Below are 72,089 nucleotides of genomic sequence, written 5' to 3'. Positions count from 1 at the left end.
TACTTAAGGCGTTACTCTGTTCTTATGAACTTTATACTCTAGATGCAGGCAGGAGTCGGTCGATGTGTGGAGTAATAGTAGTAGATGCAGAATCGTTTCGCTCTACTTGACACAGACGTGATGCCTATTTTCATGGTCATTGCCTTAGATATCGTCATAACTTTGCGCTTTTTTCTATCAATTGCTCGACAGTAATTTGTTTACCCACCGTATTCTTTCTTTCAAGAGAGAAGCCTCTGGTGAAGCCTATGGCCCCCGGGTCTATTTTCCATCATATATTTTCAGATCTATAAACCAAAAAACCCCAAAATACCTTGCTGCAATTTATTTATATTTACTTTAGTTTGATCTTTTATTTATCTTTTATACCTATCTCTTTTAGATCTCATTCTTGTCCGTGACCGTGAAGGGATTGACAACCCCTTTTTCATGTTGTGTGCAAGTGTTTGTTAGTTTGGGCAGGTGCATAGATTGGAGACTTACTTGTGCCTCCTACTGGATTGATACCTTGATTCTTAACTGAGGGAAATACTTATCTCTACTTTGCTGCATCACCCTTTCTTCTTCAAGGGAAAAATCAACGCAAGCTCAAGAAGTAGCAATCAACAAAACTAAGCATATTCGGCTAGTGGTCAACTTACTTGCTCGGTGATTTTTGCACCACTAGGACACCATGCGATGACATGCTTCAAGTGCCCACAATACTTGGAGACGGCCTCTTGGATGGCGTATAATCGGTGGTTGAGGGACTTCCATTCACGCTTGTGGATGATCACATCTGAGTAGGGCACGAAATGCTTGTGTTCATGCAAACATATGTGAATGTTCCTCCAAAAGATTGTGCCCTTTTGCTCTGTGCCATGGATCGGATCAATGTTAGTGGTCAACCATGCATCGCACAACAGCTCGTCTTCCTGTATGTTGAAGCTTCCTCCTCTACCCTTCTTATTCGGATCGCCGGTTGTATCATCCAGATCATCGTCCTCGCTGTCCTCCTGCTCCCCCCCTGTAGGATCGAAAGTATGTCTAAAGGGGGGGGGTGATTAGACTACTTGACAAAATAAAAACTTAACCTTTTCCCAATTTTAATTCTTGGCAGGTTTTAGCAACTTAGCACAAGTCAAGCAATCAACCTACACATGCAATTCTAGAGTATAGCAGCGGAAAGTAACACAATTGCATATGAAGGTTAAGGGGAGGAGTTTGAGGAGGCAAACACAATTTGGAGACACGGAGATTTTTGAGCCGTGGTTCCGATAGGTGGTGCTATCGTACATCCACGTTGATGGAGACTTCAACCCACGAAGGGTAACAGTTGCGCGAGTCCACGGAGGGCTCCACCCATGAAGGATCCACGAAGTAGCAACCTTGTCTATCCCACCATGTCCGTCGCCCACGAAGGACTTGCCTCACTAGGGGTAGATCTTCACGAAGTAGGAAATCTCCTTGCCCGTACAAACTCCTTGGTTTCAACTCCATGATCTTGTCGGAGGCTCCCAAGTGACACCTAGCCAATCTAGGAGACACCACTCTCCAAGAAGTAACAAATGGTGTGTTGATGATGAACTCCTTGCTCTTGTGCTTCAGACGATAGTCTCCCCAACACTCAACTCTCTCTCACAGGATATGGATTTGGTGGAAAGAAGATTTGAGTGGAAAGCAACTTGGGGAAGGCTATAGATCAAGATTCATATGGTAGGATTGGAATATCTTGACCTCAACACAAGTGTAGGTGGTTCTCTCTCAGAAAATGTAAGTTGGAAGTGTAGGCATGTTCTGATGGCTCTCTCCACGAATGAAGAGGAGGTGGAGGGGTATATATAGCCTCCACACAAAATCTAACCATTACACACAACTTACCAATCTCGGTGGGACCGAATTGAGAAACTCGGTCAGACCGATTCAGTAAATCTAGTGACCGTTAGGATTTTCGGTGGGACCGACATGCAACTCGGTAGGACCGATATGGTTAGGGTTAGGGCATAACGTAATCTCGATGAGACCGATTACACAAACTCGGTGAGACCGATTTTGGTAATAAGCTAACCAGAGAGTTGGTCAGGTAAACTCGGTGGGACCGATTCGCTCATCTCGGTTGGACCGAAACGTTACGAAAGGGAAACAGAGAGTTTACATTGCAATCTCGGTGGGACCGATCGCTCATCTCGGTGAGACCGAAACGTTACGAAGGGAAACAGAGAGATTACAATCCCATCTCGGTGAGACCGAGATCCCTATCGGTGAGACCGATTTGCCTAGGGTTTGTGGCAGTGGCTATGACATCTGAACTCGGTGGCGCCGGATAGAAAGAATCGGTGGGGCCGAGTTTGACTTTTGGTTTAGGTCATATGTGGATGTGAGAAAGTAGTTGAGGGCTTTTGAGCATATCACTAAGCATTTTGAGCAAGAACCTCATTAAGCAACACCTCATCCCTCCTTGATAGTATTGGCTTTTCCTATAGACTCAATGTGATCTTGGATCACTAAAATAGAAAATGTAGAGTCTTGAGCTTTGAGCTTGAGCCAATCCTTTTATCCTTAGCATTTTGAGGGGTCCACTTTTCTCATCCATGCCATGCCAATCATTGAGCTTTCCTGAAATATTTATCTTGGGATAGCATTAGCTCAATGAGCTATATGTTGTTAGGAATTACCAAAACCACCTAGGGATAGTTGCACTTTCAATCTCCCCCTTTTTGGTACTTGATGACAACATATAGATCAAAGCTTCGACAAGTGATAATAAGATTGAAAACATTGTCGCTTTGAGAAGTATGTGAAAAAGCAAGAGCTCCCCCTAAATTTGTGCATAGTTTAAGATTTGCTTTGAACTACAAATGCACAATGAGTTAGGATCATGGGGTACTCTTCCATGTCACATACATCTTGGTGGAGCGCTCAAAATGATACTAATTAAATACATGCACTCACCACCAAGCAAAGTGAATGATCATATGAGGATATAAGAGATAATATCATCCAAACGAGCATTAATGTAGCATAGCATATGATCAAACACATGATCATCCAAGTATCACACAAACGCAGAATGAATCTCAAACACGTAAACAAATAAAGTTCAACCACCAAAAACAAGAGAGAACAAAAGCAACATTCTCTCTCGAAGCCTATGATCTATACATTTTCTCCCCCTTTGGCAACAAGTTACCAAAAAGTTCATAAAAAATGCATAGTGCTATATCGTCTCTCAGGCTTGGTCTTGATGTGGTGGTGTAGAAATGACTCCAAGGACGAAGGCATCAGTTGAGGTTGATGGAGCTGGTGGAGTGGCTACTGGAGCTGGTGGCACTGAAGTTGTTGCTGGTGTAGATGAAGTTGCTCTGGTGTCTGTCACTGGCGCTGCAGCAGATCTCTGGCCTCTGGGCACTCTAGCAAATGTATCTGTGGTAGACTTGCCCTTCTTCTCCTCCACTTCCTCCTGTAGTTGCTCAACAACTGACTGTATCTCAGTGACCTTCACATCTAAATCATAGAACTTCTGCTCCATGATTCTCTCCAAGCTCTCCTGGTTTTGTGTCAGGGTGGCCAAACCCTTCTCAATCCTCAGAGTGGAGGCAATCAAGTAGCCAAGCTGATCTTGCTTGCTCTTCAGGAAATACTGAGATGCCTCATCAATGGTTGGCATCTTTGCAGCCTTCTCTGTCCTTGCCTTCTCCTTCTTTTCTTGTGCTTGCACAAAAGATGGTTCATTCTCATCCATCACTACAGTGTTGTCCTCAAAGTCTGGGTAGATGGGCAGGTGTTCCTTGTCCAAGAGGTAAGTGCCAGTGCCCATCCTAGAGTTGATGAGCTCCTGAATCTGTGGGGCATACCCACAACTCCTCTTCTGGTGAGCAGTTGCCCTCTTCATAGTCTCAACAATTAAGCTCATGACTTTGAACTTCTGAGGCACATCAAATATGTGAAGCAAATTAATTGCATGGCCTCTGATCATCTTGTGATCACCTGACTTTGGCAACAAGGTATGCCTGAGGATCCAATTGATTGTTGGCAATCCTAACAGCACATAGTGTACTAATCCAAACTTATGAGTTTCAAGAGCAGCATTTGGGATCTCTCTATACATGTGTGCCATGGAGTTGTGATCCTTCTTCTTCTTGGCATAGACATCCAAGTCATCCTCACTCTCCTTAGGAGCATTGATCAATTTTGCCCATTCTTCAATAGTTGATTGGTACCTAGTACCTTCAGACATCCAGACAATCCTTCCATCTGGGTAGAAGTGAGCTATGGAGTAGAACTGCATTATAAGCTCATCATTCTACTTTGTGAGCTTCTTCCCAACAAAGTTTTCTACCCCACAAGACTTGAAACTATTATAGACTCCAGGATAATGCTCTTCCTTTTTCCTGATGTACTCCCAGTCCACCCATCTCATATCATAGACAATTGGTTTCTTATCAAGTAGCAATGTCTCATAGAAGTCTTGTTGTTCCTTTGTATGGAACCTGTAATCCACTGCATTCCTTCTCCTGACATCATAGGGATCTATCAATCTCCATTGTGTGAGTTCTGCATCCTTCCCGAGCTTCATGTCCTCAGCTACTGGATGAGCATCATTGTGATCTGGAATTTTGGGTTTCAACTTCCTCAAGACATGTGACTCATCATCTTCTTCTTCTTCAGCAGCTTCAGGCACTGGGGCCTTGTTCTTCTCTGCAGCAGGAATACTCCTGGTGTTCCTCTTGGGTGCAGTTTTAGGCTTAGGCGCAGCTGCCTTGGAAGCTTCTTTGGGCTTTGATGGAGCAGCCCCTGATCTTATAGCATCTCCCATAAGCTTTTGAGCTTTAGGTGCTGGTGCAACAACCTCTTCCTCTTCTTCCATCATAGAGGGTTTTCCAACTACTCTGGCCATAGTCTTCTTAGCTCTTTCTTTCCTTTTCTTTTCAGCCACTCCTTGCTCTTTGGGTTCAGATCCCAAAGTCTCTTGAGTTGATCCTCTAACCTTCAACATAGGTGTTCTCTTGGCTGGAACTTTCCTGTTCATGCCAGGCTTGGTGGCAGCAGTTGTGCCATATTCTTTCTTCAGCACCTTCCTAGATGTGGCCTCATCCTCTTCTGCCACATAGTCCTCATCTTCAGAATCTGAGGTTCTCTTCTTTCTGGCCCTGGTGGCAGCCTTTGGCAAGTTGCTGGGTGTGCTCCTGCTGCCCTCATCTGAGGTACTGGAGGGACTAGTGCCCTCACTCAAGTGAACTTGCTCTTCATCTTTGTTCTGACTGTCACTCTGATCTGACATAGTGCAAACTCTGACAACAAACCCTGTGAATAGATATAGATGAGATAGAGGGGATGAGCATCACAAAGCACAGAGGTTTTTGCAAAAGAATGAGTTAAAAACTTAGTTTTAGTTTTCCACAGAAAGCATTTCGGATCTACCGATTTGTAAACTCGGTGATACCGAAGCAGCTTTTGGAACCTAAACTAGTGGACTCGGTCAGACCGAGTCACAGTTCGGTGGCACCGAGACTGCTAGGGTTTCACAAAGTCCTGAACTCAGTCACACCGATTTGCAATTCTCGGTCAGACCGAGAATCACAAGTGCAATGGCCTAAGACAAATTGGTGGGACCGATTTCCACAACTCGGGCGGTCCGAGATGAGTTCGGCGGAAACCTAACCCTAAATTTTCAATCAAAACTAATCTATTTAGCTGGATAGGTCGTTCTCAATTGTGGCAAGATACAAGGCAAAACAATGTGCTAGGAATCAGTAGGGCTGGGCATAAAAACCGGCCAACCGAAAACTGAACCGAAATCGAGACCGAATAAACTGACTTTTTGGTTTTTTTATTGTTGACAAAAAAATTGGTTAGCTGGGCTACTAACCGAACCAAATTCAGTCGGTTCGATATATTTCTTGGTTAACCAAATAACAGCCCACTCCACTCCCAGCCCCGGCCCATTATAGCCCACCGCCCCACCCATCAGCCACCAGGCACGCCACAAGTCCACGAACGACCCACGATCCCTCGCACCCGCAGCCTAACACCCTAACCCACGACCCCCCACGCCCGCCCGGCCGCCCCTTGCACTACTCAGCTGCCGCCGCTTCTCATCTGAGGCACGGACGCAGCCGCGAGCCACCGCTTCTCATCTGAGCTGCAGATATAGATGAGATAGAGGGGATGAGCATCACAAAGCACAGAGGTTTTTGCAAAAGAATGAGTTAAAAACTTAGTTTTAGTTTTCCACAGAAAGCATTTCGGATCTACCGATTTGTAAACTCGGTGATACCGAAGCAGCTTTTGGAACCTAAACTAGTGGACTCGGTCAGACCAAGTCACATTTCGGTGGCACCAAGACTGCTAGGGTTTCACAAAGTCCTGAACTCAGTCACACCAATTTGCAATTCTCGGTCAGACCGAGAATCACAAGTGCAATGGCCTAAGACAAATCGGTGGGACCGATTTCCACAACTCGGTCGGTCCGAGATGAGTTCGGCGGAAACCTAACCCTAAATTTTCAATCAAAACTAATCTATTTTGCTGGATAGGTCGTTCTCAATTGTGGCAAGATACAAGGCAAAACAATGTGCTAGGAATCGGTAGGGCTGGGCATAAAAACCGGCCAACCGAAAACTGAACCGAAACCGAGACCGAATAAACCGACTTTTCGGTTTTTTATTGTTGACAAAAAAATCGGTTAGCTGGGCTACTAACCGAACCAAATTCGGTCGGTTCGATATATTTCTTGGTTAACCAAATAACAGCCCACTCCACTCCCAGCCCCGGCCCATTATAGCCCACCGCCCCACCCATCAGCCACCAGGCACGCCACAAGTCCACGAACGACCCACGATCCCTCGCACCCGCAGCCTAACACCCTAACCCACGATCCCCCACGCCCGCCCGGCCGCCCCTTGCACTACTCAGCTGCCGCCGCTTCTCATCTGAGGCACGGACACAGCCACGAGCCGCCGCTTCTCATCTGAGCTGCAGCCTGCAGGGACGCCGCCGCGGGCGCCACCGGCCACCGCATCTTCTCCGGTTCTCCCCCACTCGGCCATCCCTGACACAGTGAATGCCTCGCGCATCCGTCGGCAACATCTCGGCCTCATCTCGGAGTCCAGTTCGTCATCACGCCTTCCACAGTAGAAATTGAGCATTCAGTCAACGTAATAAGCTCAATCTCCCATCCTTTGTGTCCAGTTTTTTTGTTCTTTGTGAGTAGATGGTAAAGGTGGATCTGGAATTCTGGATGCTCTTGTTGTTTAGTTTTTGCTCATTCTCTGTCTCCAGATGCCATCTTTTATGCTGCTCCACTATTGAGTGTTGACATCTCTGCGTATATCACTAGGAAATCCTACTTGGATGACTAACTATTCACAAATACAACTTGTGAACGCTTATATTATCTTGTCATGAAAATAACATTTGAACTACAGTGGAGTGGATTCAGCTTTTAATGTATTGCAGAAGCAGAATGGAAATGACTGTACAGTGTATATCACTCAGAGTTTAATCCAAAGAGATAATGTCTGCTGCCACATTTTCGCTTGGTTGAATACAATCCCAATCCCATGCCTTAAGGCCCATAACCATTAGTAGTCTATGAATTATTAATATGGTCAGTTTACTTTTATGTTGTCATATGATTTTGCCGGCTTCTTTTTATTCCTAATCTGTTATTACTTGTTGGAAGCTGCTGATAAGGAACATGTTATTTAATTCTTCTCCGAAGTAATTAGTATAGAATAATGATGACATGAATTCTAATTAAGTTACTATTTTGTAGATGGTTGAACCTGGTGGACTTGGTGATGACATGACTGAAGAGGAGATGCAAGTTTATGAGGAAGAACAAAGAAAGATTGATGAGTATGGAAAGGAAAAGAAGGAGATGGAGGAACGACCTACAAGAAGGCAGATGAAGAAAATATCACCGATGTGGGATCACTTTTCTGAGGTACTAGTTGGTGGTATGCTCAAGTTTGAAAAGTGCAAGCATTGCAATCGTGATATCAAGGCCGTTCCAGAGATTAATGGTACATCTGCCTTAAAGAGTCATTTTAATACTTGCAAGTATAATCCTCATAATGATAAGAATAAGAATCAAGGTACTTTGCAAGTTATCCAAGGGGAAAGTCCTTCAGTGCATAAATTTGATCCCAAAGCACTAAGAAAAGCTATTGCTAAGATGATTATAGTAGATGAGCTTCCATTTGCATTTACTGAAAAAGCTGGTTTTAGAGAAGTGATGTCAATTGCATGTCCACGTTTTAATATGCCTTCTAGAAGAACATGCACTAGGGATGTTGTGATGGTTTATTTTGAAGAGAGAGCAAAGTTGAAACTTTTTTCAAACAATCATGTCAAAGAGTGTGTCTCACTACTGATGGTTGGACTTCTCAAACACAAGATTGTTATATGATAGTCATGGCACCTTTTATTGATCCTGAATGGAATTTGCACAAGAAAATCATTAGTTTTTTCCTAGTAAAAGGTCATAAGGGAGATGATATAGGAAAAGCCATAGAGCAATGCTTGATGGAGTGGGGAATAAACAAAGTTATGACAATAACTGTTGATAATGCTAGCGCGAATGATGGTGGTGTGGGTTACATACAGAAGAAAATGATTAAAACTGGAAATAGCATAGCTGAAGGTAAATATTTTCATATGAGATGTGCTGCCCATATTATAAAACTGATTGTTACTGATGGTCTAAAAGAGTTGGATGAATCAGTTAAGTGTGTGCGAGCTGCGGTTAGATATATAAGACATGGGCCATCTAGAATTACAAGATTTAAAGAACTTGCTCAGTTAGAAAAGGTGGACAGCGAGGCATTCTTGAGTTTGGATGTATGCACTAGATGGAATTCCACATACCTAATGTTAGCAACCGCAATCAACTTTGAGAAAGTGTTTGCGAGGTATGAGGAAGAAGATCCACTCTATACATTGGATTTAACTAGTGAGAAAGGTCCTGGTATTCCTGTTGATAGTGATTGGGAGAATGCTAAGAAAATGGCTGAATTTCTTGGACACTTTTATCACCTTACTCTTAGTGTTTCCGCTACACTCCATGTGACCGTGAATCAATTTGTTATGGATATTGCTGAAGTTAATGTTGTGTTGGAAGAGTGGGTTGATAGTGATGATATTTTGCGCAAAACAATGGCCAAGAAAATGCAAGATAAGTATGATAAGTATTGGGGATGCTAGCACGAGGAGGTGGAGAATGAAAGGGGGAAGGGGAAAGGAAAGAAAAAGGAAGAGGAGAATGTGAACATGTTTGTATTTGCTGTAACTGTTCTTGATCCAAGATTCAAGCTATCAAATTTCACAAAACTAGCAATTGAAGAAATGTATGGCGAGTTAAATGGAGGCAAAGCTTGGGAAGCGGTGAAAACATTTATGCATGCTTTGTTTGAAGAGTACAAAGCTAAGTATGCACCAAGTGATGCAAGCAAGCATGTGGGTGCTCCACAATCTGAACCAACTCAAAAAAGGGAAGGGAGGAAGTTGGTGTCTCGGATAAATAAAAAGTTGAGAATTGGTGATGGTGAAGCTAGCGTGAGCAAATCTGAATTTGAGAAATACCTACATGAAGAGAATGAAGTAAATAGGGATGATTTTAACATTCTAAAATAGTGGAAGTACAATGCTTCTAGATTCCCAATATTGGCTAGAATGGCCCGTGATGTGTTGGCTGTTCCGGTATCAATGGTTGCGTCTGAGTCGGCATTTAGCACAAGTGGTCTCATTCTAAATGAATTTAGAACCTCTCTTACACCATTCATGGTCCAAGCTCTTGTTTGTGCCCAAGATTGGCTAAGGGGTTCTATTACTATCAACATTGAAGAAGATGGGGAGGAATTGTTAAGATTGGAAAAGGGTAACATATTGTGATTGTTTTCTATGTAATTTTCTATATTTCTAAGTTCCTATGCTTATTACATGTTCATTTCATTCTTTTTCAGAACTAATTGAAGATTTTGGTAGTACAAATTCATCCAAGTCAAAAGCAAGCAGTAACAAGTCTGTTTGCAAGCCATCTGGGGCTGTGCCATCTTACCCACCTCCATCCTCTACTTAAACGCTGGTGAGTGAGTTGCAAGAAATTGTCCTACTCTTGTTCATGTTTTTAGCATTTTTTCTATAGTATGATTCAAAAGATGCACAACACATCCATGTAAATGCAAATGTTTCTCACTTGCTGTAATGAACCTCATGCAGATGCTATTGTAGTCCAACATATTATGTTTTACATATATGTAGTTCTTTTAATTGAATCATGTGAATCCTTGTAATGTGCCATCTTCTATTCTATTTTACATGTATATATATAGTTATTTTTTCTGAATTTAGCATCATGTACTATCTATTCTAACCGAATTCTGCACCATGCACAGAACATTACAGATTCGCAATGCTTGGCTGGAAGCTGGGATGGTCAACATTCTCTGGAGATGTCAAGATGTTCCTGTTCATGATGGTAAATTGGGATTCTTATTTGTGGCTGCTCTTGAAGTGCACTTCAATCTCCTTCCTGTGTGCTTATGTTTTGAAGTGTAGTAATAAGTAAACTTTAAACTTGGTTGTCTTTTGTTGAACTTGGACTTTGGTTATGTGTCCTAGAACTTGGAATTTGGTTGTGTGTTGGGATGGAAATCTGGAACATGAACTTGGCTCTATTACTTGTCAATTTGTCACTTGTCAGTTTTCACTTTTCAGTGTGGACTTTGGAAGTTTTACATTTGATGATTGGTTATGCATCTGTTCTGAATCCTAGTATTTGATATTATGTGATATTTGAATAGATGCGAATATGCTATACGGATTTTACAATTTTGCGTTGTTATGCTGTCAAATTGTTTCTTTAAACCATGCATGTTCATGTTGCTGTCAACTATCCTGAAAGTGCATTTTCTGTACATGGTACATAATTTGGTTTAAACCAAAAACCGAACCGAAAAATCGGTTAACCGAAAATTTGGTTCGCTGAATTTTAGTGCCAAATTCGGTTTTCACATCTGCAAACCGAATTCACAAAAAAACCAAACAACAGAAACCGAAATTTCGGTTTCTACCGAACGCCCAGGCCTAGGAATTGGAATGAGATTAGCACAAGGATTAAGTACATACCCTAAGTGCGGGGTGGACTTGCTACGGCGGCAACGGCGGAGATGATTTCCGTTGACGGCGGCGGAGACCAGCGGCGGGAGGCGGCTGGCGACAAGGAGGAAGATCCGTAGACCCAGGGAGGCAGAGCAGGCTGAGCACGGGCGAAGTGATTCGGAGAAATTTCCAAACTTTGGCCCGGGGGTATATATAGCCTGACCCTGTCGGTGTGACCGAGTGGAACGACTCGGTGGCACCGAGATGCATAACTGCAAGCAATTGTTGCAACTTGGTGTGACCGAAAAGTTCAAATCGGTTGCACCGAGATTGAAAACCTAGATCGACTTAGTGATCTCGGTATGACCGAAAATGATGAATTGGTCAAACCGAAACGCACAAAGAAGTTTTGGAAGTTTAAGTCTATGGCGAATCAGGGACTCCGAGTGCTCCTCACACAGAGTGGTTCGAATTTGGCTTGACCAAACTTTGTGATATAGCATGAATAGAGTTTGAGACAAGAATAGCATAGATAGCTAGAGAGGGTTCTTAGGCATTCTTGTCCATCCACTTGGCAAAAAGAAAAGAAGCCAAACAAGCAAAACTACAAGTGGATGTCCTCGAATGAGTAAAATATGCAAACAACATGCTCACACAAAAAAATGGTGGATAAATATGTGACAAAGCATGCACAACCAATTCTAGCATCTATCAAGCAATTGTCGATGACTAGGTCATCTATATATGAGTATTTTGACTTAGGAGTCAAATGAGAACATTTGATCATAGGTCATACTCATCGTTTATGCTCAAGTGGGGTTGCCACTTTTACATAATGCATTGATGTGTTCACATCACTAGAGTTGCTTTAGCTCAATTCTTAGAGTAAAGCTCCCCCTAGATGTGAGATCCCCCCTAAGAGGGATGAACTAACCTTGGGTTTTGTCGATGATGACTTCATGTAGGTGTTGAAGATGTGGATGCTCTATGTTGATGTAGATCTTTTGGAGCAGTCCTTTGGAGTGAGTTGCACTTTCAATAACTACACGGGTTAGTCCCACAAGGAACAAACAAGGATATCCATAGACATAGAGTGATGCACACACACACAAGATGTTGTCTATGAAAGCATTGGGTTACCTTGTCCCTTGTCTTACCAATAAGAGGGTTTGTGACTCCATGAACTAGTGCAAGATGTGGAAGTTGTTTGCACTTATCCTCGCCAAAATGATAAGAGTGAAGTATGTTGGCGGAGTCACCCTCAAGAACTCTCTAGTTCTTCTTCTTCGGGATCCACACCATCTTGATGGGAATCCTTGGAGTTGTAGTCGTACTTGATGAAGTAGAACTTGATGTAGTCTTGGGAGCCCACTTGACCAAGGCCTTAGGAGCTTCTTCAAATGCATCAATATCCTCTTGAAGCTTGTCCTTGCCTTTCTGCTTGTGGTCTTGTAGTGGAAGATCATCTTGTGCTTGTGTCCCTTTGAAAGAAGTAGGATCATACTTTTCTTGTTGAGGAACAAACTTCGTCTTGGGGTATTGATTTTCTTCCCACTCAACTCCATTGGCATTGAACTTTCGTTCAAAACCAACACCTTGGTTCTTCCGGTGCCTTCCTTGCTTGCGTACAATTTCCTCGAATTGCTTACTTCTGACAAGGCTCTTGTAAACACCTTTCTCTATAACTCCCTTCAATAAGCTGTTTTCTTGCTCAAGTGTAACTTGGCTAAGAGAATCATTAGTGGAATCAAGAGAACTACCAGAAGCAACAACATTGGATTTAGCATGATGATTGTTGTTACTACTGGAGGAAGAATCTTTCTTGTTCTTGTTACTAGACTTGACTTGAGGCATGTAAGTAGATAAGAGTAAACGCTTGGCAATGTAAGAAGAACTTTTCTTGCGAAGATCATCATTGATAGCTTTTAAAAACTCATGTTCTTGCTCAAGGTTGAGCTTTTCAAAACATAATTTCTCATGAGTCCTTAAAAGTTCTCGATGATCTCCTAAGATAGTTTCATGAGCTAACTTAAGAGTGTTTAGTTCTTTAGTTAGAAGCTCAATCTTCTCCTTATCATTGTCATTTGTTTTATCTTGATTAGCATGATTAATTGACGTCTCATCATAGTATTCATCACTAGAGTTGTCAACAAGTAAATCATCATCACCTAGCAAGTCATCTTCATCACTATTGAAATCAACATACTCGGGGTGTAATACCTTAGGGCCTTTAGCCATGAAGCATCTTCCAAGTCCTTCATTTGGTGAATCAAATATGTCGTAGGAGTTGGTTGACACAAGTGCTAGACCGGCAACACCTTCATCTTGAGTATGTTCTGAGTCGGAGTGATAGCTTCTCTTGGAGTGATGTTCGGAGTCGGAGCCGGATACCCATTCACCAACATGAGCTTGATGTCTTCGTTTTGTGTAGCTCTTTGATGATTTGTCCTTCCTTTCTGAATCCTTGCTCCCCCGGGATGTTCTTCGTTCATAATGATCATCTCTACTCCTTCTCTCTCTTAGTGGTGTTTCTTCTCTTCTCTTGTAGGGAGCCGTACACTCATTGGAATAGTGTCCGGGTCTTCCACAACTGTAGCAATTACGCTCTCGACTCGAAGATCTTTTGTCATTGTAGGACCTTGACTTGGAACTTCTTTCCTTGCTCCTACTCTTGTAGAATTTGTTGAAATTCTTCGCCATTAGGCTCAATTCTTCATTGAAGGTTTGTTTCTCACTTGATGATGTGGGAGCTTCACATGAGGCTTTGTAAGCACCACTTGATTTGTTGTGGAGCTCTTCCTTATCCTTGAGTGACATCTCGTGAGCAACAATTCTTCCAATGACCTCCGTTGGCTTGAAATTCTTGTAATTGGGCATCATTTGGATCAGCGTGCACACGGTATCATATTTTCCATCCAAGGCTCTTAGGATCTTCTTGATGATGAATTTGTCGGTCATCTCTTCACTTCCTAAGCCGGCAATCTCATTTGTGATGAGAGCAAGCCTAGAGTACATTTCAGCGACGCCTTCACCATCCTTCATCTTGAACTTGTCAAGTTGACTTTGAAGCACATCCAATTTGGATTCCTTGATGGAGTCGGTACCTTCGTGCATGTCAACCAAAGTGTCCCAAATTTCCTTTGCATTCTCAAGACGGCTGATTTTGTTGAATTCTTCGGGGCACAATCCGTTGAAGAGGATATCACAAGCTTGAGCGTTGTATTGCAACATCTTCAACTCTTCCGCGGTAGCTTCACGGTTCGGTTCTCTCCCATCAAAGAATTAACCTTGCAAGCCAATACACACAATAGCCCATACGACAGGGTTATGTCTAAGAATGTGCATTTTCATCTTATGCTTCCAACTAGCAAAATTAGTACCATCAAAGTAAGGACCTCTACGGTGATAATTTCCTTGCTAGACTCCATACTCTCCTAGGTTGTGAAACCAAGGCTATGATTACCAAAAGCTATGGAAATCAAAGCAAATGGAGACCTACGCTCTGATACCACTTGTAGAATTGAAAGTATGTCTAGAGGGGGGGTGATTAGACTACTTGACAAAATAAAAACTTAACCTTTTCCAAATTTTAATTCTTGGCAGGTTTTAGCAACTTAGCACAAGTCAAGCAATCAAGCTACACATGCAATTCTAGAGTATACCAACGGAAAGTAACACAATTGCATATGAAGGTAAAGGGGAGGAGTTTGAGGAGGCAAACGCAATTTGGAGACACGGAGATTTTTGAGCCGTGGTTCCGATAGGTGGTGCTATCGTACATCCACGTTGATGGAGACTTCAACCCACGAAGGGTAACGGTTGTGCGAGTCCATGGAGGGCTCCACCCACGAAGGGTCCATGAAGTAGCAACCTTGTCTATCCCACCATGGTCGTCGGTGATGACCCACAAGTGTAGGGGATCTATCATAGTCCTTTCGATAAGTAAGAGTGTCGAACCCAACAAGGAGCAGAAGGAAATGATAAGCGGTTTTCAGTAAGGTTTTCTCTGCAAGCACTGAAATAGTAGGTGATAGATAGTTTTGTGATAGGATAAATAGTAACGAGCAAAAATAAATAAAGTAAATAAGGTGCAGCAAGGTGGCCCAATCCTTTATGTAGCAAAGGATAAGCCTGGACAAATTCTAATAATAATGAAGGAGCTCCCGAGGACACATTGGGAATTATCGTCGAGCTAGTTTCATCACGTTCATAAGATTCGCGTTCGGTACTTTGATAATTTGATATGTGGGTGGACCGACACTTGGGTACTTCCCTAACTTGGACAAGCATCCCACTTATAATTAACCCCTATTGCAAGCGTCCGCAACTACAAAAAGGAGTATTAAGGTAAACCTAACCACAACATTAAACATATGGGTCCATATCAACCCCTAACGAAGCAACGCATAAACTAGGGTTTAAGCTTCTGTCACTCTAGCAACCCATCATCTACTTATTACTTACCTATGCCTTCCTCTAGGCCCAAATAATGGTGAAGTGTCATGTAGTCGACGTTCACATAACACCACTAGAGGAGAGACAACATACATCTCATCAAAATATCGAACGAATACCAAATTCACATGACTACTAATAGCAAGACTTCACCCATGTCCTCAGGAACTAAAGTAACTACTCACAAAGCATAATCATGTTCATAATCAGAGGTGTAATAATATGCATTAAGGATCTGAACATATGATCTTCCACCAAGTAAACCAATAAGTATCAACTACAAGGAGTAATCAACACTACTAGCAACCCACAGGTACCAATTTGTGGTTTTGGATACAAGATTGGATACAAGAGATAACTAGGGTTTGAGAGGAGATGGTGCTGGTGAATATGGTGATGGAGATTGACCCCCTCCCGATGAGAGGATCGTTGGTGATGATGTTGGTGATGATTTCCCCCTTCCGGAGGGAAGTGTCCCCGGCAGAACAGCTCCGCCAGAGCCCTAGATCGATTCCGCCAAGGTTCCGCCTCGTGGCGGCGGAGTTTCGTCCCGTAAGCTTGCCCACGAATTTTTCTAGGACAAAACCCTTCATATAGCAGAAGATGGTCGCCGGAAGCCCACTAGGGGGCCCAGCAGATAGGGGGCGCACCCTATAGGGGGGGGGGCACCCCCAGTCTCCTGGACAGGGTGTGGGCCCCCTGGCCTATTTCTTTCGCTCATAAATTCTTAATAAATCCAAAAAGTGGTTTCGTGGAGTTTAAGGACTTTTGGAGTTGTGCAAAATAGGTTTCCAAGTTTGCTCCTTTTTCAGCCATAATTCCAGCTGCCGGCATTCCCCCTCTTCATGGTAAACCTTGTAAAATAAGAGAGAATAGCCATAAGTATTGAGATATAATGTGTAATAACAGCCCATAATGCAATAAATATTGATATAAAAGCATGGTGCAAAATGGACGTATCAACTCCCCCAAGCTTAGACCTCGCTTGTCCTTAAGCGGAAACCGAGATCGAGAAATATGTGCACATGTTTAGAGACAGAGGTGTGGATAAAAAATAAAATACGGACATGAGGGCATCATGATCATTCTAATAACAACAACATATATAGATTTTGTCATATGATTTCCTATGGTCAAGTAATAAGCAACTCACAATGTCAAGTATGGTTCATAAACTTCATTGGGAACTAACAAACTATAATCTTAGTCATTGAAGCAATTGCAATTTATCGTAACATCAGAAAGAGCCAATAATAGAGCTTTTCAGCAAGATCACATACTCAACTATCTCGTAGTCCCCCATAATTGTTAACACTCACGCAATAATTGTGGTTATAGAGTTTCAGCTGGACACTGAGAAAGATAGGGGCTTATTGTGTTGCCTCCCAACATATTCACCTTTAGGTGATGTCAACAATAATAGCCTATGCCAACTTACATTCAACTTGATATATGTATCATGACCTTTCAAACACGAGGAGCTTGCCAAAGGATAAAATGAAAAAGTGAAAAGGTGAGGATCACCTTGACTCAAGCATAAAGTAAAAACATAAAGTAAAAGATAGGCCCTCCGCAGAGGGAAGCAGAGGTTGTCATGCGCTTTTAGGGTTGGATACACAAAATCTTAATGCAAAAGAATGTCACTTTGTATTGCCCCTTGTATGTGGACCTTTATTATGCACTCCCTCGCTTTTATTACTTCCACAACAAGTTCGTACAAAGCTTATTTTCTCTGCACTAATAAGTCATGCATATTTAGAGAGCAATTTTTATTGCTTGCACCGATGCCAACTTACTTGAAGGATCTTACTCAATCCATAGGTAGGTATGGTGGACTCTCATGGCAAAACTGGGTTTAAGGAAGTTTGGAAGCACAAGTAGTATCTCTACTTGGTGCAAGGTGTTTTGGCTAGCATGAGGGGGGAAAGGCAAGCTCAACATGTTCAGAAGGTCACTGGCAATATACTCCCTCCGTCCGAAAATAGTTGTCATCAAAATGGACAAAAAGGTATGTATCTAAAACTAAAATACATCTAGATACATCCCCTTTTATTCATTTTAATGACAAGTATTTCCGGACGGAGGGAGTACTTTAACTGAAATGTCGGAAAACATAAACCATTACATTGTCTTCCTTGTCCAACATCAACTCTTTTAGCATGTCATACTTAATGAGTGCTTCACAATCATAAAAGATGTCTAAGATAATATATCTATATGTGAACCCCTCTTTCCTTATCACTTCCTATTAATTGCAACAATGACCAAGGCTACGTTCATCAACTCTCAACAATTTTTATGCCTCATACTTTATATGTGTGAAGTTATCACTATCCAAAAGATCAATATGAACTCTTTTGTTCTATCTACTCTCTCAAGATCATAGAAACATAGCAAAGCCCTTGACTCAACACTAATCTTTATTATAGAAAGCACATGGACTCGCTTACAAAAAGAGATCACAAAGCAAAACTCAAAACTACTTGATGTCAAAACTTCAATCTACTAGATCAAGATACTACTAAAAGGATCGAACTAAATAAAGCGGTAAAGATAGGAGTGTGATGGTGATACGATACCGGGGCACCTCCCCCAAGCTTGGCAGTTGCCAAGGGGAGTGCCCATACCCAAGTAATTATTTCTTCGGAGGTGATGGAGGTGGTGATGATGACGGTGGGTAATCGCACATCGAGCGTAAAAGCTCCTCCAACTTGCGGATAATGCCCTTGAGCCCAGTAGTATGATCCTTCAACAAAATATTCTCCTGTGTGAGATACTTGTTTTGTATGCGGGCTAACTCAATCATCTTGAAAGCTTCAATCTCTGTTGGAGTGAAAAGGTTAGGTAAAGGGTGAGGGACGCCTTCTTCTTTCACCACCGGAGCTTGAACCTCCATGGCCTTCTTGATCCCTTCACCCTTGTTGATATCTTCCGGTTCCTCTCTCTTCAACTCTATCTTCAATAGCCAGGCATCCTTGTCTTCGTTGTTGTAGGAGGGAGAAGTCATGGTGCTCTAATCTGCAATAGGAACAGCTCAAAACGAAAACAGAGGATAATTGCGTGAAACGGTGGTCAAAACCTTTGGGAGTATATATAATGATTTTTTACCGACCAAAATATGTAACATACAAGAAAACGGAGTCCTGGAGGCACACGAGGTGCCCACAAGACAGGGGGCACGGCCTACAGGGGGGCACCCTCCTCTCTCGTGGGAGCCTCGTGTCCCTTTCGGACTACTTCTTTCTTCCTAAAATTCTTAAATAATCCAAAACTAATAAAAATTGCCATTAGAGTTGTTTTAGAGTCGGTATACTTACCATACCACGTACCTATGCCTTTTCGGAGTCTGGAACGTTCTGTAAAGTGTCTCTTATGTACTCCTCTAGGGTTATGGTTTCAATAATATTAGTTTCAACATTGATAGGGTTACGTGAAATATAATGCTTGATTCTTTGACCATTAACCACCCTCGGATTTGTGCCTTCAAAGTTGTTAATTTTTATAGCACCGGAACGATAGACCTCCTCGATAACGTAGGGACCTTCCCATTTTGAGAGAAGTTTTCCTGCAAAAAATCTTAAACGAGAGTTGAATAATAACACATAATCTCCTACGTTAAACTCACGCTTTTGTATCCTCTTATCTTGCCAGCGTTTGACTTTTTCTTTGAAGAGCTTGGCATTCTCATAAGCTTGGGTTCTCCATTCATCAAGTGAGCTAATATCAAACAACCTCTTCTCACCGGCAAGTTTGAAGTCATAATTGAGCTCTTTAATAGCCCAATATGCTTTATGTTCAAGTTCAAGAGGTAAATGACATGCTTTTCCATAAACCATCTTATATGGAGACATACCCATAGGATTTTTGTATGTAGTTCTATAGGCCCATAATGCATCATCAAGTTTTTTGGACCAATTCTTTCTAGATCTATTCACAGTCTTTTGCAAAATTAATTTGAGCTCTCTATTGCTCAACTCTACTTGACCACTAGACTGCGGGTGATAAGGAGATGTAATTCTATGATTGATATCGTACTTAGCAAGCATCTTACAGAAAGCACCATGAATAAAGTGTGAACCACCATCAGTCATAAGATATCTAGGGACTCCAAACCTCGGAAAAATAACTTCTTTAAGCATTTTAATAGAATTTTTATGATCAGCACTACTAGTTGGAATAGCTTATACCCACTTAGTAACATAATCAATAGCAACTAAAATATGTGTATAACCATTGGAGGCAGGAAAAGGTTCCATATAATCAAAGCCCCAAACATCAAACGGTTCAATAACACGAGAATAATTCATAGGCATTTCTTGACGTCTACTGATGTTACCTATTCTTTGGCATTCATCACAAGATACGACAAACTTACGAGCATCTTTGAAAAGAGTAGGCCAATAAAAACCAGATTGTAGTACCTTGTGTGCAGTTCTATCTCCAGCGTGGTGTCCTCCATAGGATTCGGAGTGACATTTGCGTAGGATTTGTTCATGTTCATGCTCAGGCACACAACGTCTAATAATACCATCTACTCCTTCTTTATAAAGGTGTGGATCATCCCAGAAGTAATGTCTTAAATCATAAAATAACTTTTTCTTTTGCTGGTATGTGAAACTAGGCGGTGTATATTTAGCAACAATGTAATTAGCATAGTCAGCATACCAAGGAGCAGTACGAGAAGCATTGATAACCGCTAATTGTTCATCAGGAAAACTATCATTAATAGGCAGTGGGTCATCACGAACATTCTCTAACCTAGACAAGTTGTCTGCAACGGGGTTCTCAGCTCCCTTTCTATCAATAATATGCAAGTCAAATTCTTGGAGAAAGAGAACCCATCTAATGAGTCTAGCCTTAGCATCTTTCTTTTCCATGAGATATTTAATAGCAGCATGATCAGTGTGAATAGTAACTTTGGAATCAACAATATAAGGTCTAAACTTACCACATGCAAACACAACTGCTAAGAACTCCTTTTCAGTAGTAGCATAATTTCTCTGGGCAGAATCAAGAGTCTTACTAGCATAATGGATAACATTTAATTTCTTATCGACTCTTTGCCCTAGAACAACACCTACAGCATAATCACTAGCATCACAGATAATTTCAAAAGGCAAAGTCCAATCAGGTGGCTGAACAATAGGTGTTGTGATCAAATCTTTCTTAAGTGTTTCAAATGCGTCTACACAATCATCATCAAAGACAAAAGGAATATCTTTTTGCAATAAATTAGTCAGAGGCCTAGAGATTTTAGTAAAGTCCTTAATGAACCTCCTATAAAAACCGGCATGACCAAGAAAACTTCTTATACCTTTTATGTCCTTGGGACATGACATCTTTTCAATAGCATCAACTTTGGCTTTATCAACTTCAATACCCCTCTTGGAGATCTTGTGCCCCAATACAATGCCTTCATTAACCATAAAGTGACACTTCTCCCAATTCAGGACGAGACTAGTGTCTTCGCATCTCTGCAAAACTCGATCAAGGTTGCTCAAACAATCATCAAAAGAGGATCCATAGACGGAGAAGTCATCCTTCAAAGATAAAGGGAAGACCTTCCTTTTGACAACATCATTGGGAATACCTGCAAGCTTAAATAATCCACAAACTTCATCCACAAAGATAAGGTGTAAGTCGGGATGCAAAGCTCCGTCTCCTGCAAAAGGATTAGCTACCAGTTTTTCTATCATACCCGAAGGAATCTCAAAGTGAATATTTTCATAAAGTTCAGCAGGTTGAGGAGAATCTCTTTGCTCCTCTGGTTGGGGTGAAGATACCCCAAACAAGCCACTCAAAGGATTAGTTTCCATAGTGACAAGTAACAGAAAATTTCAGCACGCTATATAATTGTTTCCTTACCAAGTTCCACTCACCAAGAGCGCTACGCTCCCCGGCAACGGTGCCAGAAAAGAGTCTTGATGACCCAAAAGTGTAGGGGATCTATCGTAGTCCTTTCGATAAGTAAGAGTGTCAAACCCAACAAGGGCAGAAGGAAATGATAAGCGGTTTTCAGTAAGGTTTTCTCTGCAAGAACTAAAATAGTAGGTGATAGATAGTTTTGTGATAGGATAAATAGTAACGAGCAAAAATAAATAAAGTAAATAAGGTGCAGCAAGGTGGCCCAATCCTTTATGTAGCAAAGGATAAGCCTGGACAAATTATAATAATAATGAAGGAGCTCCCGAGGACACATTGGGAATTGTCGTCGAGCTAGTTTCATCACGTTCATAAGATTCGTGTTTGGTACTTTGATAATTTGATATGTGGGTGGACTGACACTTGGGTACTGCCCTAACTTGGACAAGCATCCCACTTATGATTAACCCCTATTGCAAGCGTCCGCAACTACAAAAAGGAATATTAAGGTAAACCTAACCATAGTATTAAACATATGGGTCCATATCAACCCCTAACGAAGCAACGCATAAACTAGGGTTTAAGCTTCTGTCACTCTAGCAACCCATCATCTACTTATTACTTCCCTATGCCTTCCTATAGGCCCAAATAATGGTGAAGTGTCATGTAGTCGACGTTCACATAACACCACTAGAGGAGAGACAACATACATCTCATCAAAATATCGAACGAATACCAAATTCACATGACTACTAATAGCAAGACTTCACCCATGTCCTCAGGAACTAAAGTAACTACTCACAAAGCATAATCATGTTCATAATCAGAGGTGTAATAATATGCATTAAGGATCTGAACATATGATCTTCCACCAAGTAAACCAATAAGTATCAACTACAAGGAGTAATCAACACTACTAGCAACCCACAGGTACCAATTTGTGGTTTTGGATACAAGATTGGATACAAGAGATGAACTAGGGTTTGAGAGGAGATGGTGCTGGTGAAGATGGTGATGGAGATTGACCCCCCTCCCGATGAGAGGATCATTGGTGATGATGTTGGTGATGATTTCCCCCTTCCGGAGGGAAGTGTCCCCGGCAGAACAGCTCCGCCAGAGCCCTAGATCGATTCCACCAAGGTTCCGCCTCATGGCGGCGGAGTTTCGTCCCGTAAGCTTGCCCACGAATTTTTCCAGGACAAAACCCTTCATATAGCAGAAGATGGTCGCCGAAAGCCCACCAGGGGGCCCAGGAGATAGGGGGGCGTACCCTATAGGGGTGGTGGTGGGCGGGGAGGGGGGGGTGGGGCGCCCCCTGTCTCCTGGACAGGGTGTGGGCCCCCTGGCCTGTTTATTTCGATCATAAATTCTTAATAAATTGAAAAAGTGGTTTCGTGGAGTTTCAGGACTTTTGGAGTTGTGCAGAATAGGTTTCCAACGTTTGCTCCTTATTCAGCCAGAATTCCAGCTGCCAGCATTCCACCTCTTCATGGTAAACCTTGTAAAATAAGAGAGAATAGCCATAAGTATTGAGATATAATGTGTAATAACAGCCCATAATGCAATAAATATTGATATAAAAGCATGATGCAAAATGGACGTATCAGTCGCCCACGAAGGACTTGCCTCACTAGGGGTAGATCTTCACGAAGTAGGCGATCTCCTTGCCCGTACAAACTCCTTGGTTCAACTCCACAATCTTGTCGGAGGCTCCCAAGTGACACCTAGCCAATCTAGGAGACACCACTCTCCAAGAAATAACAAATGGTGTGTTGATGATGAACTCATTGCTCTTGTGCTTCAAATGATAGTCTCCCCAACACTCAACTCTCTCTCACAGGATATGGATTTGGTGGAAAGAAGATTTGAGTGGAAAGCAACTTGGGGAAGGATAGAGATCAAGATTCATATGGTAGGATTGGAATATCTTGACCTCAACACAAGTGTAGATGGTTATCTCTGAGAAAATGTAAGTTGGAAGTGTAGGCATGTTCTGATGGCTCTCTCCACGAATGAAGAGGAGGTGGAGGGGTATATATAGCCTCCACACAAAATCTAACCGTTACACACAACTTACCAATCTCGGTGGGACCGAATTGAGAAACTCGGTCAGACCGATTCAGTAAATCTAGTGACCGTTAGGATTTTTGATGGGACCGACATGCAACTCGGTAGGACCGATATGGTTAGGGTTAGGGCATAACGTAATCTCGGTGAGACCGATTACACAAACTCGGTGAGACCGATTTTGGTAATAAGCTAAATAGAGAGTTGGTCAGGTAAACTCGGTGGGACCGATTCGCTCATCTCGGTTGGACTGAAACGTTATGAAAGGGAAACAGAGAGTTTACATTGCAATCTCGCTGGGACCGATTGCTCATCTCGGTGAGACCGAAACATTACAAAGGGAAACAGAGAGATTACAATCCCATCTTGGTGAGACCGAGATCCCTATCGATGAGACCGATTTGCCTAGGGTTTGTGGTAGTGGCTATGACATCTGAACTCGGTGGCGCCGGATAGAAAGAATCGGTGGGGCCGAGTTTGACTTTTGGTTTAGGTCATATGTGGATATGAGAAAGTAGTTGAGGGCTTTTGAGCATATCACTAAGCATTTTGAGCAAGAACCTCATTAAGCAACACCTCATCCCTCCTTGATAGTATTGGCTTTTCCGATAGTCTCAATGTGATCTTGGCACTAGTAGAAAAGGGGCCAATGGTCCAGGCCGGTCCAGCCCATTAGTCCCGGTTCAATCCGGTTCGTGAGCCCCAGGGGCCGGCCGGGCCACGTGGGCCATTGGACCCGGTTCGTCTGGACCTATTGGTCCCGGTTGGTGGCACGAACCGGGACCAATGGCCCTCGCTCCTGGCCCACCACCATTGGTCTCGGTTGGTGGCCCGAACTGGGACCAAAGGACGACCATTAGTCTCGGTCCATTCCGCCAACCGGGACTAAAGGGTTGGTCCTCGTTGCGGCCAAAGTTTAGTCCCACCTCGCCAACCGGAGGGGAATCAGACCGGTTTATAAGCCCCTCCCTCTCTGCCTTATTGAGCTCCTCTGAAAATGAAAATGGACGCCCTTATATAGGGAATTTAGGCTAAATTCATACGAATTTCTCTTGAAATTTGTTATGAATTTAATTTGAATTTCCTCTATAAGCGCATCTATGCTCATTTCTGAGTAGCTTTTTATATAGTTTTTTTTTCTTTTCTGCTATATTTATTTTTTTCTTTTTATTTCTGAGTTGTAATAAGTCATTAAAAATAAGCATCTATGCTCATTTTTTAGTAAAGTTAATCATAACTATTTTTTCTTCTATTTATTTTTGAATTGTAATAAGTCATTAAAAATAAGCATCTACGCTCATATTTTAGTAAAGTTAATCACAACTACTTTCTTTTCTTTTTATTTTTGAGTTGTAATAAGTCATTACAAATAAGCATCTATGCTCCTTTTTTAGTACAGTTAATCACAACTATTTTTTGCTTCAATTCATTTCTGAGTATCTTTTTATATAGTTTTTTTTTCTTTTCTGCTATATTTATTTTTTTCTTTTTATTTCTGAGTTGTAATAAGTCATTAAAAATAAGCATCTATGCTCCTTTTTAGTACAGTTAATCACAACTATTTTTTGGTTCAATTCATTTATGAGTAGTTTTCTATATAGTTTTTTTTCTTTTCAGCTATATTTATTTTTTTTCTTTTTTTTTCTTTGTTGTAATAAGTCATTAAAAATAAGCACCTATGCTCATTTTTAGTAAAGTTAATCATAACTATTTTTTCATCTTTTTATTTCTGAGTTGTAATAAGTCATTAAAAATAAGCATCTATGCTCATATTTTAGTAAAGTTAATCACACCTACTTTCTTTTCTTTTTATTTCTGAGTTGTAATAAGTCATTAAAAATAAGCATCTATGCTCCTTTTTTAGTACAGTTAATCACAACTATTTTTTGCTTCAATTCATTTATGAGTAGTTTTCTATATAGTTTTTTTTTCTTTTCAGCTATATTTATTTTTTTTCTTTTTATTTCTCAGTTGTAATAAGTCATTAAAAATAAAAAAGAGGTGCAATGCTTGTTTATTTGCTTCAAGCCTTTCGGAATAGTGTCAACTGCACTGCACATAGCTCTGTGCAGTCTACCGTATTCCTCAAGGCTTGAAGCTAACCAACGTGCAGGAGCATTGAGCCTCTTCGTCATCGTCTCTGCACTCAGGGCTTATAAACAGCTGCGAGTGCCTCTCGCTTGGCGAGATGGGACTAAAAAAACAGCTGCAGGAAGAATCAAAATAAAATAAATAAAATAAAAAAAGTGCCACCTAAAGGGCTACCACGGCCTGAATATGACTAGAAACCCAACAATGGGCCAGGATTTAGGCCCGCAATAGGCCCAATAGGCCCACATGCACATATAGTGCGTTTAGGCCCGTAAGCCTGCATTTGAGAGGAGCTCGAGAGGGCAGCGGGACTGGTGCATATAAACCACTCTCGAGTTCCCTCAGCTAGCGAGGTGGGACTAAGGGTATGTTTGGATTGTGCCCCATCTAGCCCTACCAAATTATTGGCATGGCCAACTTGAAGGCAAGACCAAAAAATTGGCAGGTTATGGCTGTTTGGTTTGTAGCCCATAGCACTTGCCAACTTTTTGGCAAAACCATTGGCCAGCGTTTGGTTTGAAGCCAAATATTTGGCAACCTTGATTGGACTGTGTTTGGTTTGGTTCCAAAATGCATGCCAGCCAAAAAGTGATCAACATCAGACACTACCTCACATATATCACATGACATTAATACAAATTTTCAATTTAGAAACACACAGTGAGACAAACTGTAAGCATGCATTTCATAAATTGACAATGACATGGTTCAACTAATACATTAGATAACTCATATTGTTCGATACATCAGATTAATCATCAAGGAGGCTAAATAAAATTCACATAGTAACCAAGTCTTTACCAGACCAAGTAAGTCATACTAGTCAGACTAGCACCAAGTCTGCTCCATATAAACAAAATATGATGCACCCAGCCTTCTCTATATAGACAAAATATGCATGATGTATGTTACCCATGCTCCTAGCGGTAAACAAAAGGAAGCCGCAATCTCTATCTAGTCATGTGGCCATTCAGTGAGCAGTTGCAGATCCACCATTGCCACCATCTTCTTGAAACCGAGGCTCGAAGAAGCTAAGGACCCACTGTCCAAGAATTGTTTCATCAGCATAGTTGAGGTAACTACGAAAGATATCTTGATCTGGCTTGGATAGATATGCTACAATCTCAAGTTTATCCTTAGCTGGTATGGTAAGGGCATTTATCCGCTTCCAAAGGTTTGCATATGGATCTGTAGGTGGCATTGGTTGCACAGAAACAATAGGAGATGCAAGAGAGTCAGCTAGCTTCTTGATACTGGCTGCCATATCATCATTAGATATCTTGCCCTTCTTGTTTGCTTTCCCCTTAGTTGGCTTCTTGGAAGGTGAAGATGACACGTGCTTGCACTTCTTGTTTAAAGAATTGCCTTCCAAGTCAACTTTAGGACTATGACGATTAATAGTGTCAGAGTCAGCTTCATCACTGTCAACTGGAATTAGATTGGCCTCAAGTTCCCTCACTTCCTCGCTGTCATCACTATCATCATCCACATTGACAGTGGTTTGGTCAGTTGCAAGCGAGCCATCAACAAATGCACTAGAAGCATAGTCCCGACCAGCATACAAACACCCATCTTCAGCAACACTTGAAGCTTACATACTAAAATAAGTCAGACAATCTTACAATGATAAAATAAGTTGCATAAATTCATCAAAATCAAAACACTACATCCTTCAATTGTTCCCTCACGTTGGACGTGAGAGGGCATCTTTTAGCACAAGAGAATCATGGGCAGAGCCCTCCCAACCAGCTAGAACATATGTGAACCGAAGGTCGAAGTCAACAACTGCTAGCACATTTTGGGAGGGATATGACTTGCGGCCCCTAAATTTGTCCATCATGTGAGCAGGAACACAAGCCTTAACATGAGTGCCATCTAGTGCCCCTATGCATCCCTACGAATATGAAAAAGGGAAGTTCATGTCAAGCTTGGGCTAGGCCGATCTTGTATAATCAGTAAAAAAATCTATGGTCTAAGGATTACCTCAAAGTACGGGTAGAATCTGTTCGGGCTGCTAGTGATTTTTGTGTGTGTGTCCGTCGATCTAATATAAATTAGATCACGTGCTAACTCCCCCATCGCACGTAGGACAATATTGAAATATCTGCTCACTGTTTCACTAGATCGCCAGAACCAAAATCCAACAGATGAATTTGTGTGATGCTGACCGACCATGTATAGGAACATTGCAACTTGTTCCTCTACCGAAACATGAAATGTGTCACTTAACAACTCCTTCTGCCTAAGCCTGTTACATAGCTTGTAAAATACAGCTCAAGTCATCCTTAATTGCTTGATGCATGTTGCATCCGATGTGTCAAAGAGCCTAATTAGTACATTAGTTCTGTAGATGTCTCTCTGAACTAATGGACCATACTTCCTGCCTTTACCTCTAAATTTTCTACCATCTCTGCTTCTATACCAGAGGGCCAAGAGTAGAACAATAACACAGAGAGTTCTCCGCTTCAACATGTTGTAATAATAATATCTTTGTTGATCCATGTCCATCTGGGTCAATATGAAATGTACAAAAATATGAATGAGCTAACTTGGTACATTATTACAAATGATTACTTGCTAAAAGATACATGTTAGAAAGCAAACCTGCTTCTAACCAGTACCAAGGATGCACAATTTGTAAAAAAAAAACACCTTGATGGACAAAAAATCGAAGCATGTCTCAGTAGTTAACTATGTATATCCAACTTCAAAAAATCCACCTTAATGTTCTAAAAATAGAGACCATACATATGGCACAAAAAGGGAAGAACAGACCATACTACTTTCAGAACCATACCAGGTTAATTAACTAATTAACATCATTATTCTCATGTGATTTGACTTGCGTCAAATAAAGAACATGGATCACCCACAAAAAAAACAAAGAATATGGATGAGAGTCTCATATGTTTTTACTTGCAGCAAACCAACAACATGCACGGGAGTCCCATTCCAATTTTACTTCCAGCAAACAGGGAAGAGGATTCAGCAAGCAATTCTCAGATCTAGCAAGTAGTACCTCCGTACAATACATACATCCATAAGGGGATGATGGGGATTTGAGCTCACAAATCAGACCATAGAAAAGGGGATCGGAGTAGTGTTGGATGGGGATTTCAGTGGCTGACCTTGGAGCGTAGCTTGACTGGGAGAGGAGGGCGAGAGGTGGAGCAGCGTCGCCGGTCGCCGGCCGCCGAAGAAGCTGGCACCAACGCAGAACGCGGCCGCCCGGTGATTGGATCGAGAGCGCTTCTGTGCGTGGAGATAAGAAGAGAGATGGGGAAAGTGGCGAACAGGTGGGGAAAAATCAATCGTGCCTTTTATATCACGGTGGCTGGCTCGCGCCAGATTTGGCAGCCAATATTTTGGCGGCTGATTTCCGCGCCGCTGTTTCGCCCGCGAGTTGGCGAAAACGGTACGCGGGCGCGCCCAAGTCGACGATGGCGAGCCAAAAATGGTACCAGACCAAACGCTAGCCAAATATCGTGGGCGTGACCAATTTTTTGGTAAGGCTAGTGTTGGTCACCATCCAAACAGCCCCAAAACTTTCGTGCCGCGACGCGGGCAACACATGGCCTTTAGTCCCGGTTGGTGGCACCAACCGGAACTAAAGGGCTGCATTGGTACCGGTTCGTGGCACCAACCGGTACCAATGCCCCCCCCTTAGTCCCGGTTGGAGCCACCAACCGGGACCAAAGGTCTTCGTTTCCCGCCAATTGGGTTGCTGAAAAGAGGCCTTTGGTCCCGGTTGGTGGCACCAACCGGGACTAAAGGGGGGCATTGGTCCCGGTTGGTGCCACGAACCGGGACCGATGCTCTTCCTATATATACAGGACTTGGCAGTTTTCGATCTCTCTTGCTCCACTCCCGTCGCTGCGCGTCTCCCTGCTGCCACCTCGCCGTCGCCGCCCTGCCCCGCCACGCCCCGACGCCGTCGCCGCCCCGCCCAGCCCCGCCCCGCGCCGTCGCCGCCCGCGCGCCCCGCCCAGCCCGCCCGCGCCGCGCCCCGCCGCCCCGCCCCGCACCGCCCCGCCCAGCCCGCGCCGCCCCGCCGCCTCGGCCCGCGCCGCCCCCTCGTCGTCGCCTTCGCCGTTGCCATCGCCGTACGTGAGCACCTCGCCGTCGCCTTCGATTTTTTTTGTTAGATTTAATTAGATTTTTTTGTTAGGTTAGATGTGTAGTAATTTAGATATATGTAGTTCATAGATTTTGTTGTTAGATTAGATTTTTTTGGTTAGATTAGATGTGTAGCAATTAATTTGTTTATATTATGTTAGATTTTTTTGTTAGATTAATTAGATTTTTTTTGTTAGATTAGATGTGTGTAGTAATTTAGATATATAGTTCATAGATTTTTTTGTTAGATTAGATTTTTTGGTTAGATTAGATGTGTAGTAATTAATTTGTTTATATTATGTTAGATTTTTTTGTTAGATTAATTAGATTTTTTTGTTAGATTAGATGTGTAGTAATTTTGATATGTAGTTCATAGATTTTTTTGTTAGATTAGATTTTTTTTGTTAGATTAGATTAGATGTGTAGTAATTAATTTTGTTCATAGAATTTTAATGATTTTTTGTATATAGTTTAGATGTGTAGTAATAAGAAGTAGTTTATATATAGTTGTTAGATTAGATGTGTAGCAATTAATGATTTTTTTGTGAGATTAGATGTGTAGTAATAAGAAGTAGTTTATATATAGTTGAACTAGCTAGTTGATTTAATAAACTAATTTATTTTATTATATATAGAAGTAATTTGTTTTTAGTAAGTGCTTAGTAGTTGAACTAGATAGTTGATTTAATTAATAAAACTACTTTTATTTAACTATATATAGAAGTAGTTGCCGCATCGACGTCGGCGATGCCTATCCCGCATCCTCGTCGTCGTCGACTCGGCGGTGGAGGCCTGCTTGATCAGGGCCATGTTCGGGACTGGGCTCCGCCGGGCTGGTATTGGGAGGTGCTACCTTCCGGGGGACGTAGGTTGGTGAGGAGGCAGCCCGTTGTTGACCCGATCCTTGTTTGGTGGCGGTCGCGTGGGCCAGTGACGGTGGTGAGGCATCCGGACACCGCGGAGGTGGTACGTCACCGTGTCAGCGAGGAGGACGAGCACGTCCGTCGCTACATGGTTGCATTGGAGGGCAGATTCGACAATACCTGGCAGGTTCTTCAGGGATCTCACTGGAGCTATGATCCTGTGATGGTTCCTTATCTTTGGGTGTCCACGGCTCGCGTCGATACCCGTCGGGCGCTACGGTTCTGGTTGTATTAGTGATAATATTCGACGATGTATGGACACCAAGAGATGATGTACTTTTGCTTATAATTATTGAATGCATGCTAATTTGAATACTATACTTTATTTTATGATTTGGTTTTGCTTATTTTATGATTTGGTTTTGCTTATTGAATGCTCATATTGGATAAGTTCTCCTTCATTCCCGTGTGCTAGACAATTTGATATAATAATGCATTCGGGAATGAAAGGAGGAGCTACGTACATCGATCATCGATAGTCAACCCGTGATTAATAATAATGATCTAGTTTAATATTTGAATTATGAACGTAGGCCGGAAATGTCGTACTCATCGGACGATGAAAACCGCCCGGGGGAGTGCGACTGGTGCCACGACGACCGAGGTATCTGCGACAGGTTCATTGTGCTGGACGAAGATCGTCGCTTCAGCATTAAGCTCGAGGAGACCTTCGATGTTCATACGGTACGCAACCGACGATAAAAGTTTTTTTTCGTAATTACTCATGACTTCAACTATTTTAATCATGACAATATTTTTCATCTTTTCCAATTCGACTAGCTTATCCCATGCTTTGCAAGACGCTATGTCTTGGAGAGGATGGGTTTTGAAGACCATGAAAGTTTCGAAACCAAAAAAATTATCCTAAGTACCCATCATGGTGTGGATTTTCAAGTAAAGCTGTACAATGCTCAGAGTGTAACCCATTTTGGTTGCAAAAATTGGGAAGCACTTTGCAAGATGTATGGTTTTGATGAGGGTATGCTTGTTACCATGGATCTTGGTGATCCTACAATCGAGCAAGAGAGACCTACGATTTTCGTCCTTGTGGATACACCTCCAATTCTTCCCCCATGTGAGCTTAACATAGTTATTAAGTAATTTATATTGTTTATTTCAAAATAGTTGACAACTTATTCTCCATTGACAGCTTATTTTCATTCTTCAAAGAATGTGCGGAAGATGGTAGACAGAACCTACTACACCGAAGGCTCCGAACTAACTTATCAGGAGAAAAATCATCTGGTCGCATTTTGTACTGATCTTGAGAATTACAATGTCTACAATCGAACTCCTCAACATTATGGTCAATACGTGCCACTAGTGCACGTGTTGAACTACGGTAACTACCATGGAGATACCCTGGTAAGATTTTTGTACTATTACAACATCCGTGCATCTTTTTGCACACTTCTAAAACTAGTACATCATATCATTGCTAACTACGAAGTTATTACTATGTTTTTCAACAGATAATCCCGAATGATTGTGTGCCTCATCTGATGTATACACACGGTAGCCTTCATGTTTTGAACATACAACCAGGTCGTCCTACGAATCTCAACTGTCCATACCGGGTTTCTAAAATAAGTGGAGACCTGAGAATCAAAGAATGGAAAAAATGTATGGACAGTCGTAAGGAGCTTCTTGGAAGCAACATTCAGCGAAGGGCAAAAATTGGAGACAGGATGATCGCCATTCTTCATAATGGAGAGTCAGGGTCTATATTGTTTTATGCTATTTTACCTTAAGGGTGTTTAGGTCCTACCTGATACTGATGATCATGTGTTAAGAACAATTATGTAGGGTTGGGTTCGATGACTATGAGGATGATGATCGTATGACTTATTATTAATAACGAGTAGAAGTTGTATGATGATGCATGATTAGTAGGACGAGTACTTGTTATTATATATGCTGATGTATGCGAGCATGCATGAGTTATTATATCAGCGGGTAAAATGAACATATATAGCAGCAGCATTGGTAAACCAAGGACGAAGATATAAGAGAGGACACTTCTCTCTATTAGCTAGCTAATATAACAACCTAAAAATAACCCCCAAAACCCCTAAAGCAGTCAATTTCCAAAAAAACATGGACTTTTGGTCCCGGTTGGTGCTACCAACCGGTACCAAAGGCCCCCTGACTGGGCTCGGCGCACAGAGCCACGTGGAGGCACATTAGTCCCGGTTCTAGTTTGAACCGGGACTAATGGGTGGAGGTATTAGTAACGGCCCATTAGTCCCGGTTCATGAACTGGGACTAAAGGCCCTCACGAACCGGGACTATTAGGTGTTTTTCTACTAGTGTGGATCACTAAAATAGAAAATGTAGAGTCTTGAGCTTTGAGCTTGAGCCAATCCTTTTGTCCTTAGCATTTTGAGGGGCTCATCCATGCCATACCAATTATTGAGCTTTCCTGAAATATTTATCTTGGGATAGCATTAGGTCAATGAGCTATATGTTGTTAGGAATTACCAAAACCACCTAGGGATAGTTGCACTTTCACCCTCCAACTGCTGCTCTCCGATAGCCCAATGTTGTTGTTGTGTGCCATCGCCGGTCTGGGTGTAGGATTGTTGCGTCGTTGTTTGGATGTAGGATGATACGTCTCCAACGTATCTATAATTTTTTATTATTCCATGCTATTATATTATGTGTTTTGGATGTTTTATATGCATTAATATGCTATTTTATATTATTTTTTGGACTAACCTATTAACCTAGAGCCCAATGTTTTTTCCTTGTTTTTGAGTTTTACAGAAAAGGAATATCAAACGGAGTCCAAACGAGCTAAAAATTTACAGTGATTTTTTATGGACCAGAAGAAGCCCACGGAACATCAGAGTTGAACCAGAAGCTTCACGAGGAAGCAGCAAAGGTGGAGGGCGTGCCCCCTGCCTTACCGCTGCCTCATGGACCCCCCTGACTTGTTCCTAGCGCCAAAAATTCCTATAAATACCAAAACCAAAGAAACCTAGATCGGGAGTTCCGCCGCCACAAGCCTCTGTAGCCAAAAAAACAACTGGGAGCCCATTCCGGCACCCTACCGGAGGGGGAAATCATCATCTCGATGTTCTCCATGACGAGGAGGGAGTAGTTCACTCTCGGGGCTGAGGGTATGTACCAGTAGCTATGTGTTTGATCTCTCTCTCTCTCGTGTTCTTGATTTGGCAAGATCTTGATGTACCGCGAGCTTTGTTACTATAGTTGAATCGTATGGTGTTTCTCCCCCTCTACCTTCTTGTGATGAATTGAGTTTTACGTTTGAGGTTTCACTATTATCAGATTGAATACTTTTATGGATTTCAGAACACTTGATGTATGTCTTGCGTGGGATACCCGTGGTGACAATGGGGTGTTCTATTGATTCACTTGATGTATGTTTTGGCACTCAACTCGAGGATTCCCGAGGTGACATTGGGGTAATTTATGCATAGGGGTTGATGCACGTTTTCGTCCTTCTTTCTCTAGTAGAAATCTTGGGGCACTCTTTGAGGTTCTTTATGTTGGATTAAATATTATGAATCTGAAGTTGTTTGATGCATGTCGTATAATTGACCCACAGATACTTGTGGTTACATTGGAGTATCTAGGTGACATTAGGGTTGATTGATGTGTGTCATATGGTGTTATTTGACTACGAACTCTAGGGCTGTTTGTGACACTTATAGGAATAGCTCAATGGATTGATTGGAAAGAATAACTTTGAGGTGGTTTCCTACCCTACAAGCAATTTCATCTTATGTTCTCCGTGATAGGAACTTTGGAGTGACTTTTGTCGAACATTGAGGGATTGCCATATGATTTAATTATGTTATCATTGTTGAGAGAACTTGCACAAGTGAAAGTATGAACCCTAGGCCTTGTTTCCAAGCATTGCAATATTGCTTTCGCTCACATTTGTTACTAGTTACCTGTTGGGGAATGCAGTATTTCAAAATTTTCATACAATCACGCAAGATCTATCAAGGAGATGCATAGCAACGAAGCGGGAGAGTGTGTCCATGTACCCTCGTAGACCAAAAGCGGAAGCGTTTAGTAACGGGGTTGATGTAGTCGAACGTCTTTGCGATCCAACCGATCAAGTACCGAATGCATGACACCTCCGCGATCTGCACACATTCAGCTTGGTGACGTCCCTCGAACTCTTGATCCAGCTGAGGCCGAGGGAGAGTTTTACCAGCACGACGACGTGGTGATGGTGATGATGAAGTTACCTACGCAGGACTTCGCCTAGGCACTACGACGATATGACCGAGGTGTAAAACTATGGAGGGGGGCACCGCATACGGCTAAGACAAATCTTGAGTGCCTTTGGGGTGCCACCTGCCCACATATATAAAGGAGAGAGGAAGAGGAAGCCGGCCCTAGAAGGGGCACGCCAAAGGGGGGGAGTCCTACTTGGACTCCCGGTCCAAGTAGGATTCCCCCCCCCTTTCCTATTCCAACTAGGAGAAGGAAGGGAAGGGGGAAGTGGGGAGAAGGAAGGAGGGGAGTGCCACCCCTCCTAGTACAATTCGGACCAGCCTATGGGGGGGGGCGGCCACCCCTTGAGGCCCTTCTCTCCTTTCCCGTATGGCCCATTAAGGCCCACTACTTCCCCCGGCGAATTCCCGTAACTCTCCGGTACTCCGAAAAATACCTGAATCACTCAGAATCTTTCCGATATCCGAATATAGCCTTCCAATATATCGATCTTCACGTCTTGACCATTTTGAGACTCATCGTCATGTCCCTGATCTCATCCGGGACTCCAAACAAGCTTCGGTCATCAAATCACATAACTCATAATACAAATCGTCATCGAACGTTAAGCGTGCGGACCCTATGGGTTCGATAACTATGTAGACATGACCGAGATACATCTCCGGTCAATAACCAATAGCGGAACCTGGATGCTCATATTGACTCCTACATATTCTATGAAGATCTTTATCGGTCAAACCGCATAAAAACATACGTTGTTCCCTTTGTCATCGGTATGTTACTTGCCCGAGATTCGATCGTCGGTATCATCATACCTAGTTCAATATCATTATCGGCAAGTCTCTTTACTCGTTCTATAATGCATCATCCCGTGACTAACTCATTAGTCACATTGCTTCCAAGGCTTATAGTGATGCATTACCGAGAGGGCCCAGAGATACCTCTCCGATACACGGAGTGACAAATCCTAATATCGATCTATGCCAACCCAACAAACACCTTCGGAGACACCTGTAGAGCATCTTTATAATCACCCAGTTACGTTGTGACGTTTGATAGCACACAAGGTGTTCCTTCGGTGTTTGGGAGTTGCATAATCTCATAGTCAGAGGAACATGTATAAGTCATGATGAAAGTAATAGCAATAAAACTAAACGATCATTATGCTAAGCTAACAGATGGGTCTTGTCCATCATATCATTCTCTAATGATGTGATCCCATTCATCAAATGACAACACATGTCTATTGTCAGGAAACATAACCATCTTTGATTAATGAGCTAGTCAAGTAGAGGCGTACTAGGGACACTCTGTTTTGTCTATGTATTCATACATGTACTAAGTTTCCGGTTAATACAATTCTAGCATGAATAATAAACATTTATCATGATATAAGTGAATATAAATGACAACTTTATTATTGCCTCTAGGGCATATTTCCTTCAGTCTCCCACTTGCACTAGAGTCAATAATCTAGTTCACATCGTCATGTCATTTAACAACAATAGTTGACATCTTTATGTGATTAGTTCACATCTCCATGTTGTTGGAAATATGCCCTAGAGGCAATAATAAAATGGTTATTATTGTATTTCCTTGTTCATGATAATTGTCTATTGTTCATGCTATAATTGTATTAACTGGAAACCGTAATACATGTGTGAATACATAGACCACAACATGTCCCTAGTGAGCCTCTAGTTGACTAGCTCGTTGATCAATAGATGGTTATGGTTTCTTGACCATGGACATTGGATGTCATTGATAACGGGATCACATCATTAGGAGAATGATGTGATGGACAACACCCAATCCTAAGCATAGCACAAGATCGTGAAGTTCGTTTGCTAAAGCTTTTCTAATGTCAAGTATCATTTCCTTAGACCATGAGATTGCGCAACTCCCGGATACCGTAGGAATGCTTTAGGTGTACCAAATGTCACAACGTAACTGGGTGGCTATAAAGGTGCACCACAGGTATCTCCTAAAGTGTCTGTTCGGTTGGCACGAATCGAGACTAGGATTTGTCACTCCGTATGACGGAGAGGTATCTCTGGGCCCACTCGGTAATGCATCATCATAATGAGCTCAATGTGACTAAGTAGTTAGTTACGGGATCATGCATTACGGAACGAGTAAAGTGACTTGCCAGTAACGAGATTGAACGAGGTATTGGGATACCGATGATCTAATCTCGGGCAAGTAACATAACGATTGACAAAGGGAATTGTATACGGGATTGATTGAATCCTCGACATCGTGGTTCATCCGGTGAGATCATCGTGGAACATGTGGGGGCCAACATGGGTATCCAGATCCCGCTGTTGGTTATTGGCCGGAGAACGTCTCGGTCATGTCTGCATGGTTCCCGAACCCGTAGGGTCTACACACTTAAGGTTCGATGACACTAGAGTTGTTATGGGAAATAGCATGTGGTTACCGAAGGTTGTTCGGAGTCCCGGATGAGATCCCGGACATGACGAGCAACTCCGGAATGGTCCGGAGGTAAAGATCGGTATATTGGACGAAGGGTATTGGAGTCCGGAATTGTTCCGGGGGTACCAGGTGATGACCAGCGTGTCTGAAAGGGGTTTTGGAGGCCCCGGCAAGCGTTGGGGGGCCTTATGGGCCAAGGGGAGAGGGCACATCAGCCCACTAAGGGGCTGAGCACCCCTCCCACCCCATCTCATGTAACCAGGAGAGGTGGGGGCGCCACCCCTAGGGCAGCCGCCCCTCCCGGCTTGGGGGGCAAGTTTCCTAGGGGGTGGGGGCGCCCAAACCCATCTAGGGTTTCCCCTGTGGCCGCCGCCCCTCCCCTAGGGAAACCCTAGGGCGCCTCCTCCTCCCCCCTTCCCCCTATATATAGTGAGGGAAAGAGAGGGCAGCCACACCCTTCCCCTGGCGCAGCCCTCTCCCTCCTCCAACACCTCCTCCTCCGTAGTGCTTGGCGAAGCCCTGCCGGAGAACCACGAGCTCCATCACCACCATGCCGTCGTGCTATTGGAGTTTTCCCTCAACTTATCATCTCCCCTTGCTGGATCAAGAAGGAGGAGACGTCCCTGGGCCGTACATGTGTTGAACGCGGAGGCGCCGTCCGTTCGGCGCTAGATCGGATCTTCCGCGATTTGAATTGCCGCGAGTACGACTCCATCAACCGCGTTCTTGTAACGCTTCTGCTTAGCGATCTTCAAAGGTATGAAGATGCTCATCCTCTCCCTCTCTTGTTGCTAGAATCTCCATAGATTGATCTTGGTGATGCGTAGAAAATTTTGAATTTCTGCTACGTTCCCCAACAGTGGCATCATGAGCTAGGTCTATTGCGTAGATTCTATGCACGACTAGAACACAAGTTGTTGTGGGCATAGATTTTGTCAATTTACTTGCCACTACTAGTCTTATCTTGATTCGGCGGCATCGTGGGATGAAGCGGCCCGGACCGACCTTACACGTACACTTACGTGAGACAGGTTCCACCGACTGACATGCACTTGTTGCATAAGGTGGCTAGCGGGTGCTAGTCTCTCCCACTTTAATCGGATCGGATTCGATGAAAAGGGTCCTTATGAAGGGTAAATAGCAATTGGCATATCACGTTGTGGTTTTGGCGTAGGTAAGAAACGTTCTTGCTAAAAACCTATAGCAGCCACGTAAAAAAAACTTGCAATAACAATTAGAGGATGTCTAACTTGTTTTTGCAGCATATGCCGTGTGATGTGATATGGCCAAAAGGATGTGATGAATGAAATATATGTGATGTATGAGATTGATCATGTTCTTGTAATAGGAATCACGACTTGCATGTCGATGAGTATGACAACCAGCAGGAGCCATAGGAGTTGTCTTAATTTATTGTATGACCTGTGTGTCATTGAATAACGTCATGTAATTACTTTACTTTATTGCTAAACTGTTAGCCATAGTTGTAGAAGTAATAGTTGGCGAGACAATTTCATGAAGACACGATGATGGAGATCATGGTGTCATGGCGGTGACGATGATGATCATGGCGCCCCGAAGATGGAGATCAAAAGGAGCAAAATGATATTGGCCATATCATGTACTATTTGATTGCATGAGATGTTTATCATGTGTTCACATCTTATTTGCTTAGAACGATGGTAGCATAAATAAGATGATCCCTCACTAAAATTTCAAGAAAGTGTTCCCCCTAACTGTGCACCGTTGCGAAGGTTCATTGTTTCGAAGCACCACGTGATGATCGGGTGTGATAGATTCTAACATTCGCATACAACGGGTGTAAGCCAGATTTACACATGCAAAACACTTAGGTTGACTTGACGAGCCTAGCATGTACATACATGGCCTCAGAACACAAGAGACCGAAAGGTCGAACATGAGTCGTATGGCAGATGCGATCAACATGAAGATGTTCACCGATGATGACTAGTTCGTCTCACGTGATGATCGGACACGGCCTAGTTGACTCGGATCATGTATCACTTAGATTCCTAGAGGGATGTCTATCTGAGTGGGAGTTCATTAAATAATCAGATGAACTTAATTATCATGAACATAGTCAAAAGGTCTTTGCAAATTATGTCGTAGCTTGCGCTTTAGTTTTACTGTTTTAGATATGTTCTTAGAGAAAATATAGTTGAAAGTTGATAGTAGCAATTATGCAGACTGGGTCCGTAAACTGAGGATTGTCCTCATTGCTGCGTAGAAGGCTTATGTCCTTAATGCACCGCTCGGTGTGCTGAACCTCGAACTTCGTCTGTGGATGTTGCGAACATCTGACATACATGTTTTGATGACTACATGATAGTTCAATAATGTTAAACGGGTTAGAATTGTGGCGCCGAAGACGTTTTTGAAACGTGGCGGAACATATGAGATGTTCCAAGGGCTGAAATTGGGATTTCAGGATCGTGCCCACGTCAAGAGGTATAAGACCTCCGACGAGTTTCTTAGCCTACAAACTAAGGGAGAAAAGCTCAATTGTTGAGCATGTGCTCGGATTGTCTGAGTACTACAATCACTTGAATTGAGTGGGAGTTAATCTTCCAGATGAGATAGTGATGTTTCTCCAAAGTCATTGCCACCAAGCTACGACTAGAGCTTCGTGATGAACTATAACATATCAGGGATAGATATGATGATCCTTGAAATATTCGCGATGTTTGACACCGCGAAAGTAGAAATCAAGAAGGAGCATCAATAGTTGATGGTTAGTGAAACCATTAGTTTCAAGAAGGGAAAGGGCAAGAAGGGATACTTCATGAAACGGCAAATCAATTGCTGCTCTAGTGAAGAAACCCAAGGTTGAACCCAAACCCGAGACTAAGTGCTTCTGTAATAAGGGGAACGGTCACTGGAGCAGAATTACCCTAGATACTTGGTAGATGAGAAGGCTGGCAAGGTCGACAGAAGTATATTGGATATACATTATATTAATGTGTACTTTACTAGTACTCCTAGTAGCACCAAGGTATTAGATACCGGTTCAGTTGCTAAGTGTTAGTAACTCGAAATAAAAGCTGCGGAATAAATGGAGACTAGATAAAGGTGAGGTGACGATATATCTTGGAAGTATTTCCAAGGTTGATGTGATCAAACATCGCACGCTCCCTCTACCATCGGGATCGGTGTTAAACCTAAATAATTGTTATTTGGTGTTTGCGTTGAGCATAGACACGATTGGATTATGTCTATCGCAATACGGTTATTCATTTAAGGAGAATAATGGTTACTCTGTTTATTTGAATAATACCTTCAATGGTCTTGCACCTAAAATGTATGGTTTATTGAATCTCGATCGTAGTGATACACATATTCATGCCAAAAGATATAAGATAGTAATGATAGTACCACCTACTTGTGGCACTGCCATGTAAGTCATATTGGTATAAAATGCATGAAGAAGCTCCATGTTGATGGATCTTTGGACTCACTCGTTTTTGAAAAGTCTGAGACATGCGAACCATGTCTATTGGTATGTATGCATGAAGAAACTCCATACAAATGGATCGTTTGGACTCACTTTATTTTGAATCACTTGAGACATGCAAATCATACCACATGGGCAAGATGACTGAAAGCCTAGTTTTTAGTAAGATGGAACAAGAAAGCAACTTGTTGGAAGAAATACATTTTGATGTGTATAGTCCAATGAGTGCTGAGGCACGCAGTGGATATCGTTATGTTCTTACTTCACAGATGATTTGACTAGATGCTGAGTATATTTACTTGATGAAACACAAGTCTGAATTATTGAAAGGTTGAAGTAATTTCAGAGTGAAGTTGAAGATCATCGTGACAACAGGATAAAATGTCTATGATATGATCATAGAGATGAATATCTGAGTTACGAGTTTGGTACAGAATTAAGACATTGTGGAAATTATTTCACAACTAATACCGCCTGGAACACCATAGTGTGATGGTGTGTCCGAACATCATAGCTGCACCCTATTGGATATGGTGCATACCATGATGTCTCTTATCGAATTACCACTATCGTTTATGGGTTAAGCATTAGAGACAACCACATTCACTTTAAATAGGGCACCACATAATTCCATTGAGATGACAACGTATGAACTATGGTTTAGAGAAACCTAAGCTGTCGTTTCTTAAAAGTTTGGGGCTGCGACGCTTATGTGAAAAGGTTTTAGCCAGATAAGCTCGAACCCAAAGAGGATAAATGCATCTTCATAGGACACCCAAAAACAGTTGGGTACACCTCCTATTTTAGATCCAGAAGCAAAAGTGATTGTTTCTAGAAACGGGTCCTTTCTAGAGGAAAATTCTCTGTCGAAAGAATTGAGTGGGAGGATGGTGGAGACTTGATATGGTTATTGAACCGTCACTACAACTAGTGTGTAGCAGGGCACAGGAAGTTTTTCCTGTGGCACCTACACCAGTTGAAGTGGAAGCTGATGATAGTGATCATAAAACTTCGGATCAAGTCACTAGCAAACCTCGTAGGTCGACAAGGACGCGTACTGCTTCAGAGTGGTACGGTAGTCCTGTCTTGGAGGTCATGTTCCTAGAAAACAATGAACCTACGAGCTATGGAGAAGCGATGGTGGGCCCGAATTCCGACAAATGGCTAGAGTCCATAAAATCCGAGAGAGGATCCATGTATGAAACCAAAGTGTGGACTTTGGAGGAACTACTTGATGGTCGTAAGGCTGTCTGGTACAGATGGATTTTAAAAGGAAGACGGACAATGATGGTAAGTGTCACCATTGAGAAAGCTCGACTTGTCGCTAAGATGTTTTCCAACAAGTTCAAGGAGTTGACTACGATGAGACTTTCTCACTCATAGCGATGCTAAGAGTCTGTTGGAATTGTATTAGCAGTTACTGCATTATTTATGAAATCTTGCAGATAGGATGTCAAAAACCATTGTTTCCTCGACGAGTTGCTTGAGGAAAGGTTGTATGTGATACAACCAGAAGGTTTTGTCAATCCTAAAAGATGCTACCAAGTATGCAAAGCTACAACAATCCTTCTAAGGACTGGAGTAAGCATCTTGGAGTTGGAATATACGCGTTAATAAGATAATCAAAGATTTTGGGTTTATACAAAGTTTATGAGAAACTTGTATTTCCAAAGAAGTGAGTGGGAGAACTGTAGAATTTCTGATGAGTATATGTTGTTGACATATTGTTGATCAGAAATGATGTCGAATTTCTGGCAAGCATATAGGGTTATTTGAAAAGTATGTTTCAATGGAAACCCTGGATTAAGCTACTTGAACATTGAGCATCAAGATCTATAAGGATAGATAAAAAACGCTTAATAGTACTTTCAAATGAACGCATACCATGACAAGATTTTGAAGGAGTTCAAAATAGATCGGCAAAGAAGGAGTTCTTCGCTGTGTTATAAGGTGTGAGTATTGGGTAAGACTCAAGACCTGACCACGGCAGAAGAGAGAGAAAGGACGAAGGTCGTCCCCTATGCTTTAGACGTAGGCTCTACAGTATGCTATGCTGTGTATCGCACCTAAAGTGTGCCTTGCCATGAGTCAGTCAAGGGGTACAAGAGTGATCCAGGAATGGATCACAGGACAGCGGTCAAAGTTATCCATAGTAACTAGTGGACTAAGGAATTTTCTCAATTATGGAGGTGGTAAAAGAGTTCGTCGTAAAGGGTTACGCCGATGCAAACTTTGACACTAATCCGGATTATTCTGAGTAGTAAACCGGATTCGTATAGTAGAACAGTTATTTGGAATAGCTCCAAATAGAGCGTGGTAGCTGCATCTACAAGATGACATAGAGATTTGTAAAGCACACACGGATCTGAAAGGTTCAGACCCGTTGACTAATAACCTCTCTCACAAGCGAGGTATGATCAAACCACATGGGTGTTTATTCATAACAATCACATAGTGATGTGAACTAGATTATTGACTCTAGTGCAAGTGGGAGACTATTGGAAATATGCCCTAGAGGCAATAATAAAATGGTTATTATTGTATTTCCTTGTTCATGATAATTGTCTATTGTTCATGCTATAATTGTATTAACTAGAAACCGTAATACATGTGTGAATACATAGACCACAACATGTCCCTAGTGAGCCTCTAGTTGACTAGCTCGTTGATTAATAAATGGTTATGGTTTCCTGACCATGGACATTGGATGTCATTGATAACGGGATCACATCATTAGGAGAATGATGTGATGGACAACACCCAATCCTAAGCATAGCACAAGATCATGTAGTTCGTTTGCTAAAGCTTTTCTAATGTCAAGTATCATTTCCTTAGACCATGAGATTGTGCAACTCCCGGATACCGTAGGAATGCTTTGGGTGTACCAAACGTCACAACGTAACTGGGTGGCTATAAAGGTGCACTACAGGTATCTCCGAAAGTGTCTGTTGGGTTGGCACGAATCGAGACTGGGATTTGTCACTCCGTATGACGGAGAGGTATCTCTGGGCCCACTTGGTAATGCATCATCATAATGAGCTCAATGTGACTAAGTAGTTAGTCACGGGATCATGCATTACGGAACGATTAAAGTGACTTGCCAGTAACGAGATTGAACAAGGTATTGGGATACCGACGGTCGAATCTCGGGCAAGTAACATACCGATTGACAAAGGGAATTGTATACGGGATTGATTGAATCCTCGACATCGTGGTTCCTCCGATGAGATCATCATGGAACATGTGGGAGCCAACATGGGTATCCAGATCCCGCAGTTGGTTATTGGCTGGAGAACGTCTCGGTCATGTCTGCATGGTTCCCGAACCCGTAGGGTCTATACACTTAAGGTTCGGTGACGCTAGAGTTGTTATGGGAAATAGTATGTGGTTACCGAAGGTTGTTCGGAGTCCCGGATGAGATCCCGGGCATGGCGAGGAACTCCGGAATGGTCTGGAGGTAAAGATCGGTATATTGGACGAAGGGTATTGGAGTCCGGAATTGTTCCGAGGGTAACAGGTGATGACCAGCATGTCCGAAAGGGGTTTCGGAGGCCCCGGCAAGCGTTGGGGGGCCTTATGGGCCAAGGGGAGAGGGCACATCAGCCCACTAAGGGGCTGAGCGCCCCTCCCACCCCATCTCACGTAACCAGGAGAGGTGGGGGCGCCACCCCTAGGGCAGCCGCCCCTCCCGGCTTGGGGGGCAAGTTTCCTAGGGGTGAGGGCGCCCAAACCCATCTAGGGTTTCCCCTGTGGCCACCGCCCCTCCCCTAGGGAAACCCTAGGGCGCCTCCTCCTCCCCCTTCCCCCTATATATAGTGAGGGAGAGAGAGGGCAGCCGCACCCTTCCCCTGGCGCAGCCCTCTCCCTCCTCCAACACCTCCTCCTCCTCCGTAGTGCTTGGCGAAGCTCTGCCGGAGAACCACGAGCTCCATCACCACCATGCCGTCATGCTGTCGGAGTTTTCCCTCAACTTATCCTCTCCCCTTGCTGGATCAAGAAGGAGGAGACGTCCCCGGGCTGTATGTGTGTTGAACGTGGAGGCGCCGTCCGTCCGGCGCTAGATCGGATCTTTCGCGATTTGAATCGTCACGAGTACGACTCCATCAACCGCGGTCTTGTAACGCTTCTGCTTAGCGATCTTCAAAGGTATGAAGATGCTCATCCTCTCCCTCTCTTGTTGCTAGAATCTCCATAGATTGATCTTGGTGATGCGTAGAAAATTTTGAATTTCTGCTACGTTTCCCAACACATGTGACTAATACCCAAAGGGTTTACTAGAGTCAACAATCTAGTTCGCATCACTATGGGATTAACACGCAAAGAGTGATCATGTTTTGATCGTGATAGAAATTTAGTCAACGGGTCTGCCACATTCTGAGCCGTATGTATTTTGCAAATTTTCTATGTCTACAATGCTCTGCACGGAGCTACTCTAGCTAATTGCTCCCACTTTCAATATGTATACATAAGGAGACTCAGAGTCATCCAGATCGATGTCAAAGCTTGCATCAACGTAACTCTTTACGACGAACCTTTTTGTCACCTCCATAACCGAGAAACATATCTTTATTCCACTAAGGATAATTTTGACCGATGTCTAGTGATCCACTCCTGGATCACTATTCTAGCCTCTTGTCAAACTCTTGGTGAGGTACACAATAGGTCTGGTACACAACATAGCATACTTCATAGAACCTATGGCTGAGGCATAGGGAATGACTTTTCATTCTCTTTCTATTTTCTGCCGTGGTCTGGTTTTGAGTCTTTACTCAACTTCACACCTTGCAACACAGGCAAGAACTCCTTCTTTGACTGTTCCGTTTTGAACTACTTCGAAATCTTGTCAAGGTATGTACTCATTGAAAAAATATATCAAGTGTCTTGATCTATCTCTATAGATCTTGATGCTCAATATGTAAGCAGCTTCATCGAGGTCTTTCTTTGAAAAACTCCTTTCAAACACTCCTTTATGCTTTCCAGAAAATTCTACATTATTTCCGATCAACAATATGCCATTCACATATACTTATCAGAAATGATGTAGTGCTCCCACTCACTTTCTTGTAAATACAGGCTTCACCGCAAGTCTGTATAAAACCATATGCTTTGATCACTTTATCAAAGCATATATTCCAACTCCGAGATGCTTGCACCAGTCCATAGATGGATCGCTGGAGCTTGCACACTTTATTAGCACTCTTAGGATTGACAAAACCTTCTTGTTGTATCATATACAACTCTTGTTTAAGAAGTCCATTAAGGAATGTAGTTTTGACATTCATTTGCCAGATTTCATAAAATATGGCAATTGCTAACATGATTCGGACAGACTTAAGCATCGATACGAGTGAGAAAATCTTGTCGTAGTCAACACCTTGAACTTGTCAAAAACCTTTTTGTGACAATTCGAGCTTTGTAGATAGTAACACTACTATTAGCGCCCGTCTTCCTCTTGAAGATCCATTTATACTCAATGGCTCGCCGATCATCGGGCAAGTCAATCAAAGTCCATACTTTGTTCTCATACATGGATCCCATCTCAGATTTCATGGCCTCAAGCCATTTCGTGGAATCTGGGCTCATCATCGCTTCCTCATAGTTCGCAGGTTCGTCATGTTCTAGTAACATGACTTCCAGAACAGGATTACGTACCACTCTGGCGCGGAACGTACTCTGGTTGACCTACAATGTTCGGTAGTAACTTGATCTGAAGTTTTATGATCATCATCATTAGCTTCCACACTGATTGGTGTAGGAATCACTGGAACTGATTTCTGTGATGTACTACTTTCCAATTCGGGAGAAGGTACAATTACCTCAACAAGTTCTACTTTCCTCCCACTCACTTCTTTGGAGAGAAACTTCTTCTCTAGAAAGGATGCACTCTTAGCAACAAAGATCTTGCCTTCGGATCTGTGATAGAAGGTGTACCCAATAGTTTCTTTTGGGTATCCTATGAAGATGCACTTCTACGATTTGGGCTTGAGCTTATCAGGCTGAAACTTTTTCACATAAGCATCGCAACCCCAGACTTTAAGAAATGACAGCTTAGGTTGCTTGCCAAACCACAGTTCATACGGTGTCGTCTCAATGGATTATATGGTGCCCTATTTTAATGTGAATGCAGCTGTCTCTAATGCATAACCCCAAAACGATAGTGGTAAATCGATAAGAGACATCATAGATCACACCCACTAAAAAAAGACACATCCGTGACATTTTGAGCCGAACGAATTTTTTTCCTGTCATACTTATGACACTTCTATGATGATAATTGTGACAAAACCCGGTATCATCATAGATGTGGTGGGCTCCTACTTCTATGACAAAAATCATGATAGAAAATGGGCTTTTCGTCCTGGGCGGGCCAGAGATGCAGCTGCATGACATTCTCTGGGCCGTCCATGACGGAAAAAACCATGGTAGAAGCGAGGACGAGGAAAATTTTGGCGAGTTCCCGGTTACGGTGGGTGGTCGGGGGCCGAGCGATGCGCGTTTCTCTCGTACACATACACACGTGTGTGCGAGGCGCTGGGCTCTAACTGAACCCGAGCGAGGCGTCACCTAACTGAACTCGAGCGATTGCACTGCAGATTACGCATTACTGAACCCGAGCGATCGATCGATGGCTGTTAACTGAACCCGATCGAGCGGTTCCTTCACTACTGCTGCTAACTAAAGCCAATCAATGCTTCCTCTGGATGAACAGTGAGTGTTGCGGGGGGGGGGGGGGGGGGGGGGGGGGGGTTGGATGAACAGTGAGCGGTGAGGGTGGATGAACAGGACCCCGTAGCATTGCCTCTGGATGAACATGACCTCGATCGATTGAGCCGGTTGGGGCTGGAGGAACAGGACCCCGTGGAGGGCTGGATGAACAGGACGACCCCGTGGAGGGCTGGATGAACAGTAGACGGTGGAGGGGTGGATGAACAGGAGCCCGTGGAGGGGTGGTTGAACAGTAGCCGGTGAGAGACCGTGGATGAACAGTCGCATGTGGAGGAGGGAGGAGGTCGACGGTGGATGAATAGTAGCCCGTGGAGGCTGGAGGAGGTCGATGGTGGAGATGAACAGTACCCGTGGAGTCCCGTTTTGTGGTACGCCACACCCCTCCCGATGAACAGGACCCCTGTTTCGACCGTAGCGCTCCAACACAAGTCCGTTTCCTCCGTTTTGTGGTACGCCACACCCCTCCCGATCAATAGGACCCATTTCGGCCATAGGAGGTCCAACACAAGTCCGTTTCCTCCGTTTTGCGATACGCCAGACCCCTCCCGATGAACAGGATCCCGTTTCAAACGTGGCCAGTCAAACACAAGGCCGTTTCCTCCGTTGTGTGGTATGACATGCCTTGTTTCCATCGCCTGTTCCGTCCAAGCCCTCCCGATGAACACGACGACGCATTCCCTTCCGACCCAGCCGGTTGGCTCCCCATGAACACGATGACGACGTTGTTTCTCCGTTCCAACCCAGCCATGTACACGAGCGCTGGCCGTACATATATATGCATGAGTAGGCGTTCGAGACCCTGCCCGTATGTATGTACGTGGTTGTATTTTCTTTGTTGCACACTGGCCACTGTATGCATGTGTACATGCTATGTGCGTGCCTCTACTACGACACGTGCGTGCCCCTACATCGACCAGTATATATGTATGTACACATTCGCGACCAGAATGACAACGCTACGTACACTTTGACCAGGTGGGTTCCGACTGTCAGGCACTTCCTTGCGTGCGAAGATGTAGCTGGTGGGTCCCAACAGTCAGGGGGCGAATCATTTTTTTTGCCCGGACGCACTTCCTTGCGTGCGAAGACGTAGCTAGTGGGTTCCAGTAGTCAAAGGGGAAACATTTTTTCGTGAAATATGGTGGCCCATCCGGTGGGTCCCTGCTGTCAGGTGGAGGAATAATTATTTTCCGCATAATAAGGAGGCACTTCCTTGCGGCTGCCGTGGACCCAGCTGTCAGCCTCTCCATGTTCAGTACTCTTCCGATGGAAGTCGGTCGTTGACCAAATTGACCACGCCGCGCCGAGAGCACCATAGCGGTGGACAATGGCGAGGCCTAGGAAGGGGACAACGCGGAGCCGGGGAAGACACGGCAGTGGAAGCCCGCACAGAGAGGAGTACGAGGGTTCACTGGTTCGGCTGCGGTGTGAGGCTGCCGTCGCCGCAGAATAACAGGGGGTGTGGGTGAGTAGAGGGATGCCCTGGCCAGCCATGGGAGTAGTAGGGGGCGGTGAGGCCTGCGCGGCAGCATAGCCGGCCACGGGAGGCGGGAGCAGGCGGTTCCGCCGGCGCTGCTTTGGCGGCTGGAGCAAGAAGATTAGAGATTGAAGAAACACGACGGCCGTTGGATTGACATCCAACAGTTACGTCTGCTAGAATCGTTTGTTGATGTATATAATAACTAAAAAAAATCTTGCATACACGCCAACTTAACAGGCCCACAAGTCAGACCACTTTTTTTTAATAATTTATATATTGCTCATTGCAACTTCTTATGCAATTTATTGCAGTCATTTTTTGGTTGGCCAGGGCCAATTGCGCATATTTTTGTGGGTTCCAAACTATTTTTAATACCGAAATGTCGAGCCAGATTTAAAGTGCTTTGAAGATATATTTAAATTAGGTTAACGCCCAGTGAAATAGGAATTTGAAAATGTGAAAAAATTCAGAAATTATAAAGTAATTGCCAATTTCTCCTCTATTTTTATATTTACAACCCATTTCATATCACTTTCAAGATTTGCAGGCGTCTTAAAAGAGTTGTAGCCCATCAGGGCGTAGAAAAATAAGTAGGCCTGGATTGGGTATTCTTCAGAAAAAATAAACTGGGTTCATTTTCACAAAGAAAAAATAGCTAGGCTAGTCACATGGTGAACATAAAATATAAGCCTGGGCTAGACGGGCCACAACCCAGTTCAAACCCTGCTCCGTCTCAACAATAACAAAAAAAATACTGCTCGAGCAGCTACGTCCCAGGTGTCAGCCGATCTTGTGCTGTTCTCTTGTCTATTGACTATATACGCTCACAATGTCGTGGGTCCTAGATGTCAGGAAAACACTAGGAGGAAGCATTTTATTTTTCCATACGCTGACATGGTGGGCCCCTACTATCATCCTCTCCACGTACTTCAGCCGATTCCTATTGTTTTTTGACCATGTTGACAACGCGAGAGGGCGGTGCCGCGGCGAGCGTACCAAAGCGCGCGGAGGACATCGGCGTTAACGATTTAGGAGACGGTGGGGCGGCGATGCGTGCGCTGAGGCGCAGCCAACCGTGGGAGGCGGAAGCAGGCGGCCCCGCTGGAGCTGGTTTGGTTTTGGCGGCTGGAAGAAGACAGGACTGAAGAAACACGACAGAATGTAAAAGCAGCAGGAGTACTTAACAAGGTTAACTGAAACCAGCAGGGGCACTTAACAACCAAAGTTGAAAGCAGTATGAGTACTTATACAGGTTCAATCGTACAAAGCACGCCTCGAACAGTGCTACTTTGCCCACAGTTAACCAAGGGTGAGGCCGCCAAGCCCCAGGACAAGGCCTAGGCGCCACCCCGCGCATCCACAACCTTCTGAAAGCGGCTTCATCTTGCAATGTGGTCAATAAACTGGATATTCGCTTTAGAGCCATGGAAAAGCATGAACATAATCTTCTGTCCTATTCTCCAAGATGGACGGGCCTTCATTATTTGAGACCACCCATAAACATCATGTTGTGACCAAGCGCAAGTCTGACACGACCATGGTCAGGCATCTGTATAGGAACAATAGAACTGGGCAGTTTCTGTTTCAAGAAGATCACAACTGTAAAACTATGTATAAGCAATAGTTTATGAACAACATATATAACAGAAAACAGCTCGTACCATAAGTTTCTCGACACAGTTGGACCTGTTCAACGAGTGCAGCAGTGGCACACATATCCCACGTGGCCTTCCACCATTGAAACACCCCATAAGGACCTCAAGATGATCAATAAAGTGTAGGAACTTGTGGATGTCGTCCTAGTCAACTTTAGTGCCATCAGTAACAGCCGAGTTATTACAAAATAACAAACGAGCAGTCTGCTTAACTCTGAAAAAACCTACACGTGCCACCAATTATAAGAAAATATTGGTTAGAAGTAGCATCTTCGTGTGAGATTCGTTTCTACTTCTAAAGTTAAAGAGTAAAATGCAAGCGCGGTCCTAATTCTTTCCCAAAAGTGTCGATTGGGTCCTAATTCTTTGAAAATGCATATCTGGGTCCTAATTCTTTCTAAGTTGTTCACCCAAGGTCCTAATTTCGTCTGACCGTCGGTGACCAGCTCGCGTGGCGCTTTGACCGCCGCCACGTCGACTCGAGGGCCCACGCGGGAGATTTCCCGCGGTTGGAGGTTGGGAATTTAAGAAATTTGGCCCCTGGAGTTTATGCTTTCCTCATTCCCCGGTCCCTAGGTATTCTGCTCGCTCTCTCCCTCTCTCTGGCGCCACGTTGTCGCCGCCATGTCCGCCGCCGCTAGCTCGTCTGCCGTGAAGCACTGCGGGAAGAAGGCTGCCCAAGCACCTCCTCCACCTCCAGCATTAGCCCTTTTCTCGCCGCCCATCTCATCGCCGGCCCCAGCGGGTGTGCTGCCGTTGGTACCATGCCCTAGCTGCCGCATTCGATCTACGATTCGTCTTGTGTCAAAATCGGAGGCAAATCCCGGCAGGATTTTCTACAAGTGCCCCAATCACCATGTAAGATTTTCTACAAGTGCCCCAATCGATTTGATGTTTCTGTGTTTCTTTTTGGCTGAATTTTGTTACTCAATTTACGTCAGATTCCACCAAATACTCTTGTGGTCCTAGATATCGAGGGATTCAGTCAAATACTACCATTGATTCGAGCTAAATCAGAATCCAAAGAAAAAGAGGATCGAGAGTTAGGGTTATGGGCACGACACTAACCGTATCGCGGACGAGGATCTCTGGGTAGCCGTAGCACGGGCGCCATCCTAGCGGCGGCGCCGCCGGACAAGCGCCTGCGATGACCGCCTCTTCTCACCGGCCACCGCCGTCGATCGCCCCTGTTTTGCCAGAGCAAAGAGAGGTGAGGAAGTGGAGAGGAAAAGGACTACGACTGTGGAGAGATTGGGGTTGGGGGCTCTTTTGCAAAAACGCATGGCTAGTCGTTATCCCGCGTGGGCCCTCGAGTCGACGCGGCGGCGGTCAAAGTGCCACGCAAGCTGGTCAGTGGCGGTCAGACGAAATTAGGACCTCGGGTGAACAACTTAGAAAGAATTAGGACCCAAATATGCATTTTCAAAGAATTAGGACCCAGTCGACACTTTTGGGAAAGAATTAGGACCGCGCTTGTATTTTACTCAAAGTTAAATTGTGATTAGTTAGACATAATAGGTGGATTAAGAAGTAATCGAGGAAACAAGCAAGAACCAGATACAAAACTAACATGGATGAACAATTGGAACAACGTCGGTGTGGAAGATCGCAGTGAAGATGAGACCAGGTTCTCCTATTTCAATCAACATTCATGCACCAACTTTCAGTCGTAACACTTGAGAAAGTTTATCCAAGTTCGACCATAAAAAAAGCAGCGATCTTCTTGGTTCATGAACCCAACTCGAAACTTATATCCATGGTTTGTCTTCATTGTGACCATTAAACTAGTGTATTCAGTTATGGCAAGGCCGAGCATCTTGAGTACATGTGTTCTGGCAGAGCAAATAATGCACTACAGGAAAAATAATATGAGAACACAATGTATTCCCTATCCAAATCTAGAATAACTTCCTCCTTCACGTCAGTGTTGACCATCATACTAGTACTACCTTTTATCAAAATATAGCAATACAAATTTCCAAATTAGTCGACAGCATGTTCAAAAAAACCCCACCCTCCCGGATAGAAAAGAGGATTCTAGGAACATACTGTGCGTGTTTTAAAATCCTGTGTTAGGATGAGAAAGAACAAGTGTGGCGTCTCACCGAGGGCGCAGAAACCTGTAGGGTCCTCACACTTTGGGCACTGCAAATGAAACACACTAGATTCAGTAGGAAGAAAAATGCATCAACGGCGGCGGCTGTCATCCTAGGGTTACCTGCGACCAAGGGACTTGGATTTATCGGGGCTGTATGAAGAATCCGTACCTGGTTCTCCATGAGAAAACCCTATGCAATCGCCGAGAGGGGGTTTTCTCTGAACAAGCAGACGAGGGAGAAGGGGATTCATGCCTAATGAAATATTGCCACTTCGTCCGTCCAGCTTACTGCTAAAGCTGGAACCAGGGTGATTTGACGGCTCATTGGGCATTACTGCGGCGCTACGACCGGGGTGTGTCTACCGTGTAGTTGTGCACTGTAATTTGTGCATATGGCACGTGGACCCCATTGCCGGTTGCCCCACATATCAGCGAAAGGAAGTAGAAAGACAGGAGTAACTAGTTACACATAAATATATTTTTGACAGAGAGATACTCCCTCTATAAAGAAATATACAAATGTTTTATATCACAACTTTATACATAAGAAAAATCAAGGGGAATATATATATTCTCTATTTTTCTTATAAAAAGCAAAGTTGGTGATGATGGTGTGCCTGCCATCCTGCAATATAGGCCGTCTGATCTATATCTAATGGATAGGAAGAAAACTATGACAATTTACCCGCACTCCTCTCCACATTTGCAGATTAGGCCTTCCCTCGTTCGTTTTTTTCTCCCACAAGATAAACTACTCATACAAATGCATCTTGATGTTCCGTGCAACGCACGGGCATCTTGCTAGTAATTATAAAAACATAGTTGTTTTTAACATGGTATAGACGAGTTGGTGATGATGGTGTGCTTGCCATCCTGCAATATAGGTCCTCTGATTTATATCTGACGGATAGGAAGGAACTATTGCAATTTTGCAAAAAGGTACCCACACACCTCTCCACATTTACAAATAAGGCCTTCCCTCGTTCATCCTTTTCTCTCACAAGATAAAATACTCATACAAATGCATCTTGATGTTACGTGCAACGCACGGGCATTATGGGGGGTCAGCTAAGAATATAATACTCAGACAGGCTCACGGTTCTGGACTTTGGGCCGCAGGCCCACCCTGCATGTTTGGGGGCCCATGTGTTCTACCTCAGCGCTTTTTATATTGCAAGCGATCGGTACGGCGCTGGTTTTACATGTTGTCGCAAGGCGAATACACAAAATTGAATAAAGCATGGCAGTTGTTGGAATGAAATCGAACGACAGTTGCTAACCAACAATGAGAGTTGTAATTCTATCAACGATATACCATGTGATAAATAATACTATCGTACTACTTATACACACATGACACTTGTTTCACCATGCGAGATTATTACATCAAAATCTCTTGGAGGATAGATCAGTTCGACAGTTGCGTGCTGCTACTGAAGAATTTCAAAGTTGATTTGGACCAGCTCTCCTTGCCGAGAAAGTTCGATTTTGACATCATCCCCTACCGTAAGATATGATTTAGATTTGAACCTTGACCATCCTTTAGCATCAATCATCATGCAACCATCCTTTGTACTTACGGTATATTGAGCAGGCTCATTCACACAAAGGCTGCGCATGGTAAGAGAAACTTGGCCGCGGTCGCCCGGATTGTTGAACGACTCTCTCGTTGCTCTAGGAATTCTCTGTTTGCAAACAAGAAGACATACCCAAACAGTTAGATCAACACAGTGAATCATGTGAAACAACATGGAAAGAAAAAATAATGAAGCACTTGGGCGGCCAATGCTTACCAAGAAGGTGGACATGTCGGTTTTTGTAAGGACTTTGGTATATGAAGTGTGAACTGCAGCCCAGTCTGTTGCCGGTGCAACTGCTCGTTCAGTTGCCGCTGCACGGGCCGGAGCAGATGCAAGTGCAAGTGTTGGTGCAGGTGCTGAAGCCGCCGCTGCTGCCAAAGATGGTGCTCCTTGTAGAGCTGGTGTCAGTGTCGGAGCAGGTGCCGGTGTCGATGCCCGATCCTCCGATAGATCAGACTGACCCGCTGACGCGGTCGGTGCCCAATCCTCAACTAGATCAGACTGAGCTGTTGCCGCTATCAGTGCTAGAGCAACTGCCGATGCTCGATCCATTGCTTAAGGTGGTACCGATGTGCGAGACAACGACGATCGTGTTTGGTTTGCCATGATCATCTTTCTAACTTGACTAGGATGTGTGACCGTGATCCAGTTTTTTTCTTCATTTCTTTTAAACGCGAGAAGGACTAATTGTGGCGTTTTTGTTAAACCAAACTCCAGTTCATCATAGGGATTCACCTTGTACTCAGACAACAGACTGATCCAGTTTTTTCCAGTAATATAAGTGATGGACAGTGCCTTCGTTACTGACACGACATAAGAAGTGAAACCTGCAAAAATAGCCATCATAGAGCAAACCAAACGGTTTATTCTGTGATGAATGTCACATGGAAAAACCTACATCGTAAAATTGCAGGAAAAGAAAGAAAACATGACATTAAATCAATAAGATTTAGACAGTAAATCAATAAGATTTACTTGATGTGACACGAGTGAATCCTTACCAGGAAATCACTTTGTTGAAGTACTAAACAGAAGATTGATCATCCAACTACGGGTGGCATGCAGGGGCCCCACCTACTCCCACAAGCAGGACAGTCCAAAGGTCGTGACAAATTGTATGGACCAAACATCCATGGGACTGGAAATCCTGGTGGGTGCGATAAACCCTGCAATGCATACATATATTGGAGTGTAACCATAATTGATAAACCGTCCTCACAAAAAAGATGATCTAGATACTTCAAAATATACAGACTGAATTGAGTGGATAGACATTAACATAAACCGTTCTCAAGACTGACCACACACCAAAAGCGGCAGTACTAATAAACAATACAGGGTTCACAAACACAAATCAAGTACCGAACAATAGTACTTACTACAGACAAGCAAAGTTGCACTAATTAAACTCTGCAGACTATTTCTTGCCACCGACCTATGGGATGAACCCCGCATAACTGACTAGGCCATGGACTTCGTGAGAGATGTCTACATGCACCATCACCATCTCATCAACCTTGGAGAACCTAAAAGAGTGGTATTTCCACTCATAAACATGATGATGAAGATAAGCCGCATCAGATTTGTTGGGAAGCTTTACAAGAACCACACCCTTTGTAATCGAAGGCACAACCAGGAAATTGTTGTGGCCAAGTACAACCTCGAGAACACGCCTGACAACAATGCTACATGAAAACACTAGTTCAGGACACGTGGCGACAAGGACACAACAGCTGGATAGTTTAGCAGTAGAACTCATGCCCAGGTCTTCCAGTTCACATGACATGACTTTGAGAACTTCATCTCCACCGCGGACCTGGTTCTAATTCAAACAGAAACCATATTTTATTACTACCTCCATTCAGAAATATAAGATGATTTTCGATATTATACTCCATATATGACTACATATATGCACAGAATTGAGTGAACAAAGACACTAGAACATGTCTTCAAAGGCATGCGAGCAGAGGGATTACTTGCAATATCCATAACACAAGTTACTGAGGCAAATATACCCTCTTCAAAGGTAGCATTGATGTTCATAAAGTACTCCCTCCGTCCCAAAATTCCTGTCTTAGATTTGTCTAGATACGGATGTATCAAGTCACAGATACATCCGTATCTAGACAAATCTAAGACAAGAAATTTGGGACAGAGGGAGTAGTTGAAAGTAATCTATAAGAACTCAGTGTCAACCTCTCGCATGTTTTGGTCAAAAGAGGAATTTAGAACCGTCATTTGGCACACTAAAATCACATGCAAGATCACCCAGAAAGTTGTACTACCGGTACTAGTACTTCGTGTTAGATGAAAAAACATGATCAAGATCGAGAAAAAGATCGTCCACAAGAGACATTACCTGGACTTGCTTAATGAGGGATCCCGGAGAGGGGGGGCTTGGACATGGCGATGGCTTTGAGCTTGTCTGCGGTAGTCTCGGCGGGGTGCTTGCACTTCTTCGTACCATGAGCCTCGACGGTTTTGGCCACAACCATAGACATCATGTTGGTCGGTGCTCCAGCGTCCATCCAAGAGAGGAAGCTGAGAGAGAACAGTGAAAGGAGGAATGAGATGAGGGAGAAGCAAAGCGAGTGGGGGTTTTCTTCAAGAGAGGAAGCTGAGAGAGAAGAGTGAAATGATGGTTGCTTCGTCTGTCCAACTTACTGCTGGAAAGGAGGGGTTTTTGTGATTTGACGGCTCATTGGGCATTACTATGGCGCTTCGACCGGGGTAGTCTACCATCACTCTACTACGGAGTAATTTAGTGCATGGTTGGTGGACCCAGGTGCTGGCTGTCCCACACGTCGGCAAAAGTGAGTAATTTAGTGCATGGCTGGAGGAGGATCCACACGGTAGAGCGTGTCCACTAATTTTCTGAAGAAAAAAATGATTACAGAAAGCGTTTCCACTCTTACATGGAGGAGTGTGAAACACGGCAGCCACTTGAACATACACAGTGCTTCTACTACTAGGCATGTGCACTGGTTCATACGTCAGTACTACATAATCTTGTTGCTAGTGTAGTAAGATATGGCGATAACAAATGATGTTGTGCGCATGTCAACTATATGTAACATAGTACCGCTTTTTCGACTGTCCGGTCAAGAATGAACGGTGAGATCAATGTTAACAGAACTAGGTCTACATCGCACGGAGAGTATGGTGCTACAGTACTCCATGAAACATGAACCATATGAAGCACGAATAGTGTTAGGCAGGGTGTATGAAGGGTGCACAGGATGGGAGCAAAAGTTCCCTCCTCGACCCACTTTTGGGTGTTTGGCAGAGTGCATGAAGGGTGCATGAGTCCACACTAGCAGGTTAACACAAATACACGAAGAGGAAACAACTATATTGAGATGAGAATGCAACCAAACACACCCACATGCTTTGTGCTACAGTGACTGATCTGCACCGTCTGAGTTGATCCAACGGTCATGTTGCGCCAAGACATGGACATGCCCATGCAGAGGGCACCTAAACACCACCAAAGTCCCTCTGCTTCTTGAGGCGCACGATGTTGGTGATGCAGGGGGCAACCTGCTACGTCTTGAGCTTGCGTTGGTTTTCCTTGAAGAGGAAAGGGTGATGCAGCATAGTAGCGTAAGTATTTCCCTCAGTTTTTGAGAACCAAGGTATCAATCCAGTAGGAGGCTCCTCACAAGTCCCACGCACCTACACAAACAAACAATGAACTCGCAACCAACGCGATAAAGGGGTTGTCAATCCCTTCACGGCCACTTGCGAAAGTGAGATCTGATAGAGATAATATGATAAGATAAATATATTTTTGGTATTTTATAATATAGATTGGAAAAGTAAAGATGCAAATAAAAGTAGATTGAAAGCTTATATGATAAAGGATAGACCCGGAGGCCATAGGTTTCACTAGAGGCTTCTCTCAAGATAGCATAAGTATTACGGTGGGTGAACAAATTACTGTCGAGCAATTGATAGAAAAGCGAATAATTATGAGATTATCTAGGCATGATCATGTATATAGGCATCATGTCCGTGACAAGTAGACTGACTCCTGTCTGCATCTACTACTATTACTCCACACATCGACCTCTATCTAGCATGCATCTAGAGTATTAAGTTCATAAGAACAGAGTAACGCTTTAAGAAAGATGACATGATGTAGAGGGATAAACTCATGCAATATGATATAAACCCCATCTTTTTATCCTCGATGGCAACAATACAATACGTGCCTTGCTGCCCCTGCTGTCACTGGGAAAGGACACCGCAAGATTGAACCCAAAGCTAAGCACTTCTCCCATGGCAAGAAAGATCAATCTAGTAGGCCAAACCAAACCGATAATTCGAAGAGACTTCCAAAGATAACTCAATCATACATAAAAGAATTCAGAGGAGATTCAAATATTTCTCATAGATAAACTTCATCATAAACCCACAATTCATCGGATCTCGACAAACACACCGCAAAAAGAGTTACATCGAATAGATCTCCACAAGAGAGGGGGAGAACATGGTATTGAGATCCAAAAAGAGAGAAGAAGCCATCTAGCTAATAACTATGGACCCGAAGGTCTGTGGTAAACTACTCACAACTCATCGGAGAGGCCTTGGGGTTGATGTAGAGGCCCTCAATGGTGGATTCCCCCTCTGGCAGAATGCCGCCGAAGGCTCCAAGATGGGATCTCGCGGATATAGAAGGTTACGGTGGCGGAAATAGTTTTTCGGTTTCTCCCTCGATGGTTTCGGGGCATATGGGTATATATAGGAGGAAGAAGTACGTCGGTGGATGCCTGAGGGGCCCATGAGATAGGGGGGCGCGCCCTGTAGGGGGGGGGGGCGCCCTCCACCCTCGTGGCCGCCTAGGGAGCTTCTTGACTTGCACTCCAAGTCCTCTAGATCACGTTTGTTCCAAAATCACACACCCGAAGGTTTCATTCCGTTTGGACTCTGTTTGATATTCCTTTTCTTCAAAACACTGAAATAGGCAAAAAACAATAATATGGGCTGGGTCTCCGGTTAGTAGGTTAGTCCCAAAAATGATATAAAAGTGTAAAGTAAAGCTCATAAACATCCAAAACAGGTAATATAATAGCATGGAACAATCAAAAATTATAGATACGTTGGAGACGTATCAAGCATCCCCAAGCTTAATTCCTGCTCGTCCTCGAGTAGGTAAATGATAAAAACAGAATTTTTGATGTGGAATGCTACCTAGCATAATTCTCAATTTAATTTTCTTTATTGTGGCATGAATGTTCAGGTCCAAATGATTCAAAATAAAAGCTTATAAAACATAAAAATAGTAATACTCAAAGCATACTAACAAATAATCATGTCCTATCAAAATAGCATAGCCAAAGAAAGCTTATCCCTACAAAATCGTATAGTTAGGTCATGCTTCATTTTCATTACACAAAATACTCCCATCATGCACAACCCCGATGACGAGCCAAGCAATTGGTTCATACTTTTTAACGCGCTTCAGATTTTTTCAACTCTTACGCAATACATGAGCGTAAGCCATGGACATAGCACTATGGTGGTATATGGTGGTGGTTGTGAGGACAAAAAGGGAGAAGATAGTCTCACATCAAATAGGCATATTAACGGGCTATGGAGATGCCCATCAATAGATATCAATGTGAGTGAGTAGGGATTGCCATGCAACGGATGCACTAGAGCTATTAATGTATGAAAGCTCAACAAAAGAAACTAAGTGGGCGTGCATCCAACTTGCTTGCTCACGAAGACCTAGGGCATTTTGAGAAAGCCCATCATTGGAATATACAAGCCAAGTTCTATAATGAAAAATTCCCACTAGTATATGAAAGTGACAACATAAGAAACTCTCTATCATGAACATCATGGTGCTATTTGAAGGACAGTGTGGAAAAAGAGATAGTAGCATTGCCCCTTCTCTCTTTTTCTCTCATTATTTTTTTCTTTTTCTTTTTTTCTTTTCTTTTTTTTCTTTTTGGTGGGCTTCTTTGGCCTCTTTTTTTTCATGGGCTTCTTTGGCCTCTTTTATTTTTATAAATTCTGAAGTCTCATCCCGACTTGTGGGGGAATCATAGTCTTCATCATCCTTTCCTCACTTGGGACAATGCTCTAATAATGAAGATCATCACACTTTTATTAATTTACAACTCGAGAATTACAACTCAACACTTAGAACAAAATATGACTCTATATGAATGCCTCCGACGGTGTACCGGGATATTCAATGAATCAAGAGTGACATGTATAAAAATTATGAAGGTGGCTTTACCACAAATACGATGTCAACTACATGATCATGCAATCAGCAATATGACGATGATGGAACGTGTCATAATAAGGAAACAGTGGAAAGTTGCATGGCAATATATCTTGGAATGGCTATGGAAATGCCATAATAGGTAGGTATGATGGCTATTTTGAGGAAGGTAAATAATGGGTGCATGATACCGGCGAAGTTTGTGCGGCACAATAGAGGCTAGCAAAGTGGAAAGGTGAGTGTGCGTATATCCATGGACTCACATTAGTCATAAAGAACTCATATACTTATTGCAAAAATCTACTTAGCCCTCAAAGCAAACTACTACGCATGCCCCTAGAGGGATAGATTGGCAGGAAAAGACTATTGCTCATCCCCGACTGCCACTCATAAGGAAGACAATCAAAAGAGTACTTCATGCAACAAATTTGTCACACAACTTTTACCATACGTGCATGCTACGGGACTTGCTAACTTCAACACAAGTATTTCTCAATTTCATAATTACCCACTAGCATGATTCTAACATTACTACCTTTATATCTTAAAACAATTATCAAGCATCAAATTGATCCTAGTGTTTAATGCACTTTCTATGATAGTTTTTATTATACCCAACTTGGATGCCTACCATTCTAGGACCAATTTTATAACCATAGCAAATACCATGCTGTTCTAAAAGACTCTCAAAATAATATAAGTGAAGCATGAGAGATCAACCATTTCTTTAAAATTAAGCCACCGCCGTGCTCTAAAAGACATAAGTGAAGCACTAGAGCAAAAATTATCTAGTTCAAAAGATATAAGTGAAGCACATAGAGTTATTCTAATAAATTCCAATCAAGTGGGATTCTCCCAAAAGGTTTGCACAGCAAGGATGATTGTGGTAAACTAAAAAGCAAAGACTAATATCATACAAGACGCTCCAAGCAAAACACATATCATGTGGCGAATAAAAATATAGCTCCAAGTAAAGTTACCAATGAACGAAGACAAAAGAGGGGATGCCTCCCCGGGGCATCCCCAAGCTTAGGCTTTTGGCTATTCATGAATATCTTGGGGTGCCATGGGCATCCCCAAGCTTAGGCTCTTGCCACTCCTTATTCTATAGTCCATCAAATCTTTACCCAAAACTTGAAAACTTCACAACACAAAACTCAACAGGAAATCTCATAAGCTCCGTTAGTGCAAGAAAGAAAAACCACCACATAAGGTACTGTAATGAACTCATTATTTGTTTATATTGGTGTTAAACCTACTGCATTCCAAGTTTTCTATGGTTCATACCCTTACATACTAGTCATAGATGCATCAAAATAAGCAAACAACACACGAAAGGCAGAATCTGTCAAAAACAGAACAGTCTGTAGCAATCTGTAACTTTTGGTTACTTCTGGAACTCCAAAAATCCTACCAAAATAGGAAGTCCTAGGCAATTTGTCTATTGATCTATAGAAAAAAGAATCAACGCAAAATCACGTTTATGTGATTTATTGAATTTTTTCTTGTGATCGCAAAGTTTCTGTTTTCAGCAGAATCAAATTAACTCATACCATAGGTTATCCTATAGGTTCTACTTGGCACAAACACTAAATAAAACATGAAAACACATCTAAACAGAAAGTAGATGCAAATTTTATTACTAAACAGGAACAAAAACAAAGAACACCACGAAAATTGGGTTGCCTCCTAACTAGTGCTATCGTTTAACGCCCCTAGCTAGGCATAAAAGCCAAGATAGATCTAAGTAGTGTCATAATAATAAGATAAATCTTGAAAACTCATCTCATATTATCTAAGTTCAGCAGCAAGTTTTCTTTGAGACAAGAAAAAGTAATCAAAAGGGCTAAATTTAATGGGACAAAAGTCCCCAAGATCAATCACAGGAGGGATAGGTTTCTCCTTTGGCCCTTCATATTGCACAACTAAGTCATCATTATTCTTTTGGCAGAATTTTGTGAGCCTATACTCAAGAGATTATCCTAGCTCGTTATTGCGAAGAGCAAAATCATTATTAAGTTCAGAAATTATATCAACTAGGACATTGGTAGGAACCTTTTTTCTAAGGTTTTCATTGAAAGCAACATAGTCCAAAGATTGAAAACGCCTAATTTCCTCTTGATCAAAGAGGATTGCCTCTATGGGAGGACGAACGGCGTCCACCCTATAGTGCGCCAAGATTTCTTTGGCCTCTCTTATTATAAATCTAAACTCATGAGCCAAAAATATAGTGACAACGCGCTTAACAGAAGAATGCCCAATATTAGAAAATTCCAGAAAATTCTTTGTATGCAAGGATGCATATGCATAAATTGTCTTTCAAGCTCAACTACAAGCATAGCGATAGCATCCGCAAGACTACTAGTCTTATGAAGAATAGAACCACCCATAGAAGGTAAAGCACCGACACAAGTAAAGCAATCTTGAATAACACCTTTTCCAATAATGTTACCACTACCGATTTGAAACTTTTTAGTATGCAAGATAGGGGGTTCTTCGGCAGGAGCATCACAATTTTCCATGTTATCATTATTGTCCATATCGATGATAATCTCCCCAAGTTTAGACATAACAACAAACAAAAGCGAGGAAGAAGAATAGAGCAAGCGAAAGAGAGAGGAGAAGAAGGCAAGCGGAAAAGAGAGGAGATTGGGAAAGAGAGGGCGAATAAAACGACAAGGGTGAAGTGGGGGAGAGGAAAACGGGAGGCAAATGGCAAATAATGTAAATGCGAGGGAGATGAGTTTGTGATGGGTACTTGGTATGTCTTGACTTGAGCGAAGACCTCCCTGGCAACGGCGCTAGAAATCCTTCTTGCTACATCTTCAGCTTGCGTTGGTTTTCCTTGAAGAGGAAAGGGTGATGCAGTACAGTAGCATAAGTATTGCCCTCAGTTTTTGAGAACCAAGGTATCAACCTAGTAGGAGGCGCCTCACAAGTCCCACGCACCTATACAAAAAAACAAGGAACTCGCAACCAACGCTATAAAGGGGTTGTCAATCCCTTCACGGCCACTTGCGAAAGTGAGATCTGATAGAGATAATATGATAAGATAAATATATTTTTGGTATTTTATAATATAGATTGGAAAAGTAAAGATGCAAATAAAAGTAGATTGAAAGCTTATATGATAAAGGATAGACCCGGAGGCCATATGTTTCACTAGAGGCTTCTCTCAAGATAACATAAGTATTACGGTGGGTGAACAAATTACTGTCGAGCAATTGATAGAAAAGCGAATAATTATGAGATTATCTAGGTATGATCATGTATATAGGCATCATGTCCGTGACAAGTAGACCGAATCCTGTCTGCATCTACTACTATTACTCCACACATCGACCTCTATCTAGCATGCATCTAGAGTATTAAGTTCATAAGAACAGAGTAACACTTTTTAAGAAAGATGACATGATGTAGAGGGATAAACTCATGCAATATGATATAAACCCCATCCTTTTATCCTCGATGGCAACAATACAATACGTGCCTTGCTGCCCCTGCTGTCACTGGGAAAGGACACCGCAAGATTGAACCCAAAGCTAAGCACTTCTCCCATGGCAAGAAAGATCAATCTAGTAGGCCAAACCAAACCGATAATTGAAGAGACTTGCAAAGATAACTCAATCATACATAAAAGAATTCAGAGGAGATTCAAATATTTCTCATAGATAAACTTCATCATAAACCACAATTCATCAGATCTCGACAAACACACCGCAAAAAGAGTTACATCGAATAGATCTCCACAAGAGAGGGGGAGAACATGGTATTGAGATCCAAAAAGAGAGAAGAAGCCATCTAGCTAATAACTATGGACCCGAAGGTCTGTGATAAACTACTCACAACTCATCGGAGAGGCCTTGGGGTTGATGTAGATGCCCTCCATGGTGGATTCCCCCTCCGGTAGAACACCGCAAACGGCTCCAAGATGGGATCTCGCGGATACAGAAGGTTATGGTGGCAGAAATAGTTTTTTGGTTGCTCCCTCAATGGTTTCAGGGTATATGGGTATATATAGGAGGAAGAAGTACGTCGATGGACGCCCGAGGGGCCCACGAGACAGGGGGCGCGCCCTGTAGGGGGGGGGGGGCTCCACCCTCGTGGCCGCCTTGGGAGCTTCTTGACTTGCACTCCAAGTCCTCTGGATCACGTTTGTTCCAAAAATCACGCTCCTGAAGGTTTCATTCCGTTTGGACTCCGTTTGATATTCCTTTTCTTCGAAACATTGAAATAGGCAAAAAAACAGCAATACGGGCTGGGCCTCCGGTTAGTAGGTTAGTCCCAAAAATGATATAGAAGTGTAAAGTAGAGCCCATAAACATCCAAAACAGGTAATATAATAGCATGGAACAATCAAAAATTATAGATACGTTGGAGACGTATCACAACCGCCCGCAGAGCCCGCTCCCGATCAACGGGAGCCATCTCATCAAAGACGGCGTCCAATGGCACGAATGGATTCCAGTGACGGAGCCCTGAAAGGATTCGCCCGGCAATGGCGACGGCAACCCGCAACCCCTCTTTGTCCAGCTCAGCCCCCACCATCGCGCGGAGACGGCTCAGCTCCATGGAGATATAGGTGAAGAAGGAGACCAGGTCAGGAAGCCGCAGCTCGTTGAAGTCGACCAGGTGGTTGAACAGGTTTAGCCCGACGGCCGGCATCGTCGTGCTGGCACGACGGTAGGCATCGCGCAGCCGCAACACGTGCGTGGCAACTTGGTTCACCAAGTGGCTGAGGTGATCCTGGACCTCTTCACGATCGGCTCGCTCGCGCTCCCGCCGGCTCCCCTGACGGCCTATCATATCTCCCGCTTTCTGCAGCAATGCCGCCGATGCCTCGAGCATCTTTGTGGTGGACGCCTACCGCTTTTGAAGCTCTGTGAACTCCCGCACATAACGGAGGAGCATGGCACTCCTCTCCTCCTTGATCTCACGGAGCTCCACGTCCTTGGCCCTGAACTCCGCATCCTTGGCCTGGAGCTCCTGTGTCAGGCACCTCACCTCGGACTCCGTGATCTGCTGCGCCGCCATGGCACCAGGTAGAAGCAATGGGGAAAGGAAACAAAGGGGGCGAAACGGCTGAAAGGCAACGCAATCTACGGGAAGGCGGAGGAAGCCAGCCAAGGAGCGGGGAATCTTTTGGTTTTCACCATGGTAAAACACCAGTCAACGACTTTTCACATCAGGGAGCAGTGGATTTTACAGGCGGAGTCATCATGACTAATTGCTGCCGTGCTTGCTCCCGTCAATCAAAAAAATTAAAAATCCTGCCGCGCCTCCTCCCGTCAATCAAAAAATTAAAAATCCTGCCACACCCAAACACCAGAGCAACGCCGTGGTGGATATTTAAATTTACCTGCCGGCAAGTAGATAAAAAAAGGGGTGAAAAAACAAATGTGGCGGTGGCCTAGCTAATCGGTCGAACTAGCCCAACTGGCTAGCCATCGTGCATCACTGATGTACTCGGCGGGAAAGGTGGTCTTTCGTGATTTGATGACTCATTTAATTGCTTCAGCGCTACGACCGAGGAGGACCTAGAAAACGCGCGGTAGGGCATCCCATGTTAGGAAGAATATATGCGTGCAGCACCCGGGAGGACCCCGAAACCGCGCGCTGGGTGTGCCACGTCTCAGCACGGAGGAAAAATGTGCATGTAAAAATATACTATATCAGACGTAGTACCTATGGTTCGACCTCGGGACCCAGCCAGTCGGTAGAAAACACCCCACTAGCCACACAACTTCATCATGCAAACATGGCACGGAGGATAGATGTGGTTAGCTCCGTCTCGACCAGCCACAACATCTCTTGTTCTAGGTGATTCTTCTATTTTCCAAGTTTTTTAGTTGTAATAACACCACAGCAAGCTAGCGCCACTCTTCGTGTGTGCCCGTGCAAAGGTTAGACGACAGAGAGAAGAGAGATTGAGATCGCAGACCTGGGATCCACCAGTAAGTGAGTCAACGGTCATGCACGTTTTGACGAGGCACTCCCTCTACTCTACTCAACGTAATACTGTATAAAATCAAGTTATGGGACAAAGCCAACAACCGTTGTTGTTTCAGGCTATCGACTTACACTTTGTAGTCCAGGTTGCCAGTTTGAATCCCGTCTTTCAGATTTGTTAGTTTTAGGTCCAAATTTGATTAATGACAAGTGGGACCCCCGTGTGTTGTTCCGATATTTCAGTTTAGGATGTTTTTTTTGAACAAACACTTTGCGCGGTTAGACAAGTAACGGCACGAGTTACACGTATTTTGTAAGTTTACGAAAAAATTACAGCGGCATAGAATATCACATCCACCCCGCATCTTAGATGCTATGGTGATATGAGTTTTTACACCGTTGGAAGTGAGATCCAATGACTTGGGAGTAGTCTTTGTAATTATGCGCAATTTCCAAACTCTCCAAAGGTTTTTTTGCAAATAAAACATTCATGCCTCGTGTGTGCCACTGCATCTTCGATCCAACGGCTCCCCATTGCTCATATTAGGTGCTCCCCATAGCTTAATTACCCGCTACGGTGATATGAGCATCTAGGTCGTATGACTAGTGATCAGATGGCACATGTGCAGTACTTGTACTTTCTGTGCATTTCCCAAACTCTCTCAGCCATATATTGCAAAAACATTCAAACCTCCTACTGTGGGCCGTTAGATCTCAGTGAACTCGTATCACCATAGAATCTACGGTACGGGAGCACCTCATATTCTCCCGTGCGAGAAAACATAAGGTGTTATCGCAGCTTGGATGCTACGGTGATATGAGCTTCGAGGTTGTTTGATCTGAGATCCAATGGCATCTGAGCAGTCTTTGTGCTTGTAAGCAGTGGCCGAACTCTTTTGGGGCTTTTCTGCAAAAAATCATTCGAACCACCGAGGAGGTGTTGGGTCACAGATCTAACGGCTCCGAAGAGCTTGTATCACCAAAGCATCTAAGGTGTGGTAGCACATGATATTCTTACATACAGGAGAATATGATATCCTCCTTCATCTTAGATGCTACGGTGATACGAACTTTGAGGTCATTGGATATGGGATCCAAGGGCATCTGAGTAGTTTTTGTACAAATTGTGTGCAATTCTCAAACTCATCAAGGTTTCCTGTAAAAATATTAAGACACATCATGTGAGCTGCTATATATATCTCAGATCTACAAGCTCCAAGCAACTCGTATCGGCATATAGCATCTAAGGTATGGGGGAACATGATATTCTCTCGGGGAGGAGGGGTGGGGGGTGCACAACCAATCGGTGGTTGGGAGGGTGGGGAAAATATAATCTAAACAACCCTAAACAGAGCTCCACAATTTTATCTAAGGTCGAGGGGTTGACCCCCGACAATCATAGCTCCGCCTACACACAACATTTGCATGTACTGTAGTACTAGACTTAATATTCATGTTTCAGTTTCATGTTCATTTTAAATATTGAACTGAGGACCATGCATGTCTTACATTTTACTCCCTTCATTCCTAAATATTAGTATTTTTAGAGATTTCAAATGGACTGGCACATACAAATGTATATAGACATATTTTAGAGTCTAGATTCACTCATTTTGCTCCATATGTAGTCACTTGTTGAACTCTCTAAAAGACTAATATTTAGGAATAGAAGGAGTATTTTTGAATTCGTGTCATACATGCATGGTTTGGAAAAATAGATGCACTATACTTATTGGATTGTTGTTGTGTTCGTGCGTGTGTGTGTGTGTGTGGTCATATGCTTGATACATACAAAGTTTTCTCACCTCCATATTGTTCATCTTTTAAATTTGAATTTGCATTGGAAAACTTACTAGGGATACCATGAAATGTGAAATCCACGTTGAGATCACTATATCAGAAACTCACTCTAATTCAACAACTCGTCATAAATCAATTACCACGTTGAGAATGGTAGGACCCAATGGCGTACCAGCCAGACCTTGGCTCGTGTTGATCCTAAAAAAATAAAAAAACCGGGCTCGTGTCCTTCGGTGGTGTGCGTGGTACGCACATTAGGCAACCCCAACCAGTCGAGCCTCAGCGTTTCGAGTCGAAATATCTGGCGGCCAGAATTCCAACCCTAGGAAATTCCCCTCATGTCCCCGGTCCATAATGACTACCGATGAACAACGGAGGGATGCTTTAATAACTAGACAATGTTACCTACCATGCCGAGCACGGTTCAATTCCCTCGATCACCGCTCGTCAAGGTCACCCGTCAACTGCATTGCCTTGTACTACTACTACTACTACTACTACTACTACTACTACTACTACTACTACTACTACTACTACTACTACTACTACTACAAGATGGGCGTAGAATTGAGCCCGTTTGTTCGTGCCTAGTACTTGAGTTAATATATAAGGCAATGCACTGGTACGGAGGGATTATCCTTTTACTCTGCATATATAACTTGTCTGAAGTCTAACTAAGCAAAATGTTTGACCAAATCCTTTCTTAAGAAATACAACAGGAAAGATGTACGGCTTGAAAATTTATTGCATGATACAGGTTATGATATTGTTTCGAATCCTGGATCTTAAATTTCACAAAATCCAAAAGTTAGCGTAAATTCATGAAACTGAGCATGGTCACGTGATATGGCACAAATATTACTTCATAAGTTTTTTCTTCAATTTGAGACAAGCTGCTTATGACAAGTTGCACAAATGAAGAGCCAAGGTATTTTGGAACAAAGACCTCTCACGTTAAGGCGAATGCTTTCACTATTGAAACCGTGGGCGTTTACGTGCTGCCACGAGTCCCCGCTTCTCGTCGGCAGGTGCCATCCGAGCAAGTGTGTGAGTCAACGGGAGGCGTGAGAGCAGACCTCTGTGCCGGCTGATAGGGAGGCGTGCAAGCAGACCACTGTGCAGGCTCACTGGGAGGCGAGCCCTTTGACCAGGCTCCACCGCCCACCTTCGTCCCAACTACTCCCACTTTTAATGTCGCCGGTGCCGTAGTTTAAAATCAACCCCGCACTACCCGGCATCGCTACAATCTTCTCTCTTCCTCTCTGATTCTCCTGTCGTCTACCTCCAACTAGCCTGACCTAAATGTACGCCATGCCGCATCACGATGGTCTGCCCTTAGTCTTCCAGTTTCCTGAGGAAGACACCCAGTCGGAGTCTCAAGAACATAAGGCGCTTTGGGACGAGCTTAAACTGGCCTTGCGGGAAGACGCCGCGCCTGTCCTCGCTCCCGTTCCGGCTCCCATCGCCCTGACTGCGCCAGCACCCATCCCCGTGGCATTGATGGATTGGGAGCCGCACATTGTCGTCGAGCTGGATCCCACGGGGTTCCACGAGGTCCCCGCCGACTTTTACGCGCCTGTGCACCTGCCAGCGCATGCGCCTGCGCGTGCACTGATGCGCACGCCTGTGCCGGTGCCCGTGCACCTGCCAGCGCATGCGCCTGCGCGTGCACTGACGTGCACGCCCGTGCCGGTGCCCGTGCACACGAATGTCTCCGCCGCGCCGTTGACAGCGCCTTTCCCCACGCGGGTGCCAGTGCCCCCCTTAGCAGCATGGATGGCCGTCGTCGACCGCTTCCTTGCACCAACGACAGTCGCCTCCTCCCGCCAGTTGACTCGCTCCGAAGTCCAGAATATTTTGGCCTTCCTTGAAGCTAGGCCAATGTCCAGGAGTACGCCAACAACGACGCAAGACGCCGCTGTCGCCGTCGGTCAGTGGCCCGACGACACATAGAGCACGGCAGAGGAGCCACTTCCCACCGCGAGACGCCCCCGCCGCCGCCGCATAATCTAAATTTGCCATGAAAAATGTTCGGATTGCCATGCTTAAAATCCGAACGTTTATCATTTCCGTTTATTTTATATCGATCGTTGTATAATTTAAAGTCGGACTGAACGAAATCTATGGTTTGATCGATTGGATGTTCTGCTAGAGCCGTATCAAATTAAATATAAAAGGTCATCAAGCCACATGTATTCCTTGTCATCCAACGACCTAGACTACTTCAATGTCGAGCGCTCAACACGTTTAGCATGCAGTTAATTTCATGCCAAAAATAGAGCTAATCACATAATAACACGCAAATAATATCCTAGTACTTAATATCCGCATGCACTTAATATACTTCCAAATTAACTGCTAGTACGTGAAACTGGTGCCGTGACTTGTGAACGCGTCCAGATATGGTCAACGGCAACATCGCCGGCGAGTTCTTCGTGTTTGCCTGTGCGTCTAAACGCAGAAGGGGAGGAGAGAGAGAGAGCACACATGGAACCCACCAGTAAGTGAAAGCGAATAGTACTAAAAAATAATATTACATGTTATCCATTAAATATGCTGTGGTAATATAAAAACATTATGTGAACAAAGGGGGGTACAACAAACATTGCTGTTCTACGTATGTTGCCTCTTGACGTGCGGCTTGAAGGCCCGGTCGCATGTTCGATCCTCGTCCTTTATTTTTTAATTTGTATATGGGTCCAAATTTGTTTAATGACATGTGGGCCCCTTGATGTATAGTTTGTAGCACTTTAATTTGTGGGTCGAAATTTGTTCCATTTCAAGTGGACTATCGGTGTGTAGTTTTGTAGCTTATTTATAATAATTAAAGAGAACAACATAGTTTTTTGCAATAATACCATGGTGCGACGTTGAAGGCAAGAAAGGACGTGCGAGAGAGCGATGACCGAGCCAGAGGGAAATCAACTAGGGGAGTTGCGGGGGTTGCAACGGTGTTTGGAGTAGTTGTGGGCCGAATGCTACGAAAATATAATCTAAACCGACCGGAATAAATGCCTACACAAACTAACCCAAGGTTGGAGTGCCCCTCGCAATGTAAATAGCTCCGGCTTTGCGAGGGATGGAGAGATACTAGCTTCAATGCGTGGAAGATACGGTGTGAGAAAGCGAGGTCAATCGAGAGACATATAGATAGAGAGATAAAGTGAGTGTGGTCCGACATTCATTGAACAGATATATATGCTCTGGAGAGATATTGTCCGATTGAGCTTTTGGCAAGGGTGAGGGCTGTAAGATAGAGCTTGAGAGATGATCCAGTCAAAGACGTGTAGATATATTTTGTGCGTGGGATGAAGAAAGGTCAATCGATCACATAGGGTCGCCGTGCGAACGAAAGAGTGAGACGGGTTAGAGAGAGTGACCTAGATAGACAATGTGCGTGAGAGAGTATACAATGTGAATAGGTCGAATTGGGCTCAAACATGGTGATATATCGTTTTTGTCCGAGAAAGAGCGAGGTCAATCGAGACATATAAAGAGAGAGAGAGAGAGAGAGAGAGAGAGAGAGAGAGTGGACTGCCATGAGGTCGAAAGAGTGGCGGCGGCTTGGATGCACTGACCTAGATAGACAATCTGCGTGAGAGAGTATAGAGTGTGTCAATCGAGGCCCGAACAGGGAGATATATCATTTGTGTGTGAAAGAAAACGAGGTTAAATGAGACTCAGATAAAGAGAGCGAGATTGAGCGAGTGTGACCCGCCGTGCGGAAGAAAGAGTGAGAGAGTCTCGAGGGAGTGACCTAGATATACAATGTGCGTGCGTGCGCATGAGAGGTTGGGGGGGGGCTAGATAGGCAATGCATGTATTTAGCGCGAGAGGGTGAGAG

General features: G+C 43.5%; 1 protein-coding gene across 1 annotated transcript; it reads right to left on the bottom strand.

Annotated features, from left to right (window-relative positions):
* Window positions 1-26,299: 26,299 nt before the first annotated feature.
* Window positions 26,300-51,359, bottom strand: LOC123089938 (uncharacterized). Its single transcript, XM_044511468.1, has 3 exons — window positions 51,263-51,359; window positions 28,686-28,809; window positions 26,300-27,032 (listed from the first exon to the last, which is right to left on the bottom strand). The coding sequence occupies exons 1-3, from the start codon at window positions 51,357-51,359 to the stop codon at window positions 26,528-26,530; spliced, it is 726 nt and encodes a 241-aa protein (XP_044367403.1). The 3' UTR covers window positions 26,300-26,527.
* Between the last annotated feature and the right edge of the window lie 20,730 nt (window positions 51,360-72,089).

This window comes from Triticum aestivum, chromosome 4B (assembly GCF_018294505.1).
Source record: "Triticum aestivum cultivar Chinese Spring chromosome 4B, IWGSC CS RefSeq v2.1, whole genome shotgun sequence".
Taxonomy (NCBI): domain Eukaryota; kingdom Viridiplantae; phylum Streptophyta; class Magnoliopsida; order Poales; family Poaceae; genus Triticum; species Triticum aestivum.
The sequence above is the reverse complement of the archived record's forward strand: the minus strand, read 5'-3'. Positions and strand labels throughout refer to the sequence as shown.

Coding starts and splice junctions, on each gene's coding strand:
- LOC123089938 (XM_044511468.1), bottom strand. CDS start 51,359: ATGCGGCAGCTAGGGCATGGTACCAACGGCAGCACACCCGCTGGGGCC. Junction 28,810..51,262: donor TAATGCTGGAGGTGGAGGAG/GTGCTTGGGCAG, acceptor CTCCACGCACAG/AAGCGCTCTCGATCCAATCA. Junction 27,033..28,685: donor CAGTCAAGCTACGCTCCAAG/GTCAGCCACTGA, acceptor GGATGATGATAG/TGATGACAGCGAGGAAGTGA.